The sequence below is a fragment of the Blennius ocellaris genome (genome assembly GCF_963422515.1).
Source record: "Blennius ocellaris genome assembly, chromosome: 24".
Taxonomy (NCBI): domain Eukaryota; kingdom Metazoa; phylum Chordata; class Actinopteri; order Blenniiformes; family Blenniidae; genus Blennius; species Blennius ocellaris.
The window spans coordinates 2039501-2100448 of record NC_137673.1 but is presented as its reverse complement, the minus strand read 5'-3'; the positions used below and the strand labels follow the sequence as shown (position 1 = coordinate 2100448).

Here is a 60948-nt window from a genome sequence, read left to right as displayed (position 1 = left end):
ACAGACGGATAAATAAGAACATGGCCAGGCCTGAAAGGAAAAAAAAAATTAAACAAAAACACACAAAAAAGGCCTCTGTTGGTTCTCGGAAGCTCGACTCTGTCTGGAACCTGTTTGTCCAGCTTTCACTCTCGCTTCATTCGCCAAGGGGACAAGCTTTTATTGGCTCCAGCCGCATGCAGAGAGGTTACACACCAGACTGAGCTCGAAAAGAAACGCCGACCTGGGGTGCGGATTTTGAAACGGAAGCTTGAAGTTGTTAGCATCGACTAGCATTTACTGTTCTAGTCAGTGATACTCATTTTAATTTCCCGCCGTAGATCAATAAAGTAAATCTATCTCTCACACACACTGCAAGCTCACCTGACCCGCCCCCTTCTCCACTCCTCAACCAATCACAGGCCAACCTACAATAATGGCGCATTGAGGAAACACAAACGAATCGGAACCGACAGCCCACCATCACTAATCCCCGTCATTGCAACAAGAACACAACTGCGGAGACGTTACACTATTTCTGTCATTTTGAGTAAAAACATATATACAGGCAGGAAGATCGCAGGTTGTTTTTGGTTGCAAGACCATGATAAGATCCGTCCGAGAACCAGTGTCAAGTGGAACCTCCGACTTTGAACCAAGACCAAAGATATCCATAGACCAACGACGTCGCACCAATACTCTCACGATTGTTTTCTTTGGTCTCGGACCCAAGACCAAAGACGTTGCCACGATACTCTCGATTACGACCTCTCGTCTGGGACGGCCAAGAATCACAACATGTAGGAGACTTAAGAAACAACGATGGAGTCGTTAAACTCTTCCCCTGCACTGTAAATAGAGGTGGGGGGGTCCGATACTTTTGTTTTGAAACTCAAACAGACAAAATGAAGTAACGTCTCAATACCAAATGATGGATTTCTCTGCGGTGTTCATCCTGTGACCGCGACCCGACCCCCCCCTCAAGCTCGGGACTGCAGCCCAGAGTCCTCAAAAACACATGTGTGCAAAACAAGTCCTTTATGGGTCTCATTTCAAATTAAGTCAAATACCACAGTCTAATGACGCCGGGCTGTTTTAGAGAGCGAGTAATGAGAAGAGTTCCACCAAAAAGCCCTAAAGTGAACATTATGACAGTCAACACTTCAGCCCTGTGCCTCGGTGGGATAGACGTAATGACACGGACGCTCCGGTCGAGTCCGTTACATGAGACCCAGCAGGCAGAAGGACTAATTGACGACATGTGTGCATGGAGGCAGTTTGCCTCCTTTTTTGGGCGACTGGTATTTATAGCATTTTTCTCATGAGCTGTTCAGAAAAGAAAAGAAAAGAAAAAAATCTGGCCGACTGTAGACGTCTTAATATCAGTCAGGGTACAGCATGTGCTTCGTCCAGACCACCAAAGACGAGCACGTCTAGAGACGGGTGCAAAGTATAGCCAAGAAGTCTGGGTTGTTTTGTTTCTTCCCCACAAGAAAATCATCAAATAATAGGTCAAACAAAGTATAAACAATATGTGAAAGGCTGTAAAATAGTCACAACAACATACCTCAAATCATACAGACATTAATAGAAATGACACAGGTGAGAAGAGAGAGGTTGGACGCTTCTGGGATGTTGTTGCATGATCTTGTATTTATTGTAACGCTAACCGATATTAACCCAACTCCAACCTTAACCCTTCCACAACCCAATCCTAACCCATCCCCAATCTTAGCCCAGTCCCAATCACAACTTAATCCATCATTCGTCCAACCATATCGTTAGTGCAAACCTTAACCAAATCCCAAACCAAGTCCAACCTTAACCCAAACCGGAACCCATCACGAATCCGACAATTCCTTTGACTCAGCCTACGACCAATCCTACCCCAACTCCAGCCTGCTGGCCTTGCATGTCCGATTGTTTGGTTAATTGGTTACAAATCAACAGTGTCATCATTTTCAGAGCCGTTGAAATCCTGTCACATCAAAGCCAAAGATCAGGAAACACTTGCCTTACCTTGTTCACTTGCTTCAAAACGTTTGATGCTCCTTGTCCGACTCCAGCCCATCAGCAGGTTCCAGGTCCACCAAACAGGAAGTGGGAGGTCCTTAACCCTTTCAAGGAAAAGTGAGTGGAACATACCAAGTGTGACAGAGATTTGGGGAAGCGTACATTGTTTTAAGTATTCTAAACTCTTTGATTTCTGTGGACTTATTTCATTTTTGGACTCTGGTGGAATTGCAAGACGCTGATGAGGAGACTAAGTCTGTTGGTTTGGTCCCATGGGAAGGGTAACAGGTATGTCAGGCCATGGCCTTAGTTACTGATAAGACTTCCCTTTAGAACACTGTGAGTGGTTTTAATAATTTTTGTTTTCATCCAGATATCCCCCCCCCCCCCAAACACAAGACATCTTTGGCCTCCGACACCATATGAGCTGCTGACTTTATTTTCGCCAGTCTTACTGACACAGACTTAAAGCTGAAGAATGTCATCTTCGCTTGTTCGGCCCACAAAAGAAGCAAGTTCTTCTGCCAAGAGTGTCGAAGTGTTTAGTCTAATTCCTTATTATTGTCTACTTTTGGAATCCCAACACCTCCTGGACGAGCCTTTCCTTCCCGTCTTCTTATTTCCTGTGTGGATTCCCTCACAACTCAACTGTCGTATTTGACATTGAATTCCGAAAGTTCAGCTGCTTCACACCAAAGGTGAAGAGCATCCTCCCGTGAATAGAATGACACCGTATGCACAGGACTCACACTTTCGCATTCGTCTTCATGCCTCGCTGCTGATATTTGGCACCGGTGCTCGGACCGGCGTCATGGACCCCCCCGCCCTCTCGGCAAGCCCTGATTTATTTTTTCACAGGGCGTTCTCTGGCAGCCGCTGCCGGGACCGTCTCGCCTCGCCGTCCAAGCCAAACAGACAAACATCACATTAAGGGAGGGGAGATGAATCAGGACGTTGACATGAACTAGTTTTGCCTTTGACACTAGCCTTTTAAGAGGTACGACACCTCTACTGCATGCAAAATACTACTTTCTTTGGATTATTTCCAACTTCTGACGCATCGACTAAAAATAACTCAAATGGGTTGATATCTTCCCATCCATACTTTCAGACATTAGCTTCTTGCCGATACAAGTACTAACCTTTAGCTACTTGCCGATAACGAGAACCGATACCAGCACTCACGTCCCGTGAGTCCCTTATTAAAACTAAACTCCAAGTTTGGCGAAACCAAAGGAAACCGCAGAGAAAATAACCCAGGAGTAATGCTACCATAACAGAGCATTCATAAACTACACTTTTGGAGAAAGTTGACTTTATTGATTGTGGGTTATTAAAGTTAATAACGGGATGTGGATCGGTCGGAACTCCTCCCGACCCCGCTCGCGTTTTACCTTGGTCTTGGCGAGGTCATCCGTGCTCCGACCATTGGACACCAGCCTCACTGGTTCTGTTGAGAAGGGGAAATCCCTCGTGGGCTTCTGAGGATTTAAGAGTCAGACTGGAAATTGTCCAAAACGGGCAGAAGTGGAGCATCGGGACACGAGGGGGAAACATTTGAGACGTCCAGTTGTTTGGGCTGAGGGGGAAGTCGATCGCGACGCGTCCTGGAAAAGCTCGTAATCTGGGAAGTTTGCTACCCTCCGTTTCCCAACACCCGTCGATTAGTGCAAGATTAACAACGTGACAACCAAATTGCCGTGTGGCGCTCCAGGAATTCCTCCTGGGAAGGGATCCAATCATCAAGATAAAGACGGACGAGGTGGACGGAAAATATCTCGACATATCAAAAAGAAAAAGGTGAAAGGGGGAATGAAAAACTTTTTTTTTTTAAATGACAAGAAAATGAAAACAGAAAAATTAGGAAGAAAAGAAGCAGTATACGGCAAAGTGATGCAACAATGGGAAGATACAGATACATTCCTCCTGGAAATGATCCAATGTCAAGAGAAAGACGAGGGAAAATATCTCACGACATCGCTGCTTTTCCACCAACGTACATCTATGCTCACATAAACGGTTAACGTCAGGATTGAAACTTCTGAAACCTCACACACCAGCAATGCTAAATGCTACATGCTAAAGAGTTTTAAGGCTCACACACTGGTGATGCTACATGCTAAAGCAGTTGTGGGTTCACATAAAAAATGCTACACGCTAAAGAGTTTTAAGGCTCTCACCAGTTGTGCTACATGCTAAATGCTAAAGAGTTTTAAGGCTCACATACTGGTGATGCTACATGCTAAAGCAGTTGTGGGTTCACATAAAAAATGCTACATGCTAAAGAGTTTTAAGGCTCTCACCAGTTGTGCTACATGCTAAATGCTAAAGAGTTTCAGGGTTCACGCAATAACAATGCTACATGCTGCAAGATGCTCTTTAGCATGTCGCATTGTTAGCGTGTATGACACTACATGCTTCGTTACAAAAAGTGGTCAAGGAAAAAAAAAAAAACAAAAGTAGAAAAATATAGAAAAAGGGAAAAGAGAGAAGGAAAGACTCAAAAGGAGCAAAAGGGAAAATAATGTTAGTGGGAATGAAATCGTTTTAACTTCAAGCTGTCATACCTGAACACTGAGATGGTTGGGAGTCACCAGACTCCTGAAGTGTGGCCCCCTCTGGTGGCCGCCTCAGGCATTACAAGTGGGTCATGAGACCTCTTTCAAATTAACTTTTTCATACATTTCTAGTTGTAAAATGTACCAGGGGATCACTAAATGTTATCTTAATAGTTTTTAAAGACACATCCATCAATTGAATCTCTAAATAGACAAAATATGTTTTATGCTAAAGGGGGGTTGCTAAAAATGTGGCATTTAAATAGAATTTGTTTATTGTTATTATATTGGGATTATGTACATGAATTTACATCTGAACAGAAAAAACCCCAACGAAAGCTGTTGAATACCTGAATACTGGACAGAAGAATTTTTTTCCCCCACATTATGATTTTTGCATAAAAGTTTATCAAATCATTCATGAAAGTCACAGCATACCTGTCCTGAATTTTTCGTATTGATATACTTTTTGATGGGGGAAATCTTTTGTTGTTTTTGTGTGATTTTTGCATTAGCAGTTCGGCGAATCGCTAAAAAAAAAGTCATTTTTGCTTTTTGAGAATGTTCTTATAACATACCTGCCTGTATAAATTAAATTGGGATAATTTTCTTGAACTTATTACATTTAGCGCGGGGGGGGTGGGGGAGGGGTGAAAAACCACCGTAAAAATTCACAAGTCACCCGACATGATCACGTGCATGGTAGTTTTTCATGCAGGTTTTATTTACACCGACATCCAGACAGTAAACGAGCGGGAATCTCCCAGCAGGAAGAGGAATGTAGTGCGGTTCAGTGTAACAGTTTGCTTTCAATCCCTGGCGATGCGGCCGTCCTCGCCGAGCCTCACCGCCCCGCTGCACACCAGCTCCAGCGCCTCGGGGAACGCCCGGTGCTCGGCCTGCCGGATCCGGTCGGAGAGGCTCTCCTCCGTGTCCCCGCCCAGCACGGGCACCGCCTCCTGCACCACGATGGCGCCGGCGTCCACCTCCTCCTGCGAGGTGGGGGGGGGGAGAAAAAAAACCCGGGCGACGTGAGACCCGACACGCCTGGATTGGTGAATCTGGTGTGTAATCTCCACGGGCTTACCGCGACGAAGTGCACGGTGCAGCCGCTGACCCGGACGCCCGCCTGCAGGGCCTGCTTCTGGGCGTTCACGCCCTTGAACGACGGCAGCAGCGACGGGTGGATGTTCAGGAGCTTCCCTGATGAGGAGGAAGAAATTAAGTCGTTCTGCCTCGATGGATGGAATCAAACACTTTGGCACGCACACATACACGCACGAACGCACGCACGCACACACCGTTCCACTTCTTGACAAAAGTCCCCGTCAGGATCCGCATGAACCCGGCAAGACACACCAGCTGCACGCCGAACTCCTCCAGCACGCGGTCGATGGTGGCGTCGAACTCCGCCCGGCTCCCGTACAGCTTGTGGTCCACCACCTGCATGGAGGCCACACTTATCAAGAGGGTTGCCGATACCCCAATAAGCCTTTTAATAGCCTTGCTATAATCTTACCATCATTTCTGACCCATTTCCATCACTTTCCCAATATTTCCTCTTTTTACTTATTTTGCTATACGTTTGACTTACGTTTTTTTTTTATCGGAACAATTGCCATAATCCTCCCAAAATGTAAAATTTTCACCCCAATAAGCCTTTTAATAGCCTTGCTATAGTCTTACCATCATTTCTGACCCATTTCCATCACTTTCCGCATATTTCCTATTTTTACTTATTTTGCTATACGTTTGACTTACGTTTTTTTTTTTCGGAACAATTGCCATAATCCTCCCAAAATGTAAAATTTTCACCCCAATAAGCCTTTTAATAGCCTTGCTATAGTCTTACCATCATTTCTGACCCATTTCCATCACTTTCCGCATATTGTCTATTTTTACTTATTTTGCCATACGTTTGACTTACGTTTTTTTTTTCCGGACAAATGACTGTAAAGTTCCCAAAATGTAAAATGTTCACCCCAATAAGCCTTTTAATAGCCTTGCTATAGTCTTACCATCATTTCTGACCCATTTCCATCACTTTCCGCATATTTCCTATTTTTACTTATTTTTCCATACGTTTGACTTACGTTTTTTTTTTCGGAACAATTGCCATAATCCTCCCAAAATGTAAAATTTTCACCCCAATAAGCCTTTTAATAGCCTTGCTATAGTCTTACCATCATTTCTGACCCATTTCCATCACTTTCCGCATATTTCCTATTTTTACTTATTTTGCCATACGTTTGACTTACATTTTTTTTTTCCGGACAAATGACTGTAAAGTTCCCAAAATGTAAAATTTTCACCCCAATAAGCCTTTTAATAGCCTTGCTATAGTCTTACCATCATTTCTGACCCATTTCCATCACTTTCCGCATATTTCCTATTTTTACTTATTTTGCCATACGTTTGACTTACGTTTTTTTTTATCGGACAAATGACTGTAAAGTTCCCAAAATGTAAAATTTTCACCCCAATAAGCCTTTTAATAGCCTTGCTATAGTCTTACCATCATTTCTGACCCATTTCCATCACTTTCCGCATATTTCCTATTTTTACTTATTTTGCCATACGTTTGACTTATATTTTTTTTTATCGGAACAATTGCCATAATCCTCCCAAAATGTTAAATTTTCACCCCAATAAGCCTTTTAATAGCCTTGCTATAGTCTTACCATCATTTCTGACCCATTTCCATCACTTTCCGCATATTTCCTATTTTTACTTATTTTGCCATACGTTTGACTTACGTTTTTTTTTTCCGGACAAATGACTGTAAAGTTCCCAAAATGTAAAATGTTCACCCCAATAAGCCTTTTAATAGCCTTGCTATAGTCTTACCATCATTTCTGACCCATTTCCATCACTTTCCGCATATTTCCTATTTTTACTTATTTTGCCATACGTTTGACTTACGTTTTTTTTTTTCGGAACAATTGCCATAATCCTCCCAAAATGTTAAATTTTCACCCCAATAAGCCTTTTAATAGCCTTGCTATAGTCTTACCATCATTTCTGACCCATTTCCATCACTTTCCGAATATTTCCTATTTTTACTTATTTTTCCATACGTTTGACTTACGTTTTTTTTTCGGAACAATTGCCATAATCCTCCCAAAATGTAAAATTTTCACCCCAATAAGCCTTTTAATAGCCTTGCTATAGTCTTACCATCATTTCTGACCCATTTCCATCACTTTCCGCATATTTCCTATTTTTACTTATTTTGCCATACGTTTGACTTACGTTTTTTTTTTCCGGACAAATGACTGTAAAGTTCCCAAAATGTAAAATGTTCACCCCAATAAGCCTTTTAATAGCCTTGCTATAGTCTTACCATCATTTCTGACCCATTTCCATCACTTTCCGCATATTTCCTATTTTTACTTATTTTGCCATACGTTTGACTTACGTTTTTTTTTTTCGGAACAATTGCCATAATCCTCCCAAAATGTTAAATTTTCACCCCAAGAAGCCTTTTAATAGCCTTGCTATAGTCTTACCATCATTTCTGACCCATTTCCATCACTTTCCGAATATTTCCTATTTTTACTTATTTTTCCATACGTTTGACTTACGTTTTTTTTTCGGAACAATTGCCATAATCCTCCCAAAATGTAAAATTTTCACCCCAATAAGCCTTTTAATAGCCTTGCTATAGTCTTACCATCATTTCTGACCCATTTACATCACTTTCCGCATATTTCCTATTTTTGCTTATTTTGCCATACGTTTGACTTATATTTTTTTTTATCGGAACAATTGCCATAATCCTCCCAAAATGTTAAATTTTCACCCCAATAAGCCTTTTAATAGCCTTGCTATAGTCTTACCATCATTTCTGACACATTTCCATCACTTTCCGCATATTTCCTATTTTTACTTATTTTGCCATACGTTTGACTTATATTTTTTTTTATCGGAACAATTGCCATAATCCTCCCAAAATGTTAAATTTTCACCCCAATAAGCCTTTTAATAGCCTTACAATAGTCTTACCATCATTTCTGACCCATTTCCATCACTTTCCGCATATTGTCTATTTTTACTTATTTTGCCATACGTTTGACTTACGTTTTTTTTTTCCGGACAAATGACTGTAAAGTTCCCAAAATGTAAAATTTTCACCCCAATAAGCCTTTTAATAGCCTTGCTATAGTCTTACCATCATTTCTGACCCATTTCCATCACTTTCCGCATATTGTCTATTTTTACTTATTTTGCCATACGTTTGACTTACGTTTTTTTTTTCCGGACAAATGACTGTAAAGTTCCCAAAATGTAAAATGTTCACCCCAATAAGCCTTTTAATAGCCTTGCTATAGTCTTACCATCATTTCTGACCCATTTCCATCACTTTCCGCATATTTCCTATTTTTACTTATTTTGCCATACGTTTGACTTACGTTTTTTTTTTCGGAACAATTGCCATAATCCTCCCAAAATGTTAAATTTTCACCCCAATAAGCCTTTTAATAGCCTTGCTATAGTCTTACCATCATTTCTGACCCATTTCCATCACTTTCCGAATATTTCCTATTTTTACTTATTTTTCCATACGTTTGACTTACGTTTTTTTTTTCCGGAACAATTGCCATAATCCTCCCAAAATGTTAAATTTTCACCCCAATAAGCCTTTTAATAGCCTTGCTATAGTCTTACCATCATTTCTGACCCATTTCAATCACTTTCCGCATATTGTCTATTTTTACTTATTTTGCCATACGTTTGACTTACGTTTTTTTTTATCGGACAAATGACTGTAAAGTTCCCAAAATGTAAAATGTTCACCCCAATAAGCCTTTTAATAGCCTTGCTATAGTCTTACCATCATTTCTGACCCATTTCCATCACTTTCCGCATATTTCCTATTTTTACTTATTTTGCCATACGTTTGACTTATATTTTTTTTTATCGGAACAATTGCCATAATCCTCCCAAAATGTTAAATTTTCACCCCAATAAGCCTTTTAATAGCCTTGCTATAGTCTTACCATCATTTCTGACCCATTTCCATCACTTTCCGCATATTTCCTATTTTTACTTATTTTGCCATACGTTTGACTTATTATTTTTTTTATCGGAACAATTGCCATAATCCTCCCAAAATGTTAAATTTTCACCCCAATAAGCCTTTTAATAGCCTTGCTATAGTCTTACCATCATTTCTGACCCATTTCCATCACTTTCCGAATATTTCCTATTTTTACTTATTTTGCCATACGTTTGACTTATATTTTTTTTTATCGGAACAATTGCCATAATCCTCCCAAAATGTTAAATTTTCACCCCAATAAGCCTTTTAATAGCCTTGCTATAGTCTTACCATCATTTCTGACCCATTTCAATCACTTTCCGCATATTGTCTATTTTTACTTATTTTGCCATACGTTTGACTTACGTTTTTTTTTTCCGGACAAATGACTGTAAAGTTCCCAAAATGTAAAATTTTCACCCCAATAAGCCTTTTAATAGCCTTGCTATAGTCTTACCATCATTTCTGACCCATTTCCATCACTTTCCGCATATTGTCTATTTTTACTTATTTTTCCATACGTTTGACTTACGTTTTTTTTTTCGGAACAATTGCCATAATCCTCCCAAAATGTTAAATTTTCACCCCAATAAGCCTTTTAATAGCCTTGCTATAGTCTTACCATCATTTCTGACCCATTTCCATCACTTTCCGCATATTTCCTATTTTTACTTATTTTGCCATACGTTTGACTTACATTTTTTTTTTTCCGGACAAATGACTGTAAAGTTCCCAAAATGTAAAATTTTCACCCCAATAAGCCTTTTAATAGCCTTGCTATAGTCTTACCATCATTTCTGACCCATTTCCATCACTTTCCGCATATTTCCTATTTTTACTTATTTTGCCATACGTTTGACTTACGTTTTTTTTTATCGGACAAATGACTGTAAAGTTCCCAAAATGTAAAATTTTCACCCCAATAAGCCTTTTAATAGCCTTGCTATAGTCTTACCATCATTTCTGACCCATTTCCATCACTTTCCGCATATTTCCTATTTTTACTTATTTTGCCATACGTTTGACTTATATTTTTTTTTATCGGAACAATTGCCATAATCCTCCCAAAATGTTAAATTTTCACCCCAATAAGCCTTTTAATAGCCTTGCTATAGTCTTACCATCATTTCTGACCCATTTCCATCACTTTCCGCATATTTCCTATTTTTACTTATTTTGCCATACGTTTGACTTATATTTTTTTTTATCGGAACAATTGCCATAATCCTCCCAAAATGTAAAATTTTCACCCCAATAAGCCTTTTAATAGCCTTGCTATAGTCTTACCATCATTTCTGACCCATTTCAATCACTTTCCGCATATTGTCTATTTTTACTTATTTTGCCATACGTTTGACTTACGTTTTTTTTTTCCGGACAAATGACTGTAAAGTTCCCAAAATGTAAAATGTTCACCCCAATAAGCCTTTTAATAGCCTTGCTATAGTCTTACCATCATTTCTGACCCATTTCCATCACTTTCCGCATATTGTCTATTTTTACTTATTTTTCCATACGTTTGACTTACGTTTTTTTTTTCGGAACAATTGCCATAATCCTCCCAAAATGTTAAATTTTCACCCCAATAAGCCTTTTAATAGCCTTGCTATAGTCTTACCATCATTTCTGACCCATTTCCATCACTTTCCGCATATTTCCTATTTTTACTTATTTTGCCATACGTTTGACTTACATTTTTTTTTTCCGGACAAATGACTGTAAAGTTCCCAAAATGTAAAATTTTCACCCCAATAAGCCTTTTAATAGCCTTGCTATAGTCTTACCATCATTTCTGACCCATTTCCATCACTTTCCGCATATTGTCTATTTTTACTTATTTTTCCATACGTTTGACTTACGTTTTTTTTTTCGGAACAATTGCCATAATCCTCCCAAAATGTTAAATTTTCACCCCAATAAGCCTTTTAATAGCCTTGCTATAGTCTTACCATCATTTCTGACCCATTTCCATCACTTTCCGCATATTTCCTATTTTTACTTATTTTGCCATACGTTTGACTTACATTTTTTTTTTCCGGACAAATGACTGTAAAGTTCCCAAAATGTAAAATTTTCACCCCAATAAGCCTTTTAATAGCCTTGCTATAGTCTTACCATAATTTCTGACCCATTTCCATCACTTTCCGCATATTTCCTATTTTTACTTATTTTGCCATACGTTTGACTTACGTTTTTTTTTATCGGACAAATGACTGTAAAGTTCCCAAAATGTAAAATTTTCACCCCAATAAGCCTTTTAATAGCCTTGCTATAGTCTTACCATCATTTCTGACCCATTTCCATCACTTTCCGCATATTTCCTATTTTTACTTATTTTGCCATACGTTTGACTTACGTTTTTTTTTATCGGACAAATGACTGTAAAGTTCCCAAAATGTAAAATTTTCACCCCAATAAGCCTTTTAATAGCCTTGCTATAGTCTTACCATCATTTCTGACCCATTTCCATCACTTTCAGCATATTTCCTATTTTTACTTATTTTGCCATACGTTTGACTTATATTTTTTTTTATCGGAACAATTGCCATAATCCTCCCAAAATGTTAAATTTTCACCCCAATAAGCCTTTTAATAGCCTTGCTATAGTCTTACCATCATTTCTGACCCATTTCCATCACTTTCCGCATATTGTCTATTTTTACTTATTTTTCCATACGTTTGACTTACGTTTTTTTTTTCGGAACAATTGCCATAATCCTCCCAAAATGTTAAATTTTCACCCCAATAAGCCTTTTAATAGCCTTGCTATAGTCTTACCATCATTTCTGACCCATTTCCATCACTTTCCAAATATTTCCTATTTTTACTTATTTTTCCATACGTTTGACTTACGTTTTTTTTCCGGAACAATTGCCATAATCCTCCCAAAATGTAAAATTTTCACCCCAATAAGCCTTTTAATAGCCTTGCTATAGTCTTACCATCATTTCTGACCCATTTCCATCACTTTCCGCATATTTCCTATTTTTACTTATTTTGCCATACGTTTGACTTACGTTTTTTTTTTTTCGAAACAATTGCCATAATCCTCCCAAAATGTTAAATTTTCACCCCAATAAGCCTTTTAATAGCCTTGCTATAGTCTTACCATCATTTCTGACCCATTTCCATCACTTTCCGCATATTGTCTATTTTTACTTATTTTGCCATACGTTTGACTTACGTTTTTTTTTTCCGGACAAATGACTGTAAAGTTCCCAAAATGTAAAATTTTCACCCCAATAAGCCTTTTAATAGCCTTGCTATAGTCTTACCATCATTTCTGACCCATTTCCATCACTTTCCGAATATTTCCTATTTTTACTTATTTTGCCATACGTTTGACTTACGTTTTTTTTTTTCGGAACAATTGCCATAATCCTCCCAAAATGTTAAATTTTCACCCCAATAAGCCTTTTAATAGCCTTGCTATAGTCTTACCATCATTTCTGACCCATTTCCATCACTTTCCGCATATTGTCTATTTTTACTTATTTTTCCATACGTTTGACTTACGTTTTTTTTTTTCCGGACAAATGACTGTAAAGTTCCCAAAATGTTAAATTTTCACCCCAATAAGCCTTTTAATAGCCTTGCTATAGTCTTACCATCATTTCTGACCCATTTCCATCACTTTCCGCATATTTCCTATTTTTACTTATTTTGCCATACGTTTGACTTACGTTTTTTTTTTCCGGAACAATTGCCATAATCCTCCCAAAATGTAAAATTTTCACCCCAATAAGCCTTTTAATAGCCTTGCTATAGTCTTACCATCATTTCTGACCCATTTCCATCACTTTCCGCATATTTCCTATTTTTACTTATTTTGCCATACGTTTGACTTACGTTTTTTTTTTTCGAAACAATTGCCATAATCCTCCCAAAATGTTAAATTTTCACCCCAATAAGCCTTTTAATAGCCTTGCTATAGTCTTACCATCATTTCTGACCCATTTCCATCACTTTCCGCATATTGTCTATTTTTACTTATTTTGCCATACGTTTGACTTACGTTTTTTTTTTCCGGACAAATGACTGTAAAGTTCCCAAAATGTAAAATTTTCACCCCAATAAGCCTTTTAATAGCCTTGCTATAGTCTTACCATCATTTCTGACCCATTTCCATCACTTTCCGAATATTTCCTATTTTTACTTATTTTGCCATACGTTTGACTTACGTTTTTTTTTTTCGGAACAATTGCCATAATCCTCCCAAAATGTTAAATTTTCACCCCAATAAGCCTTTTAATAGCCTTGCTATAGTCTTACCATCATTTCTGACCCATTTCCATCACTTTCCGCATATTGTCTATTTTTACTTATTTTTCCATACGTTTGACTTACGTTTTTTTTTTTCCGGACAAATGACTGTAAAGTTCCCAAAATGTTAAATTTTCACCCCAATAAGCCTTTTAATAGCCTTGCTATAGTCTTACCATCATTTCTGACCCATTTCCATCACTTTCCGCATATTTCCTATTTTTACTTATTTTGCCATACGTTTGACTTACGTTTTTTTTTTCCGGACAAATGACTGTAAAGTTCCCAAAATGTTAAATTTTCACCCCAATAAGCCTTTTAATAGCCTTGCTATAGTCTTACCATCATTTCTGACCCATTTCCATCACTTTCCGCATATTTCCTATTTTTACTTATTTTGCCATACGTTTGACTTACGTTTTTTTTTTTCGGAACAATTGCCATAATCCTCCCAAAATGTAAAATTTTCACCCCAATAAGCCTTTTAATAGCCTTGCTATAGTCTTACCATCATTTCTGACCCATTTCCATCACTTTCCGCATATTTCCTATTTTTACTTATTTTGCCATACGTTTGACATATATTTTTTTTTATCGGAACAATTGCCATAATCCTCCCAAAATGTTAAATTTTCACCCCAATAAGCCTTTTAATAGCCTTGCTATAGTCTTACCATCATTTCTGACCCATTTCCATCACTTTCCGCATATTTCCTATTTTTACTTATTTTGCCATACGTTTGACTTACGTTTTTTTTTTTTCGGAACAATTGCCATAATCCTCCCAAAATGTTAAAATTTCACCCCAATAAGCCTTTTAATAGCCTTGCTATAGTCTTACCATCATTTCTGACCCATTTCCATCACTTTCCGAATATTTCCTATTTTTACTTATTTTTCCATACGTTTGACTTACGTTTTTTTTTCGGAACAATTGCCATAATCCTCCCAAAATGTTAAATTTTCACCCCAATAAGCCTTTTAATAGCCTTGCTATAGTCTTACCATCATTTCTGACCCATTTCAATCACTTTCCGCATATTGTCTATTTTTACTTATTTTGCCATACGTTTGACTTACGTTTTTTTTTTCCGGACAAATGACTGTAAAGTTCCCAAAATGTAAAATTTTCACCCCAATAAGCCTTTTAATAGCCTTGCTATAGTCTTACCATCATTTCTGACCCATTTCCATCACTTTCCGCATATTTCCTATTTTTACTTATTTTGCCATACGTTTGACTTATATTTTTTTTTATCGGAACAATTGCCATAATCCTCCCAAAATGTTAAATTTTCACCCCAATAAGCCTTTTAATAGCCTTGCTATAGTCTTACCATCATTTCTGACCCATTTCCATCACTTTCCGCATATTTCCTATTTTTACTTATTTTGCCATACGTTTGACTTATATTTTTTTTTATCGGAACAATTGCCATAATCCTCCCAAAATGTAAAATTTTCACCCCAATAAGCCTTTTAATAGCCTTGCTATAGTCTTACCATCATTTCTGACCCATTTCAATCACTTTCCGCATATTGTCTATTTTTACTTATTTTGCCATACGTTTGACTTACGTTTTTTTTTTCCGGACAAATGACTGTAAAGTTCCCAAAATGTAAAATGTTCACCCCAATAAGCCTTTTAATAGCCTTGCTATAGTCTTACCATCATTTCTGACCCATTTCCATCACTTTCCGCATATTGTCTATTTTTACTTATTTTTCCATACGTTTGACTTACGTTTTTTTTTTCGGAACAATTGCCATAATCCTCCCAAAATGTTAAATTTTCACCCCAATAAGCCTTTTAATAGCCTTGCTATAGTCTTACCATCATTTCTGACCCATTTCCATCACTTTCCGCATATTTCCTATTTTTACTTATTTTGCCATACGTTTGACTTACATTTTTTTTTTCCGGACAAATGACTGTAAAGTTCCCAAAATGTAAAATTTTCACCCCAATAAGCCTTTTAATAGCCTTGCTATAGTCTTACCATCATTTCTGACCCATTTCCATCACTTTCCGCATATTGTCTATTTTTACTTATTTTTCCATACGTTTGACTTACGTTTTTTTTTTCGGAACAATTGCCATAATCCTCCCAAAATGTTAAATTTTCACCCCAATAAGCCTTTTAATAGCCTTGCTATAGTCTTACCATCATTTCTGACCCATTTCCATCACTTTCCGCATATTTCCTATTTTTACTTATTTTGCCATACGTTTGACTTACATTTTTTTTTTCCGGACAAATGACTGTAAAGTTCCCAAAATGTAAAATTTTCACCCCAATAAGCCTTTTAATAGCCTTGCTATAGTCTTACCATAATTTCTGACCCATTTCCATCACTTTCCGCATATTTCCTATTTTTACTTATTTTGCCATACGTTTGACTTACGTTTTTTTTTATCGGACAAATGACTGTAAAGTTCCCAAAATGTAAAATTTTCACCCCAATAAGCCTTTTAATAGCCTTGCTATAGTCTTACCATCATTTCTGACCCATTTCCATCACTTTCCGCATATTTCCTATTTTTACTTATTTTGCCATACGTTTGACTTACGTTTTTTTTTATCGGACAAATGACTGTAAAGTTCCCAAAATGTAAAATTTTCACCCCAATAAGCCTTTTAATAGCCTTGCTATAGTCTTACCATCATTTCTGACCCATTTCCATCACTTTCAGCATATTTCCTATTTTTACTTATTTTGCCATACGTTTGACTTATATTTTTTTTTATCGGAACAATTGCCATAATCCTCCCAAAATGTTAAATTTTCACCCCAATAAGCCTTTTAATAGCCTTGCTATAGTCTTACCATCATTTCTGACCCATTTCCATCACTTTCCGCATATTGTCTATTTTTACTTATTTTTCCATACGTTTGACTTACGTTTTTTTTTTTCGAAACAATTGCCATAATCCTCCCAAAATGTTAAATTTTCACCCCAATAAGCCTTTTAATAGCCTTGCTATAGTCTTACCATCATTTCTGACCCATTTCCATCACTTTCCGCATATTTCCTATTTTTACTTATTTTGCCATACGTTTGACTTACGTTTTTTTTTTTCGAAACAATTGCCATAATCCTCCCAAAATGTTAAATTTTCACCCCAATAAGCCTTTTAATAGCCTTGCTATAGTCTTACCATCATTTCTGACCCATTTCCATCACTTTCCGCATATTTCCTATTTTTACTTATTTTTCCATACGTTTGACTTACGTTTTTTTTTTTCGGAACAATTGCCATAATCCTCCCAAAATGTTAAATTTTCACCCCAATAAGCCTTTTAATAGCCTTGCTATAGTCTTACCATCATTTCTGACCCATTTCCATCACTTTCCGAATATTTCCTATTTTTACTTATTTTGCCATACGTTTGACTTACGTTTTTTTTTTTCGGAACAATTGCCATAATCCTCCCAAAATGTTAAATTTTCACCCCAATAAGCCTTTTAATAGCCTTGCTATAGTCTTACCATCATTTCTGACCCATTTCCATCACTTTCCGCATATTTCCTATTTTTACTTATTTTGCCATACGTTTGACTTATATTTTTTTTTATCGGAACAATTGCCATAATCCTCCCAAAATGTTAAATTTTCACCCCAATAAGCCTTTTAATAGCCTTGCTATAGTCTTACCATCATTTCTGACCCATTTCAATCACTTTCCGCATATTGTCTATTTTTACTTATTTTGCCATACGTTTGACTTACGTTTTTTTTTTCCGGACAAATGACTGTAAAGTTCCCAAAATGTAAAATTTTCACCCCAATAAGCCTTTTAATAGCCTTGCTATAGTCTTACCATCATTTCTGACCCATTTCCATCACTTTCCGAATATTTCCTATTTTTACTTATTTTTCCATACGTTTGACTTACGTTTTTTTTTTCCGGACAAATGACTGTAAAGTTCCCAAAATGTTACATTTTCACCCCAATAAGCCTTTTAATAGCCTTGCTATAGTCTTACCATCATTTCTGACCCATTTCCATCACTTTCCCAATATTTCCTATTTTTACTTGTTTTTCCATACGTTTGACTTACGTTTTTTTTTTTCGGAACAATTGCCATAATCCTCCCAAAATGTAAAATTTTCACCCCAATAAGCCTTTTAATAGCCTTGCTATAGTCTTACCATCATTTCTGACCCATTTCCATCACTTTCCGCATATTTCCTATTTTTACTTATTTTGCCATACGTTTGACTTACGTTTTTTTTTTTCGAAACAATTGCCATAATCCTCCCAAAATGTTAAATTTTCACCCCAATAAGCCTTTTAATAGCCTTGCTATAGTCTTACCATCATTTCTGACCCATTTCCATCACTTTCCGCATATTGTCTATTTTTACTTATTTTGCCATACGTTTGACTTACGTTTTTTTTTTCCGGACAAATGACTGTAAAGTTCCCAAAATGTAAAATTTTCACCCCAATAAGCCTTTTAATAGCCTTGCTATAGTCTTACCATCATTTCTGACCCATTTCCATCACTTTCCGAATATTTCCTATTTTTACTTATTTTGCCATACGTTTGACTTACGTTTTTTTTTTTCGGAACAATTGCCATAATCCTCCCAAAATGTTAAATTTTCACCCCAATAAGCCTTTTAATAGCCTTGCTATAGTCTTACCATCATTTCTGACCCATTTCCATCACTTTCCGCATATTTCCTATTTTTACTTATTTTGCCATACGTTTGACTTACGTTTTTTTTTATCGGACAAATGACTGTAAAGTTCCCAAAATGTAAAATTTTCACCCCAATAAGCCTTTTAATAGCCTTGCTATAGTCTTACCATCATTTCTGACCCATTTCCATCACTTTCCGCATATTTCCTATTTTTACTTATTTTGCCATACGTTTGACTTATATTTTTTTTTATCGGAACAATTGCCATAATCCTCCCAAAATGTTAAATTTTCACCCCAATAAGCCTTTTAATAGCCTTGCTATAGTCTTACCATCATTTCTGACCCATTTCCATCACTTTCCGCATATTTCCTATTTTTACTTATTTTGCCATACGTTTGACTTATATTTTTTTTTATCGGAACAATTGCCATAATCCTCCCAAAATGTTAAATTTTCACCCCAATAAGCCTTTTAATAGCCTTGCTATAGTCTTACCATCATTTCTGACCCATTTCCATCACTTTCCGCATATTTCCTATTTTTACTTATTTTGCCATACGTTTGACTTATATTTTTTTTTATCGGAACAATTGCCATAATCCTCCCAAAATGTTAAATTTTCACCCCAATAAGCCTTTTAATAGCCTTGCTATAGTCTTACCATCATTTCTGACCCATTTCAATCACTTTCCGCATATTGTCTATTTTTACTTATTTTGCCATACGTTTGACTTACGTTTTTTTTTTCCGGACAAATGACTGTAAAGTTCCCAAAATGTAAAATTTTCACCCCAATAAGCCTTTTAATAGCCTTGCTATAGTCTTACCATCATTTCTGACCCATTTCCATCACTTTCCGCATATTTCCTATTTTTACTTATTTTGCCATACGTTTGACTTACGTTTTTTTTTTTTCGGAACAATTGCCATAATCCTCCCAAAATGTTAAAATTTCACCCCAATAAGCCTTTTAATAGCCTTGCTATAGTCTTACCATCATTTCTGACCCATTTCCATCACTTTCCGAATATTTCCTATTTTTACTTATTTTTCCATACGTTTGACTTATATTTTTTTTTCATCGGAACAATTGCCATAATCCTCCCAAAATGTTAAATTTTCACCCCAATAAGCCTTTTAATAGCCTTGCTATAGTCTTACCATCATTTCTGACCCATTTCCATCACTTTCCGCATATTTCCTATTTTTACTTATTTTGCCATACGTTTGACTTACGTTTTTTTTTTCGGAACAATTGCCATAATCCTCCCAAAATGTTAAATTTTCACCCCAATAAGCCTTTTAATAGCCTTGCTATAGTCTTACCATCATTTCTGACCCATTTCCATCACTTTCCGAATATTTCCTATTTTTACTTATTTTGCCATACGTTTGACTTAAGTTTTTTTTTTCCGGACAAATGACTGTAAAGTTCCCAAAATGTAAAATTTTCACCCCAATAAGCCTTTTAATAGCCTTGCTATAGTCTTACCATCATTTCTGACCCATTTCCATCACTTTCCGCATATTTCCTATTTTTACTTATTTTGCCATACGTTTGACTTATTATTTTTTTTATCGGAACAATTGCCATAATCCTCCCAAAATGTTAAATTTTCACCCCAATAAGCCTTTTAATAGCCTTGCTATAGTCTTACCATCATTTCTGACCCATTTCCATCACTTTCCAAATATTTCCTATTTTTACTTATTTTTCCATACGTTTGACTTATGTTTTTTTTTCGGAACAATTGCCATAATCCTCCCAAAATGTTAAATTTTCACCCCAATAAGCCTTTTAATAGCCTTGCTATAGTCTTACCATCATTTCTGACCCATTTCCATCACTTTCCGCATATTTCCTATTTTTACTTATTTTGCCATACGTTTGACTTACGTTTTTTTTTTCGGAACAATTGCCATAATCCTCCCAAAATGTTAAATTTTCACCCCAATAAGCCTTTTAATAGCCTTGCTATAGTCTTACCATCATTTCTGACCCATTTCCATCACTTTCCGCATATTGTCTATTTTTACTTATTTTTCCATACGTTTGACTTACGTTTTTTTTTTCCGGACAAATGACTGTAAAGTTCCCAAAATGTTAAATTTTCACCCCAATAAGCCTTTTAATAGCCTTGCTATAGTCTTACCATCATTTCTGACCCATTTCCATCACTTTCCGCATATTTCCTATTTTTACTTATTTTGCCATACGTTTGACTTATATTTTTTTTTCGGAACAATTGCCATAATCCTCCCAAAATGTAAAATTTTCACCCCAATAAGCCTTTTAATAGCCTTGCTATAGTCTTACCATCATTTCTGACCCATTTCCATCACTTTCCGAATATTTCCTATTTTTACTTGTTTTTCCATACGTTTGACTTACGTTTTTTTTTTTCGGACCAATTGCCATAATCCTCCCAAAATGTTAAATTTTCACCCCAATAAGCCTTTTAATAGCCTTGCTATAGTCTTACCATCATTTCTGACCCATTTCCATCACTTTCCGCATATTTCCTATTTTTACTTATTTTGCCATACGTTTGACTTACGTTTTTTTTTTTCGAAACAATTGCCATAATCCTCCCAAAATGTTAAATTTTCACCCCAATAAGCCTTTTATTAGCCTTGCTATAGTCTTACCATCATTTCTGACCCATTTCCATCACTTTCCGAATATTTCCTATTTTTACTTGTTTTTCCATACGTTTGACTTACGTTTTTTTTTTTCGGACCAATTGCCATAATCCTCCCAAAATGTTAAATTTTCACCCCAATAAGCCTTTTAATAGCCTTGCTATAGTCTTACCATCATTTCTGACCCATTTCCATCACTTTCCGCATATTTCCTATTTTTACTTATTTTGCCATACGTTTGACTTACGTTTTTTTTTTTCGAAACAATTGCCATAATCCTCCCAAAATGTTAAATTTTCACCCCAATAAGCCTTTTATTAGCCTTGCTATAGTCTTACCATCATTTCTGACCCATTTCCATCACTTTCCGAATATTTCCTATTTTTACTTGTTTTTCCATACGTTTGACTTACGTTTTTTTTTTTCGGACCAATTGCCATAATCCTCCCAAAATGTTAAATTTTCACCCCAATAAGCCTTTTAATAGCCTTGCTATAGTCTTACCATCATTTCTGACCCATTTCCATCACTTTCCGCATATTTCCTATTTTTACTTATTTTGCCATACGTTTGACTTACGTTTTTTTTTTTCGAAACAATTGCCATAATCCTCCCAAAATGTTAAATTTTCACCCCAATAAGCCTTTTATTAGCCTTGCTATAGTCTTACCATCATTTCTGACCCATTTCCATCACTTTCCTAATATTTCCTATTTTTACTTGTTTTTCCATACGTTTGACTTACGTTTTTTTTTTTCGGACCAATTGCCATAATCCTCCCAAAATGTTAAATTTTCACCCCAATAAGCCTTTTAATAGCCTTGCTATAGTCTTACCATCATTTCTGACCCATTTCCATCACTTTCCGCATATTTCCTATTTTTACTTATTTTGCCATACGTTTGACTTACGTTTTTTTTTTTCGAAACAATTGCCATAATCCTCCCAAAATGTTAAATTTTCACCCCAATAAGCCTTTTATTAGCCTTGCTATAGTCTTACCATCATTTCTGACCCATTTCCATCACTTTCCGCATATTTCCTATTTTTACTTATTTTGCCATACGTTTGACTTACGTTTTTTTTTTTCGAAACAATTGCCATAATCCTCCCAAAATGTTAAATTTTCACCCCAATAAGCCTTTTAATAGCCTTGCTATAGTCTTACCATCATTTCTGACCCATTTCCATCACTTTCCGCATATTTCCTATTTTTACTTATTTTGCCATACGTTTGACTTACGTTTTTTTTTTTCGAAACAATTGCCATAATCCTCCCAAAATGTTAAATTTTCACCCCAATAAGCCTTTTAATAGCCTTGCTATAGTCTTACCATCATTTCTGACCCATTTCAATCACTTTCCGCATATTGTCTATTTTTACTTATTTTGCCATACGTTTGACTTACGTTTTTTTTTATCGGACAAATGACTGTAAAGTTCCCAAATTGTAAAATTTTCACCCCAATAAGCCTTTTAATAGCCTTGCTATAGTCTTACCATCATTTCTGACCCATTTCCATCACTTTCCGCATATTTCCTATTTTTACTTATTTTTCCATACGTTTGACTTACGTTTTTTTTTTTTCCGGAACAATTGCCATAATCCTCCTAAAATGTTAAATTTTCACCCCAATAAGCCTTTTAATAGCCTTGCTATAGTCTTACCATCATTTCTGACCCATTTCCATCACTTTCCGAATATTTCCTATTTTTACTTATTTTTCCATACGTTTGACCTATATTTTTTTTTATCGGAACAATTGCCATAATCCTCCCAAAATGTTAAATTTTCACCCCAATAAGCCTTTTAATAGCCTTGCTATAGTCTTACCATCATTTCTGACCCATTTCAATCACTTTCCGCATATTGTCTATTTTTACTTATTTTGCCATACGTTTGACTTACGTTTTTTTTTTCCGGACAAATGACTGTAAAGTTCCCAAAATGTAAAATTTTCACCCCAATAAGCCTTTTAATAGCCTTGCTATAGTCTTACCATCATTTCTGACCCATTTCCATCACTTTCCGCATATTTCCTATTTTTACTTATTTTGCCATACGTTTGACTTACGTTTTTTTTTTCGGAACAATTGCCATAATCCTCCCAAAATGTAAAATTTTCACCCCAATAAGCCTTTTAATAGCCTTGCTATAGTCTTACCATCATTTCTGACCCATTTCAATCACTTTCCGCATATTGTCTATTTTTACTTATTTTGCCATACGTTTGACTTACGTTTTTTTTTATCGGACAAATGACTGTAAAGTTCCCAAAATGTAAAATTTTCACCCCAATAAGCCTTTTAATAGCCTTGCTATAGTCTTACCATCATTTCTGACCCATTTCCATCACTTTCCGCATATTTCCTATTTTTACTTATTTTGCCATACTTATATTTTTTTTTATCGGAACAATTGCCATAATCCTCCCAAAATGTTAAATTTTCACCCCAATAAGCCTTTTAATAGCCTTACAATAGTCTTACCATCATTTCTGACCCATTTCAATCACTTTCCGCATATTTCCTATTTTTACTTATTTTGCCATACGTTTGACTTACGTTTTTTTTTTCCGGACAAATGACTGTAAAGTTCCCAAAATGTAAAATTTTCACCCCAATAAGCCTTTTAATAGCCTTGCTATAGTCTTACCATCATTTCTGACCCATTTCCATCACTTTCCGCATATTTCCTATTTTTACTTATTTTGCCATACGTTTGACTTACGTTTTTTTTTTTCGGAACAATTGCCATAATCCTCCCAAAATGTTAAATTTTCACCCCAATAAGCCTTTTAATAGCCTTGCTATAGTCTTACCATCATTTCTGACCCATTTCAATCACTTTCCGCATATTGTCTATTTTTACTTATTTTGCCATACGTTTGACTTACGTTTTTTTTTATCGGACAAATGACTGTAAAGTTCCCAAAATGTAAAATTTTCACCCCAATAAGCCTTTTAATAGCCTTGCTATAGTCTTACCATCATTTCTGACCCATTTCCATCACTTTCCGCATATTTCCTATTTTTACTTATTTTGCCATACGTTTGACTTATATTTTTTTTTATCGGAACAATTGCCATAATCCTCCCAAAATGTTAAATTTTCACCCCAATAAGCCTTTTAATAGCCTTACAATAGTCTTACCATCATTTCTGACCCATTTCAATCACTTTCCGCATATTGTCTATTTTTACTTATTTTTCCATACGTTTGACTTACGTTTTTTTTTTCCGGACAAATGACTGTAAAGTTCCCAAAATGTAAAATTTTCACCCCAATAAGCCTTTTAATAGCCTTGCTATAGTCTTACCATCATTTCTGACCCATTTCCATCACTTTCCGCATATTTCCTATTTTTACTTATTTTGCCATACGTTTGACTTATATTTTTTTTTATCGGAACAATTGCCATAATCCTCCCAAAATGTTAAATTTTCACCCCAATAAGCCTTTTAATAGCCTTACAATAGTCTTACCATCATTTCTGACCCATTTCAATCACTTTCCGCATATTTCCTATTTTTACTTATTTTGCCATACGTTTGACTTACGTTTTTTTTTATCGGACAAATGACTGTAAAGTTCCCAAAATGTAAAATTTTCACCCCAATAAGCCTTTTAATAGCCTTGCTATAGTCTTACCATCATTTCTGACCCATTTCCATCACTTTCCGCATATTTCCTATTTTTACTTATTTTGCCATACGTTTGACTTACGTTTTTTTTTTCCGGACAAATGACTGTAAAGTTCCCAAAATGTAAAATTTTCACCCCAATAAGCCTTTTAATAGCCTTGCTATAGTCTTACCATCATTTCTGACCCATTTCCATCACTTTCCGCATATTTCCTATTTTTACTTATTTTGCCATACGTTTGACTTATATTTTTTTTTATCGGAACAATTGCCATAATCCTCCCAAAATGTTAAATTTTCACCCCAATAAGCCTTTTAATAGCCTTACAATAGTCTTACCATCATTTCTGACCCATTTCAATCACTTTCCGCATATTGTCTATTTTTACTTATTTTTCCATACGTTTGACTTACGTTTTTTTTTTCCGGACAAATGACTGTAAAGTTCCCAAAATGTAAAATTTTCACCCCAATAAGCCTTTTAATAGCCTTGCTATAGTCTTACCATCATTTCTGACCCATTTCCATCACTTTCCGCATATTTCCTATTTTTACTTATTTTGCCATACGTTTGACTTACGTTTTTTTTTTCCGGAACAATTGCCATAATCCTCCCAAAATGTTAAATTTTCACCCCAATAAGCCTTTTAATAGCCTTGCTATAGTCTTACCATCATTTCTGACCCATTTCAATCACTTTCCGCATATTGTCTATTTTTACTTATTTTGCCATACGTTTGACTTACGTTTTTTTTTTTCGGAACAATTGCCATAATCCTCCCAAAATGTTAAATTTTCACCCCAATAAGCCTTTTAATAGCCTTGCTATAGTCTTACCATCATTTCTGACCCATTTCAATCACTTTCCGCATATTGTCTATTTTTACTTATTTTGCCATACGTTTGACTTACGTTTTTTTTTATCGGAACAATTGCCATAATCCTCCCAAAATGTAAAATTTTCACCCCAATAAGCCTTTTAATAGCCTTGCTATAGTCTTACCATCATTTCTGACCCATTTCCATCACTTTCCGCATATTGTCTATTTTTACTTATTTTGCCATACGTTTGACTTACGTTTTTTTTTTCCGGACAAATGACTGTAAAGTTCCCAAAATGTAAAATTTTCACCCCAATAAGCCTTTTAATAGCCTTGCTATAGTCGTACCATGATTTCTGACCCATTTCCATCACTTTCCGCATATTTCCTATTTTTACTTATTTTGCCATACTACTGGTACCGGTAATCGATATCGGCAAGTAGGTAGAGGTTAGTACTGGTATTGGTCATCGATATTGGCAAGCAGCTAAAGGTTAGTGCCGGTATCAGTAGTCTGTATCGGCACGTCCCTACAAAACACGATGTCTGAACCAAAGCAGCGTCCGCCACATTCGGACTTACTGCGCTCGCATTTTTCACCGCGTTACGAAGCACTGCACCTCTATACATGCAGAATTGCCGTTTCCATAATATACGATGTTTCTTAAGCAGTACAACAAATCAAGTTTCAACACGTTGCCGTGATGCAGTCAGGGACCCTCGTAAACTTGAGTGTCTGATGGCCAGACCAAAAAAAACCAACCAATTGGTTCCTGGGATTACCCGGGTCTGGATGCCCGCCAGCGACGCCCTCTTCAGGCCCTGGACACCCGGACGGTTGGAGATGACCACGGCGATCTCCGCCGAGCTGCTCGGGCGCCGGGCCTGTTCGATCAGCGCCTGCAAGTTGGTGCCTGGAGTGACGACAATATTGAGTTCAGGCGCTTTACACTCGTGAAAAGAAATCAGAGAATTGGCATGAGCAAAATCAAATGACATTAAAATGGGCTTTCTGTTGAGATTATCGTCTTTTTCCGTGGTAATAATTCGTTTTCTTGTGAAAATACAGTCGTTGCCGTCACCTGCGTAACAAAAAAGTTCAAATTTAAAGGTAATTGGTGCAAGCTTTAACCGGTCCGGCCTACTAAACATGAAAATAGGGCGAACTCAAAATGTGTCGGCCACGACCCGATTTTCCATTTTTCTTCACACACATGATGAAAATGTCTCCATTTTCACAAAAAGCAAACAACTACTACAAAAATTGACAAAAAGCCAATTTTAACACATACAATGGTGCTTCGAGGCTCATGCTAATTAGCGACGAGGTAGCGAGCTCACGTGCTGGTATCTCAGCTCAGGTCTCGGTTTTGTGTTGTGTGCGCGCCACTTTTAGGAAATCTGTGAACCTTTTTGACATTTTTCTGGAGCGTTTTGTTGTAAAACAGAACATTAGTAGCTCCCAGGGGGTCGCTAATAATGAATAAGAAAAGCGACTAAGCCTCACCTGAACCAGAGATGAGAACAGCCACTCTCGTCTTCTTGCGTGGAAGAGTCCCGTCGCCGTGGCAACCGCCGTTCTCGTCCACGGCGGCGCTCGCCAGGGCGTGTTTCAGGTTACGCACCATCACAGGCTCGGCTCCTGCAGAGATTTATTTTAATCGACCTTAACGTCAGACGCCGGGGCTGGACGACGCGCCGTCGTCTCGACCGTCTCACCGGTTTGCTTGCGGGCCAGCGACCCCACGATCCACGCCTCCTCGTGGGCCTGAATCTGGCGCAGGACGGCCGGGGCGTGGGGCGGGGCCACCACCAGCACGGCGCCCAGGCCGCAGTTGAAGGTGCGCGCCATCTCCTCCTCGCTCAGGCCGCCTTCCCTGTAGAGCCAGGAGAAGACGGGGGGGACGCTCCAGCGGGTGGCGTCTGAGACACACGAGATCGCAAATCTTAAGATACGGTTAGCGGGGGGCCCCGTTTCCACGGAGACTAAGCCAGAGCGTTTTCAAAAAGTTGTCTTTCCCCCATTTCTGTGCAGGCCGAGTGTATGCAAAGAGCCCCTGTTGATGTGGAGTCGGAGCCTTTTCAAAAAGTTGCATTGTTTGAGATGTTGCCCCCCCCCCCCCTCACAAAAAAAAAGTTGTACCCCACGCGTGTGTGCAAGTTGTGTTTTCCCACACCGTTTCCATGGAGACGAAATGTTTCACACAGTTGCGTTTTTCTCTTGTTTCCACGGAAACCGAGTCGGAGCATTTTCTAAAAATTTCCCGAAGAGATAGACCATGCTAAAAAAAGTGACATTTCCACCCGTTTCCACGCAGTGCTTTCAAAAAGTTCCACCTTGGGGGGTGGAGGGGGTCATTCTTGAAACGTTGCGTTGTCGTGTAAACACCCGAAACACAACGGAGGAAACGCGTCGTACCTAAATCCACCGCCAGCTCCTTGGGCAGCACCCGGGGGATGTTCTCCAGAAGTCCTCCACCCGTGACGTGGGCGAACGCCTTCACCGCGCCGCCGCGCAGGATCGGGAGCAGCAGGCGGCTGTAGATCTTAGTTGGCGTCAGCAGCACGTCGCCTGGACACGCGACAGGAGTTAGCGAATGAGGTGATGATGGGAGCTTAAAAACAAAAACAACAAACAAAACTCACCGATGGTCTGATTCTGCGTCCCAAAAGGCGCCGCCGACTCGTATCGGAGCCGCGCCCTCTCCAGGACTCTACGCACGAGGCTGAAGCCGTTGCTGTGGACTCCGGAAGACGCCACCCCGATCAGCAGGTCGCCCTCGGCGATCTCCGCCAGCCGGGGCAGGAGCGCCGCTCGCTCCACCGCGCCCACGCAGAACCCGGCCAGGTCGTACTCCCCCGCCGCGTAGACGCCCGGCATCTCCGCCGTCTCGCCGCCTGAGAACGCGAAATGCTTTTTAAAAAACAAAAACAAAAACAAAAAAAAACCCCTCCTTTAACGGGATGCGAAGACGACTCACCTAGCAAGGCGCAGCCGGCCGTCTCGCACGCTTTCGCCACGCCGCCGACCACCGCCGCCGCCACGTCCACGTCGAGTTTCCCGCAGGAGAAGTAGTCCAGGAAGAAGAGCGGCTCGGCGCCATGAGCCAGCACGTCGTTCACGCACATGGCGACCAGATCCTGGCCGAGGCCGCCGTGCTGCCGACACGCCTGCGCGATCTGCGAATCAAGCGAGCGGCGCCCCCCGCGGGGGAGGGGTCAGTACTGGGTCACACAGCACCTTCGCCTTTTACATGAGTGACATCGTCGTTCACGCGGTCGTCCGCAACCTTGAGTTTGGTCCCGACCCCATCGGTGCCGGAAACCAGGAGGGGGTCGACGAATCCGGCGGCTTTCAGGTCGAAGAGTCCGGCGAATCCTCCGAGTTCCGCGTTGCAGCCTCAAACGGGGAAAAAGAAAAGTTTAAAACCGGGACAATTTAATCTTATTTTTCTTAAAAGTGGCGACACAACACCGAGACATCGGCGATGCAACCTTGAAACATAGCTACCCCGTGGCTAACTAGCGTTAGCCGCAAAGATTGCAAAAAAAAAAAAAAAAAAATAGCCGCTACCCTTTCAAATCTTTACAATTCAACGTTCCAGTTTTCGGCCATTTTTAATCACGAGGCGAGGTTGAAGTTACCGGCTCGAGAAGTCGCCTTGGCCAGAGGCTTGATCATGTCCACCAGCTGGTTGCCGGCGGCGATGTCCACGCCGCTGTCTTTATACGTGAGACCTCTGTCGGAGATCAAAGGGGATAACTCAAATCAAAAAGAGGAAAGCAATTGGACCGACAGAACGACGGGAACGTCCCCCCCACCTGTCCGGTGCGTTGAGATGCGCGATGGCGCGGTGTCCGATGTCCCGCCTGAACACGGCGCCCGGGAACCCGACGGCCGCCACGCCCCGATTGGCCGCTTCCAGCGCCGCCTCCAGCGTGGGTTTGACCGCGGTGACCGTCAGGACCCGCCCGCCACTGGAGACCACGCCTCCGTCTTTCATCGCGGTGCCGGCGTGGAAGACCCGGACCCCGGAGTCCTCCACCTGCGACAGACCTGCTCCGGAAAGCCAGATTAACGTCAGATCGCCGCCGCCGCCGAGAACATCGAACGGCGATCTGGACCCGGCGTACCCGTGATCGCCACGCCCTTCTTGTACGAGCCGGGGTAGCCGGCGCTCGCCATGACGACCGTCACCGCAGAGCTGTCGCGGTGCCACACGGGGGCGCTGGAGGACAGCTTCCCCTTCATGGTGTTCAGGATGACGTCGTACAGGTCGCTCTGCAGCAGAGGCAGCAGCACCTGGAGAGACGGCGGCGATCAGACATCCAGCTCGTACGACAAGTTTTCAACGGAAACATCGCAAAAACGACGTCGTTAGCATGTCAGGCCAGGAGCTGGCGCTGTCGTTTGATTTTGTAACACACACAGAGACAGAAAGATGCACTATGAACGCTAACAATGGGAGTGCTCAGACATCGACGTGACGTTTCCACGGAGATGGAACATGGACGAAAAAGTTTCGCTTCCTCCCGTTTCCACGGAGACGGAGCATTTTTTTTTTTTTAAAGTCACTGGTTGCCCGTTTCCATTGAGACGGAACGTTTGCAAAAGGAGATGGGAGTGTGTTCAAAAAGTTGCACTTTCAAACAGAAGGTTGTAAATAGGCCACACACACACACACACACACACACACACACACACACACACACACACACACACACACACACACACACACACACACACACACACACACACACACACACACACACACACACACACACACACACACACACACACACACACACACACACACACACACTACCTGACACTCAGGGTCTCCGAAGCGACAGTTGAACTCCAGCACCTTGGGGCCCTGCTGCGTCAGCATCAATCCCGCGTACAGCACACCTGCGACGACGCGGCGCAGAATTAAAAAAAGGTGCGGACGATCCCGGGATTATTAATCCGGGGGGGGGACGACACACACGCACCCACATACGGCGCCCCCTCCTCCCGCATGCCGTCCACCGTCTTCTGGAGCACGCTGTGCGTGATGTGCTGCAGCAGCTCCTGGCTCACCTGGGTGACGCCAGATTACATCACACTCTTAGTTTATGAATGAAACAGGTGGGGGGGGAGGAGGGGGAGGGGGGGGTTGTTAATCCCGGTACCTGAGGGGTGGGGCAGTAAGCCCCCATCCCGCCCGTGTTGGGCCCCTCGTCTCCGTCCTGAAGCCGCTTGTGATCCTGCGCCGGAGGCATGGCGCTCACCGAGAGCCCGTCGCTGAAACACAGACACTGCAAACACACACAAGCATGAGTCCCACACACACACACACATACATGCACACACACAAACACACACTTTACTCACAGAGACTTCCTCCCCCTCCAGCAGCTCCTCCACCACCACCGTCTCTCCCGCACAGCCGAACGCTCGCTCCTTCAGGGAAACACGGGAAATGATTAACCGGCGCTTTGTTGTGTTTTTCGCACGCCGGTATTTTTAGTTTCCAGCTTTAATCAGCTTAATGGCAGATGCTTGCCTTTTATATAGGATATATCAGTGTTTCTCAACCTCTTTTGAGCCAAGACACACTTTTTTCTTTGGAAAACTCTGGAGGCACACCACCACCACCACCACCACCACCACCCGCAAATGTTAAAATGTGAAACTCTGTAGCCTCTATTAACAATATAAAGTCGTTCTCATCAAAGTTTTATCAACAGGAATCAAGTAAATCCAGAAAGCAAGGACTTTTTTTAATAGTGCCTCCCTCAGTGTGAAACCTGGACCTGATGGATGAAGAGCTGAGATCCTGGTTCACATTCTTCCTTTTCAAAAACTTCTCCATCACTGTCACTGACACAGTACTTTGATACAAGATGGTAGCAGGAGGTGGAGATGAACCACACTGACATCTGTCACTTTACATTTCACCGGCAAAGTTCTGTGCTGCCCTCTAGTGGTGAAGAGTATTTATACATGATTACTCGAGCAAATGTTTTTTTTTAGAAAAAAATGTGAAATTGGATAATTTCCCACGGCTCAGCTGACGAGATCTGGCGGAAACACCACTGTGCCGCGGCACCGTGGTTGAAAAACACTGGTATATAGAACGTTAACCCAGGCGGGCGGAGGAGCACCTTCATGATGTCCATGACGGCCCGACAGGCCTCGTCCCGATCCCGCGCCACGATGACCCCTTTCCCCGCCGCCAGCCCGCTAGCCTTCACCACCAGAGCCGGGAACTCCGCCCTGCCGCACGACCAAAACACACAAGACACTCAACACACCCGGAACCGGCGCTACACAACGTCTTCCGGGGGGGGGGGGGTCGTCTTTCTACACCCACGTGCGGATGTAGTCGCACGCCGCCTGGGCGTCGGTGAAGGACCCGTAGCGCGCCGTGGGGATGCCGTGGCGCTCCATGAAGGCCTTGGAGAAGCTCTTGCTGGCCTCCAGCTGGGCCGCTTTGGCCGAGGGGCCGAAGCAAGGAACCCCCGCCGCCGTCAGGTCGTCCACGATACCTGGGACACGGGTGGCTGTTAAGCGGAGGTCGAGAAAACTGCTTCCTCTCGGGCGACGGAACCGCGGCTCACCTGCTGCCAGAGGAACCTCGGGTCCGACCACGACCAGACCCACGTGGTGGTCCTTGCAGAACTGGGCCAGGATGGCGTGGTTGCTCACCGACACCTCTGAACAGACAGAAAGCACAAGTCTCCACCTGCGACTCTGGTTCTAGAAGGTCTACACCATTCTCCACCTACGACTCTGGTTCTAGAAGGTCTACACCCAAGTCTGGTTCTACAGTATTCTCCACCTACGACTCTGGTTCTAGAAGGTCTCCACCCAAGTCTGGTTCTACAGTATTCTCCACCTACGACTCTGGTTCTAGAAGGTCTCCACCCAAGTCTGGTTCTACAGTATTCTCCACCTACGACTCTGGTTCCAGAAGGTCTACACCCAAGTCTGGGTCTACAGTACTCTCCACCTACGACTCTGGTTCCAGAAGGTCTACACCCAAGTCTGGGTCTACAGTATTCTCCACCTACGACTCTGGTTCTAGAAGGTCTACACCCAAGTCTGGGTCTACAGTATTCGCCGCCTATGCCTCTGGTTCTAGAAGGTCTACACCATTCTCCACCTACGACTCTGGTTCTAGAAGGTCTACACCCAAGTCTGGTTCTACAGTATTCTCCACCTACGACTCTGGTTCTAGAAGGTCTCCACCCAAGTCTGGTTCTACAGTATTCTCCACCTACGACTCTGGTTCTAGAAGGTCTCCACCCAAGTCTGGTTCTACAGTATTCTCCACCTACGACTCTGGTTCCAGAAGGTCTACACCCAAGTCTGGGTCTACAGTACTCTCCACCTACGACTCTGGTTCCAGAAGGTCTCCACCCAAGTCTGGTTCTACAGTATTCTCCACCTACGACTCTGGTTCTAGAAGGTCTCCACCCAAGTCTGGTTCTACAGTATTCTCCACCTACGACTCTGGTTCTAGAAGGTCTCCACCCAAGTCTGGTTCTTCAGTATTCTCCACCTACGACTCTGGTTCTAGAAGGTCTACACCCAAGTCTGGTTCTACAGTATTCTCCACCTACGACTCTGGTTCCAGAAGGTCTACACCCAAGTCTGGGTCTACAGTACTCTCCACCTACGACTCTGGTTCCAGAAGGTCTACACCCAAGTCTGGTTCTACAGTATTCTCCACCTACGACTCTGGTTCTAGAAGGTCTCCACCCAAGTCTGGTTCTACAGTATTCTCCACCTACGACTCTGGTTCCAGAAGGTCTACACCCAAGTCTGGGTCTACAGTACTCTCCACCTACGACTCTGGTTCCAGAAGGTCTACACCCAAGTCTGGGTCTACAGTATTCTCCACCTACGACTCTGGTTCTAGAAGGTCTACACCCAAGTCTGGGTCTACAGTATTCTCCACCTACGACTCTGGTTCTAGAAGGTCTACACCCAAGTCTGGTTCTACAGTATTCTCCTCCTACGCCTCTGGTTCTAGAAGGTCTACAGTATTCTCCACCTACGACTCTGGTTCTAGAAGGTCTACACCCAAGTCTGGTTCTACAGTATTCTCCTCCTACGCCTCTGGTTCTAGAAGGTCTACAGTATTCTCCACCTACGACTCTGGTTCTAGAAGGTCTACACCCAAGTCTGGTTCTACAGTATTCTCCACCTACGACTCTGGTTCTAGAAGGTCTACACCCAAGTCTGGTTCTACAGTATTCTCCTCCTACGCCTCTGGTTCTAGAAGGTCTACACCATTCTCCACCTACGACTCTGGTTCTAGAAGGTCTCCACCCAAGTCTGGTTCTACAGTATTCTCCATCTACGACTCTGGTTCTAGGTCTCCACCCAAGTCTGGTTCTACAGTATTCTCCACCTACGACTCTGGTTCTAGAAGGTCTCCACCCAAGTCTGGTTCTACTGTATTCTCCACCTACGACTCTGGTTCTAGAAGGTCTACACCCAAGTCTGGTTCTACAGTATTCTCCTCCTACGCCTCTGGTTCTAGAAGGTCTACACCATTCTCCACCTACGACTCTGGTTCTAGAAGGTCTCCACCCAAGTCTGGTTCTACAGTACTCTCCACCTACGACTCTGGTTCCAGAAGGTCTACACCGAAGTCTGGGTCTACAGTATTCTCCACCTACGACTCTGGTTCTAGAAGGTCTACACCCAAGTCTGGTTCTACAGTATTCTCCACCTACGACTCTGGTTCTAGAAGGTCTACACCCAAGTCTGGGTCTACAGTATTCTCCACCTACGACTCTGGTTCTAGAAGGTCTACACCCAAGTCTGGTTCTACAGTATCCTCCACCTACGACTCTGGTTCTGAAGGATTCTCCACCTCCATCCTTCAGCTAGTCTTTTGTTTTTTAACCTCCAACTCACCAGAGTTGCTGATCTTCCCTCCGGAGGCCGTGCCGGCGTTGCCCGGGGCGACGAGGACCTGCTGGACGTTGGGCGACTGCGCCAGCTTCCAGGCCAGTGCATGCTCCCGCCCGCCTCCTCCGACCACCAGCACTCGCTCCGCCATGACACCTGCGAGCGAAAATGAAGGGACGCCGGCCGTTAATCGCGGCGGTTTAATTATCCCGCACGCGGACCGACCGACAAGGCAGAAGAGGAAGCGGTGACCTTTTTCCCAGGCCGGGGGTCGTATTTCATCTTGTGATGTCGCGATTAACTAGGATCCGGTCAAGTAGAACGAAAACACCAGCGGCTGAAAACAATTATCAGAAAACTGCGGCGGGTTTGTTTGACCCGGAGACGGAGTCACATTGTTTTCAAAAATTTGCGGTTTCCCTGTTCCCGTGGCGACGGAGCTGCTTATGTATATCTATATGCATATATATATTTAAGCATTTCTGAACTCCCGTTTCCAAGGAGACGTGTCACCTGACCCCCCAGAACACTACAAAAGTTTCCTTTTGAAAACAATGTTGCTTCAATCTGACAAGGACTGATTCAATCAGGTGGGGTCGGAGGTCAAACCCGGCTCTGGAGGTTGCGCGACGCGTTTGTCTGCAGACGATGCTGAGAGCACAAAGAGCCGAGTGTCACACGAACCACTGGCTTTGATTGGAGTCATGCGAGTCACACGGCAAAGCTCGTTTCGTCCTTTGACATTCAGACACACGGCGCTTTACGAGGAAATACATTCAAACGTTATGAAAGACATGAGATTTATTGAGATGAATCAGATCTATCGTTTGACGGAAAGCCTGAGTTCTTAATAGTGAGAGAGTGAATGCATGACTGCAACTTAATCATTTTATATTTTGGCTGATTTTTCATCTTTAATCAGTAGATTGTGTTTTGCATAGTTAAAAGCTGTACTTTCTTCGAGAAAACCTCAAGATTATGGTGTTTTACATGCCTAAATGCTTTATTTTCTTCAGATTCTTCAACTTTAACCTGTGGATTTTTGCGTTTTGTATCCCTGTATGTTGTATCTTGACCTTTAATCTGAACATTACGAGCGTTTGCATGCTTATTTTCTTCAGATTTAACATAAATTAGCATTTTTATGACTTGCCGAAATGTTGGATTTCCAACACTGTGGATTCTTGTGTTTTGCACGACCAAATGTTGCATTTTCTTCAGATTTCTCGTCTTCCACCTGTACAATGTGCAGCTTCGTGTGCATTTTGCTTTGTTACAAACCTAAAAGGCAGTTCAAACACCAGATTACAGGACTTCGTAGCGGTTTTCCTCCTGCACATCCGGATTCAAATCAACACCAAAAACGTTCACAATTGATCTTTTTCCGTGTCAAATCTCTTCGATTGTTTGAGAAAGTGATTTAGTCTCGTTTTCCATCATAAAAGCTGCAGAATGCATCAACTTTCGCGCAATGATCTGCATGCACTCGTCATCATCTCTTACGAAGTTGCGCGATCCAGCAGAATCTCACCTGTACGTGTAGGTAAACGTGTGGACAGCAGTGTGGGACGTGCGACGGCTCTCCGCTCGGGATCCTGCAGACTGACCCGTGTGGAAACACACACACATATATCACACACACACACACATACACAGAGACCACGTGGACACACTCACGTGCAAACAGCGGAAACTAAACAGCGACAGAAGCGACACAAAACCAGATTAAACAGCGAAATAATCTAACAGCAGACACATTCCACACACGTTGAGGTGATTTTACCTCCGTTCCAGAGAGTTTTGGGGCAGTTTGCGGGAATCGTTCAACTTCCTCTGGGAGTAACCGCGCGGTGCATCATGGGAAGTGTGGTTCTTTTAATATAGCATTCAAGCTATATTGAAAAAGCTGTTCAAAAAGCTGTTTTAAATCCATTTTAATCAAGTAATAAACAAATAATTAATTTTACTATGATTTATTCAAGTCGGATATATTTTCATTAACTAAAAATGAAAATAAAAACATTGTCATCTATATATTTAATTCATTTATCGTTAGTTGTGATTGTCCAATTTCAGATTATTAAAAGAAATTGCAGTTTTAGCCAACTGTGTTTGTTTCTATTGTTTTGATATGACTACTTTTTGCATGCCTTAATTTTTTTAGGGGAGATTTTTCATGTTTAATCATTGGATAATTTTTTTTAATAGAACTAAATATTTAAATTTCATATTTTTCATCTCTAATCTGGTGATGTTTTGCATGTGAAACATTTCTTACAATTTTACTTCTTTAATATGTAGTTTATCCCATTTTGCATGTTGAAATCTTTATTTTACAATTATAATCTGTGGATTAATCAAATTTACATGCTTACATTTTTGATTTATATTCAACTTTGATCTGGAGATTGTTTTACATTGATTTTTATTTACCTCATCTTTCATCTATGGAATCATGTTTTTCATTCTTAAAATTTCTATTTGCTTAAGATTTTTTTGCTATCTTTAATCTGTATTTTTGTGTTGTGCATGAATAAATATTAGTTTTCTCGAGATTTCTCATCTTTAATGTATGAATTTTCTAATCTATGGATTATCATGTGTTGTATGCATACATTTTGTATTTTCTAGAGATTTTTCCTCTTTAATCTGTAAACTTTAGCATGTTTATTTATAGCCAGTGAGAGAGAAAAGCACAGTCGTTAATCAGTCACGCTCCTGCAGCTGAGATTACAGATTACCACAGTGGGAATTTTAAAAAGATTTTATTGAACAATAATCCCGTCTTCCCGTCAGGTGAGCGGCAGTTCGGGGGCGTCCAGCAGCGAACGTCCTGACTCAGACTCCCGCAAGGCGAAGAGCGTGACGCCCGAGCTGTACGCCGCCGGGATTACGACGTGCGTCGTCGTCTGTTCGTTTCGCTCCTCTTCCTCAAGCACCTTCCTCACCTGAGCTGCAGGAAACAGGATGAGCAGTGTGAGAGTGTGTGTGCGTGTGTGTGTGTGTGTGGAAGCTTCACCTTCCACCTCTAGGCTCGTCCAGCGCGAGTCGTCGCCGCACGCCGACAGGCCGCGCGGCGCCCAGTCCGGCGTTAATCTCTGCAGGACGTCGTCCCGGCGAATCAGCAGCACCGAGTCGCTGCAGAGTCTCTGGAGCAGCTCCGCCTCGCTCACTGGGAAACGGGATTATCGGAGGACAGGGTGACTGGAAAAGACCGAAATCGGCACTCGACTGCAGCTGAAGAGTCGCTCGTAATCCCTGGATTATTGGGTTTTGCAAGTTTAACGTTTCATTTTTTTACTTTAATCTGCAGATTGTTGCGTTTTTCTTGCCAAAATGCCAGATTTTCATCAGATTTTTCATATTTAATCTGTAGATTATTGCTTTTTGCATGCATAAATGTTTTATGCATCTTTAATCGGTGGTTTATTATGTTTTGCCTGCCATAAATTCTTATTTTCAGCAGATTCATAATACTTAATATGGCAATTACTACGTTTGCATGCCTTAATATAATATTTTCCCCATTTCTCATGTTAAATCTGTAGATTATTTTGCTTTGCAGGGTAACATTTTTTTCACATTTAATCTCATTTAACTTCAATTAATTAATAAATTACTATCAATTAATTAATATTATTAATCTCGAATCTCATTTAAGATCACCGTGTTTCGCAGAATTCTTTTTTATTTTCGGCAGATTTTTCATCTTTAATCGCTGGATTATGTTTGAAAGGATTTAAAGGATTTTTGATGTTTAATTTATGGATTATTAAATGTTGCCTGCTTAAATGCATATTTTGTTGAGATTTGTTCATTTTTAATCCATGCACTATGATGGCTGCATGAGTAAATTTCACATTTTATCGAATCTTTTTGATCTTTAATCCATAGATTATTGTGTTTTGCATCCGTAAATGTTTTGATTTTCATCTTTAATGTGTGGATTGTTATGTTGTGCATGCCTGCAATTCTTATTTATGTCAGATTTTTATAGTTTAATCTGTAGATTATTGTGTTGCACGTGCCTATTTGTTGTATTTTCTTCAGCTTCTCCGTCTTTAATCTGTGGATTACGTTTCGTAAGCCCCGCCCCCTCCCGTCTCCACTCACCGACGTCGAGCGGGTTGGTCATGAAGGCGGCGGCGGCGCCGGGCGACACTCCGAACACGAGCTGGTGGTGCCAGGCGTCGGGCATCTCGTCGCCGGGGGCGACGCCCGCCTGCATGTTCATGGTTGCCACGGGGACGGCGCCGCGCCGGATCCAGCGGGCCAGCCAGCGGAGGAGGCGGACACGGCGAGGCGGGTGCAGGGGGAAGAAGCGGCCCGTCACTTGGCCGCCGCTGGCCGCCTCGGCGCCGCTGATCAGCTGAGCGTGAGTCGCACCTGCAGACGAAGCGAGATGACAGAGTTTAACCTTGGAGGTCGAGCCGCGATGGCTGGATTCATAAAGTGTCACACCAACAATGTAAATCTATTTTACTAGATTTTCCCCCCCTTTTTTAAAATTTTTATTCAATCTATGGATTTTCCCACTAGTTTTTGTCCTTTTCCTCCATTTTTTCTTTTCATCTTTATAGCTCTTCTTTATCCTTTTTTTTCTTTCCTCTTCCTTTTTTCTTCTTATTCCATTTCTTTAATTTTTTTTGTCAATTTGTTCCCTTTTTTTCCTTTCCTTAATTTTTCCTTTTCTTGTTTTCCTTTTTTTCCATATTCTTTTCATTTATATTTACCTTTTTCATTTTGTTTCTGAAAAAAAACAATGTCAAAAAATTTGTTTAATAATTTCTACTGCATAATCATCACTACTACAACTGTTAATTTAATCATTATTTGCATTATTAGTGTAGTTTGAGCACCGTGGCCTGGGGAATTACCAGCGTGGCTCCTGGAGAGCAGGTAGTCGTCCAGCGGCGCCTCGTTCCTCCTCAGGCGAGTCTGAACGCAGCGATCCGCCTCCTCCGGCGACACGTTGACGCCGAGCGCCTTCAGCACGTCCACCACCGCCGTGGCGCCGCACGCCGACACCCCGATCTGCACGGTTTGTCTCTCCAGAGCCTCCTGGAAGGACCACAGCATGGCGCCTTCATCCTCCTCCTCCTCCTCCTCGTGGTTCCCCTCCATCTGGAAGCAACACTTCTTCATTTCTCATCTGCAATCTGGGGATCATCAGCTCCTTTGTTTTTCAACTTTAATGTGTAGTTAGGTTTTGCATGCATACAAGCTGTATTTTCTACATTTAATCTGGATTATTATGTTTTGCATGCCCAAAATTTACTTTAAAATCTGGATTATTATTTGGTTTTCCATGCATAAATTCCATATTTTATCTGAGGATTATTATGTTTTACATACATACCCCTTACCATCCCTTTCTTATGTTTAATCTGTATATTATTGTTTTACAAGCTATAATGTTTTATTTTCTATCTTTACTGTGTGGATTAAGCTTTATATGTTGGTACTTTGAGTTGCATTCATACATTCCTTACTTTTGCAGTTCTTTTTCCATATTTAAGTGTAGATTAATATGTTTTAAGTCTAATTGTTTTATTTTCTATCTTTAATCTGGATTATTACGTTTTGAATGGTGACATTCTATATCTTCTTCACATTTTTCATCTTTAACCTCTGTTTTGCATTCCGACATGTTTTGTTTTTCACCTTTAATCTGTAGATTAAATCGTGTTGCCTGAATACCTACTAATAATCTGTGGAACCTGAATGCCTGTGCACAATGACATGATCTTCCACGGCAGTAAAAACACTGTGCAGCGCGTGCATGCGACGTCGCCTGCAAACGTGCACGAGCACCGTCACAAAAGAACTCCCAGGCGACTGGTAAATAATCCCAGTTTGCTCATTTAATCCCACTTGCCTGGTGAAAACAAGCAGAATCAACTCACACACGAAGATCACATCGCAGACGGATCCGGGTGTCTCTGCGCGCATGCGCGCTTGGAGGCAGATTTCTTCTGCGGACACTTGGCGAGACAAAAGACGCGCGTCTGACCTCTGCTGGCCTTTGTCCGTCATTACAACAGCAGCTTTAAATCGATGATTCCTTTTCTTCATGCTGCATCTTGTCGTTTATGGATCGTTTATTCGTATTTTTTTTTGTTTTTGTTAATCTTGGACGGGATTACGTCCTCCCTCGTTGGTGCACAAGATAAATGCTGCTGCTTCTCTAATCCCACTCTTCAGTTTCCCATCAGGCCACTAGATGTCAGTGTGGCTCCACGCGTCTCCTGCAGCCTGTGTGTGCGTGTGTGCGTGTGTGTGATGCTGAGTGAAACAGCCCGAGGCATGCAGTGTGTCGCCCATGTCGCCCCCCTCAGTAAGGTGGAGGGAGCATCAGAAGACAAGCTGCTCCTCCTTCAAACATCTTTGCCTCCTTCTTTTTCTTTCAAGCGTTTGTTTGCTATACGGCAGATTTCTTCAGCGTCGTTGGAAAATGTGTTGGAATGACTCGTTTAAGCACACGCACACACACACACATACACCCTTCAAAAGTTTTAAATATATATTCTAAAAACTCTTGAAAAATACACATTCCTTCCCAGTCAGTAGGTTTTGGCCTCCTCTCAGTCTCAAGCCGCTGGAAGCTCCACAAGCAGAGTGTGATTAAAAGTGACCAGGCTGAGGAGGAAGATGAAAGAGAGAGATGGAGAGAGAGAGAGGGGGGGGGGTGAGAGAGAGAGAGAGAGAGAGAGAGAGGCCGCCTTCACCTCAGCATCACCTCCTGCCATTTCCCGGGGAGACGAAACTCTTCAGATACTTTCGACACTCGTCAGCCGAACGAGACGGTCAACGGAGGGGCGAGTTGGGCGACGTGTCGCATTGCGTCTCTGGTCACTGAGGGCAGCAGGTCGGTTTTCTACAACCAGGACAATGTCATCAAAGTAGCTTTAAATCCTCCATTATAGGGATTTAATTGTTGTTAAATGTGGGGTTTTTTTGTGTGTAATTTTTTCAACTCGTGGCCCGACGTCTATTAGATTTGCGTCTTAAAGCGCGGCTGCTCTACGGAGGCGGGTTGGCAGTTGAATGCTACTGGTTCATTTGGGGGCGGGGCTTTGGACCGCAGGTATTTGCCGCGGCTTTATAGCCCGAGACATTTGGACGACTTGCGTCTCGCCAGTTGTCTGCGTTTGCCGAGTTTGCATTAACGTCAAGCAAGTGGCGACGGCGTTCGGGGTACCAGGGGCGCGCACACAGAGGGTTTAAGCCGCCGCCCCCATGGAGGACGTTGACGCGTCTCCCGCCGCCACGCCGTTTGGTAAACATGAGGCGTCGCCTTGGATCTCTCTCTCTCATCACGACCCCTTATTCTGACTTCCTCCAGTGGGGGGGTTATTGTTCTGAAGTGATTGGGCCTTAAAGGAGCCGATTCCTGTTTGTTTGTTTGTTTGTTTGCATGTTTTGACATGATTCCCCCCCACTTCTTCCCATCTCATAGCAATTTCTATGCAAATGCTACAGAGCGCGCTCCGGAAAGGAGCAGGCATTGTTGGGCGAGCCCCAAGGCGTCGTAACGCGACATATTTATCTCCCGTCCGTTCCGTTTTCGTCAAAGTGTGACTTCTAATTAGTTCACCGCCACGACGAAAACACGAGCTCATAGTCTGCAGCTCTTTCAACACTTTCACATTCGTCCCAAAAAATGTTGTATTTAAAATGTCTCGCCCCTGAAATCGAGATTTCCCCCTTCATTTCCCTCCATTTGAATATTGGAGGAGCTGCATTCAGAATCTGCTGTGTCTGTGTGTGCTGGACTGGCTCCGCCCACACACGCCCGTTGATGGTAAGAGGCGGACGTACTTCCTCTTCTGGTGCTATGTGCCTAATTGTGGAAGAAGAAAAAAAAAAACCCACTACTTAATCAAAAGGGGGGGGGGGGGGGGGGGGGGGGGGGATTAATGCAACTTTTTGAAAACGCTTCAACTCTGTGGAAACGGGGGAGGGAAATGCAACTTTTCAAGAAAAATGTTTCCTCTCTGTAGAAACGGGGTAAACACATCTGTTCAAAGATGCTCAATCTCTGTGGAAATTGGGTAAAATGCAACTTTTCAAAAACGCTCCGTCTGTGTGGAAACTGGGGAAAACGCAATTTTTCAAACATGCCCGGGCTTTGGCTACATGTAAACAGGAGAAAGCGCAACTTTATGAAAACGCCAGACTCCATCTCCATCAAAACTGGAGAAAATACAACTTTTAGAAAAAAAACTTTGTGTCCGGGGAAATGTGGGGAGGGAACGCAAGTTATTGAAAACACCACAACTTGTCTTTAACAATCCGTTTTCATTTACACGGTGTAATCCGTGGTACGGATCCGGCAAACTGTTCCAGGAAACGAGGCTCACTTTTTAAAAGGAACGTTAGCGGTTCCCATGGTAACGGGAGCCCCACCCGCCCGCTTTGCGACGCGTCTGATTAAAAGTGACGGCAGGGAAACCAGACCTTTCAAAACAAAACCTCCCCTTTCTCTCTCCCGACGGCGCGGTAATTACCCACAATGCTTGTCTGTTTGTGAAATAAACTTGACATGTTTGGAGTATTTCGCGCGGCGTTTGAGGAAAATGTGTCACCGCGTCTCCTCCCGCTCTCTATTACCGCCTCGCATTAATCCGGTCGGCGACTCGGAGGCTCACGTGCAATAAAAGGTATTCAGAGTGTCGGAGGACGTTTCACGCTTTTTAAATTTTTCTTCTTTTTTTTTTACGCTCCCGCGCTTCTCTGCCTTGTTTGTTTTTATGTTCCTTAACGCACGACATTAAATGGATCTTTGCCCATCCGCCGCTCACGATTATCGCCTTAATAGATTGCGTCTTAGATTTTGGTGTGAAAAAAAAAATACTGACTCAGAGGTGGAGAAACCTGCGTTTTTATGTTTATTATATCTGAGGTAGGGCTTTTTAATATTCTTGTATTTGAGCAAGTTTTAATTTAACTGTATTTATTAACCACATTACAACAATCTTGCCTTTTTTTAGATTGAGAGAGAGAGAGAGAGAGAGAGAGAGAGAGAGAGAGAGAGAGAGAGAGAGAGAGAGAGAGAGAGAGAGAGAGAGCGCCCTCTAGTGGTGAAGATTATAGTAGTTTTTAACAGCGAGTGACTTGAGACTTTTATTAATTAACTTGATTCGTCTCGAATGTGTCTTCGGGGCCGATTTACTTGAAATGAATGCGTTTCACCAACGCATCAATTAATAGCATTTTTCAAAAAGCTGCACTGGTGAGCAACGAGCAAAAAGTGAAAGCGCTTCAACGCGTCGAAGCTTCTTTTCTTAAAATTTCTTCCTAATAATGCGAGGCCTGTGTGGCCACTCGTGTGTAATCCTATAAGTCAACAGGCTCCAGGAGACAAACTCTGACTCTCTGACTCTCTGACTCTCTGACTCGTGACGCGAATAATTTTTCGGGAAAAGTACCTCCGAAGTTCAACTCGTCGACGAGTTCGCGCGGCGGCTGAATGATAACGACGGTATTTGTACAGCGAGCGTCCGTCTGGACGATCGATCGTCAGAAACGAGGCAGGACGGACAAGAGTTTCACCGTTTCCTGACCTTTTCGTCAATCCTGGAGAATCCTGGACGACGGTTGTGTCGGAGTATTTCAGTTTCGAGAAGACGACCTCCTGAACAACTGGAGTCTCATTTACACGTTTTCAAGAAAAGCAAAACTTGTTGCACTTCGGGGGTTTAGTTGAACAACAAGAGTACAAATAGCACCTGAGGTGGAGCTTTTAAAAAAACAAAAAGGGCTGAAATGTAACTTTTTACAATACTCCGTCTCTGTGGAAAAACTACTTTTTTTTAAATGCTTTATTGCCATGGAAGTGGGCAGAAAACACTATTTGAAAAGTATCCACAGTTGGATACTTGTATACCTTTTTTTCTAAAAGTTGCATTTTTCTCTGTTTCCAAGGACTTAGAGCATTTTCAAAATGCTGTGTATTCCATCGTGTCCATGGAGTCGGAGCATTTTCAAAAAGTTGTGTTGCACCCCATTTACATGACTTGCATAAAAGTTACATTTCCCCCTGTTTATGAAGGACTTGGAGAATTTTCAAAATGTTGCCTAAGCTGCATTTTCCCAGATGGAGTCTTGGCATTGTCTAAAAGTTGCATTGTCTGTCTCCTGTTTCCAAGGAGACAGAGTCGTAGTGTTTTCAAAAAGCTACATGTTTTCCCCGTTTCCACAGACTCGTATTTCAAAAAGTTGAAGCTTTTTTTTTTTTTAAAGTTGTGTTCCCCCCCCCCCCCGTGCACGCAGTGGAACAGGATTTCCGTAAAGTTCTACTTCGGGAGCCATTTTCAAAAAGTTGCACATCGAGTATCACCGAGCACGGTTGTCATGGAGACAGATGCTCCAAAATGCCACGAAAACTTTCCATTTTTAAAAAAACGGTGCGGAAATACGAGCATTCGATGGCCGTTCAGATATGAAATTGAGAAAAAAGTTTAAACTTGAGCCACTTTTATCGGGAAGCAAGCAAGATAGTAAGAAAGCAGTAACGCGTGTTTGCGTGACCTTTTTCACTGAAGGTGACACTTTTCGAGTCCTGATGGGATTAAATCTGCTTTGCACAAGAAAGAACTGCCTATTAAGCTGCTATGGAGATTTGACATCAAAGGAAAGTGGATAAAGGCGTCGCCGTCACAGGAAGCAGGTTTTCCATTTTCTTACAGATCTGTGCAATCTGAGCTCACAATCAACCTCCGTCTGATCGGCGGCGGGTTAATTAGCGCGTCACGGCGTGGCCTTTCGCCTTCTGATCAGCGAGATCCACAATCACAACGTTCTTGTTGGTTTGGCGGCGAAACGCCCACCTGGGACACGCCAATCAGCTTCGCATGATTCACACAATACCCACAGACTCACTGGGAAATAGCCGAGCGTCTCCAAAGAACTTTTGGATACTTCAGTGTCCCCGTCCACCTGTGAGAGGAAGGATACTCTGATAGCACTTTTTTAAAGGACAAATACCAGTGCTAACTTTTAGGTGCTCGCCGATACCAAGTTCTGATACAAGTACTGACCTCAGCTCCTTGCCGATACCAAGTACTGATACAAGTAATAAGCTTTTGATAGTTGCTGATATTGAGTACCAATACAAGTACTGACCTTTAGCTTGTTGGCGATACCAAGTACTGATACAAGTACTAACCCCAGCTACTTGCAGATACCAAGTACTGATACAAGTACTAACCCCAGCTACTTGCAGATACCAAGTACTGATACAAGTACTAACCTTTAGCTACTTGCCGATACCAATTACTGATACAAGTACTAACCTCAGTTACTTGCTGATACCAACTACTGATACAAGTACTAACCTGAAGCTACTTGCTGACACCAAGTACTGATACAAGTACTGACCTCAGTTAATTGCTGATACCAACTACTGATACAAGTATTAACCTTCAGCTACTTGTCGATACCGAGTAGAGACATCAGTACTAAACTTTAGCTACTCGCAGTTAGCTACCAAGTACTGATACAAGTAATACGCTTTAGATAGTTGCTGATACAGGGTACAGATACAAGTACTAACCCTTAGCGACTTGCCGATACCGAGTACATATGAAATACCAGAAGCTAAACTCAAACAATATGTGAAGGCTATGCGTCGCCGCGAACCACCTCCACACAGCCTCTCTGTCGACAATACGCACAACGCCAAGAGGCTTGAAGACTCCAGTATTCGACTGTAGTATCAAACCATGTACTGGTATCGGTATCGGTATCGGTGCACCCCCAATCTGTGTGACACCGTGGAACAATCTGATATCGGGCCGAGGAATTACCAACAGGTGACGTTAGCCGCCCGGGGAATTGGCGCCATGGAAACGGTGAAGTAGCCCTCAAGTAAGACGCGTCTTGGCCGGCGTGCCCAGAGTCACTCACCCCGGCGCCGAGCGTGAAGAGGTTGTTGACACTGTGCGATCCGGAGGAGGAACGGCGAGGCGGCCGATGGAGGGACTCTCCGTTTCACTGTTGACCCGTGACTCACACCCGGGGAACGGCGTAAAAAAAACATACACATCAAGGAATTGGCTGGAAAGCAAAGTCGCCCCACTGGGAGAGGGTGATAGTGAACTCTATTACAGTGAGAGCAGATTGAAATGGGAGAGGAGCAGGAAGGCGCTGCTTCTGAATGGGGATGAGAGGCTTAGCGCGTTAGGGAGCATTACCACACTGATATGGTGCCTGCAGGAGTGGATGAAGAGGGGGGGCGGGGGCAAACAGGCACAAACATGGTGGTATCGGGGTGTTGTCGTCAACAGCAGATTACCAAGTGCAAACAGGACGCAAAGGGATGAGAGGACTCGCGCGTCACCATCAAGAGACACGACTTTACCGCGACTGAAAATTACGTTGGTTTCCAGAAACGATGCCGCTTTATTTACATCAACCATTATTCCAATGGATAGGCGTCGTTTTGAAAAGGTTGTGTTTCCACACCGAGTCAGAGGATTTTCAGAAAGTAGCATAACCCCCCCCCCCCTCCCCCCCGTTTCCATGGAAATGAAGCCAGAAGGTTTTTTATTAGAACGTTGCGTTTTCCCCGATTTCTGTGGAGACCGAATGGAGTCGTTTCTAAATAAAAGTTGTGTTTTCCTTCATTCCCATGGACATGGAGTTGGAAGATTAAAAAAAAAAAAAAAAAAAAAAAAAATTGCCCGATTTCTATGAAGACGAAGTCAGAGCGTTTCCGAAAAGTGGATTTATCACAGCAAAGTCCAGCCTTTTGGTACACCTACTCTGCTGTCCAGAGTTTGCCAAATGGCTTAGTGGGGCTAATTTGCAATTTACTGGGGTGACATTTCTTGTGTAAATGCGGCCACTGACTGACTGACTGATTGTTTATGCGCCCAGACGGAGGAAGACTGTGTGCATCCTCAGTAGCGTGCACAGCGTGGTGGAGGCTGGGGATACCCGGGAAAACAAGAAGGCCGTTGCTGGGCTAATCCCCCGCCGGAGGGCTTCATATTTTCTCACAAAGCAGCTCTAAGGCAGCACACTTGGTACACTAGAGGGTGTTCCATGGGTCCTAGTAGATAATTATGTAGAATCTGAAAGGTCTTCTTCATAAGCTATGTCAAAATACGTCTCCAGAGCCCAAAAGGTGTTTTTATGCACTTAGTGACCCTGTGACCTGATATGCAAATTAGGTCATGGTCACCATGGTTCCCCTTCTCCCCAGGTGGAGTGTCCATGTGTGAAGTTTGGTGACTGTGGGCCCAGGAACTGCTGAGAAATGAGGAGAAATGTTTATATGAAAATACATGTATTGTGCAACCATGACGAGCAAACTTCAGACCCTACCAATCTTCAAGGTCAAGGTCAGGTCACTTGGTGTACTGGAGGTTATCCCTGGAGTGTGTATCATGTGTGTATAAAATTTCAGAGCCCTAGCTCAAAAACCTAGGCCTCCAGAGCCCAAAATGTGTTCGTGACCCTGTGACCTACTTAATATGCAAATTAGGTCAAGGTCACCATAGTATCCCTTCCCCATCTGAGATGTATCCACATGTGAAGTTTGGTCACTGTGGGCCCAGGGGTTGCCGAGATATAGGTAGAAACTATCGAACGGACGGACGTACGGAGACTGTTTCAAGATCCCCCTTCGGGGCCTATCGGCCACGGCGGGGGATAATAAAAAGCCACTGACTACAACGGCATGAAATGCGGTGTGGATATCATGGACCAGATGGTGCGAAAGTACACTGTGCGTTCAGGCCAGTCGCTGTGTTTTACATGATTGACATCGCTGTGCTGAATGCACATGTGCTTCATCAGGCATGCACTGGGGTGAAGGGGAGACGGGCTGACTTCACTGTGGAGCTTTCTGTTGTGATCACAAAAGTGGAAATATCATAAAACACACAACAAACCTTTTATAGTCGGCTGTAACATAGTAGAGGTGGAAACATTAGAACTGTTTCCACCTTTATTTTTGATTGTAGCTTTGAAGCAGCGGCTCAGCAATAACACAAGTTGCTCCGCGGAGATCAGATAGATAAGATGTGAATCATCGTACAATATATTACAGTACAGAACAAATCCAGTAAATGTGAACATATATCAAATGGGCTGGAGTCAAATGATTTATCAATTGTCATATTTAAACTTTTAATAAGATATACTCGCGTACAAGTACTATCTAAATGTAAACTTTAGTCGAAGTATACATATTAGTATAATAGTATAGCCTATTTCTTAATATACTAGAAATTTACTTGGTGAAGTATACTTCTGAGAAGTACAGTAAAAGTATAGTCTAAATGTAAGTGAACTTTTGTATAAGTATATATATAAATATTGAATGATATTTAGACACAGTTGGTCAAATTCCTTAGGACTTTGAACTAATGCCGGTTCAGCACCCTGGACAGCTCCCACAGCTTGAAACACATTTTCTAATCATTGTGTTTTTCCCCCCCCCATTTCTATGGAGACGCAACGGTTTCAAAAAGTTGCATTTCCCCTCCATTTCCATGTTTGGGGGGAGCGTGCGGAGCTTTCAGGAGGCTCTTTACCGTGATTACAGCCAGCAGAACGCTGCTGACAGTACTTAACCCGAGTACTACCGATCAGGACTCGCAATTATGGAAGAACACACTTAAAGTTGTTTTCTTCTTTTTGTTCTTCCCTTTGTTGGTGAACCCGGTTGGTCCGATGGTTTTGATCTATAATTGGAAGATAAGTTTAAAAAAAAAAAAAAAAGAAGTTATTTTCTTCAGCTGTTTTTCCACTTTTTTTTGTTGTTTTTTTTAAAAACCAAATGCATAATTTTTTTCCAATCGTCCTCACAGGGCAGCGATTCAGGAGCTTAAAAACTTTATTTTATTATTCTGTGCCTTCACACACAGGCTATGGTGACACGTACTGTTGGAAAAAGCAAATTTTTCATAATATGGGACCTTTGAACGCTTTGCTGTAGCGTCAAATCGACTCCAGATACAGATTAATGCCGGATAATGTCCACACTTCTGGCAATACGGTGTGAAATGACATAACCGAGATGCAACAAACTGGAGGAAGAACGCATCAGGATATCTATGGAAACAGTCCAATTATGCCTCACAAGAGCTCCTGTAAGTATAATTCGAATGCCTGTTGTTGTTGTTGTGACGTTGGAGGTTGCGGATGCGGAGGTCAGACCATTGTGCGTTCATTAATTTTACCCTCCGCGACCAGAAATTATCTTATTAATCTCCATTAACCGCGGACAAAGCCGACCACGGCCCTGTAATTACCCGCCGTCAGGGCGGCGGACTGCATGTTGATGTCTGGACGAGGACGGCGGCCGTCAAACTGAACGCCGCCGCGGCGCTTTTTCTTCAACCTACTAATTATGTCTGTTTCTGCTTTTGTCTAAATAACAGAGGGCCTTTTGAATAGAGCATAAAACAGGCATACGAGTTGATTATGTTTTTCACATGTGTGTATTATTACAGCCGGCCACTGCAAATGCTAATTACGGAGTGATAAAAAGCTTTTATTACATCTCGTTTATTGACAATAATGGAGGCAGCATTGTGCAAAGCTGCTATGAGAGTAATTGTTGGAGTCATTAGGGGGAAATTATTTGATAAAATGAACGAAGAGTGTCTGTGATGTTTGGCATGGTGGAAGGCAGGGGGCAGTAGAGGGTCGGGGGGGGGGGTGTCAATGGTAAAACCACGAATGTTGTCATTAAAACACACTTAAAGGGGCAGAGACGGAGTCAAGACTTCAAGGAACCAAGACTTCAAGGAACCAAGACCAGAGTGTGTCAAGACCAGGACGAGACTAAAAACAAGGCCAGAGGTTCCCGAGACAAAATGGAGACTTTCTGGTGCCAAGAGTCAAAATCAAGACCATGGAATCCCAAGACCAAGTCTTTAAGAGTGAAAAAGTCAAGACCAAGAAGTAGAGCATCACAGGATCAAGATTTTTAGGGGCCAAGACTGAGTCAATACGACGAGCAGAGCATCCCAAGACTTTCAGGGACCAAGACTTTAAGGGGTGAGACCAGAGCAGACCAAGATCAATACCAGGTATTGATGGACGTGTCAATGGAGATGCTTATACTCCACTTGCAAATACACAGGAAAAAAAAACAAGTTATTCTTCTTGTTTTATGTTTTTAAATTGATGCTAATGCTACCTGGCTAACAGACAGTATGATGACACCACAGTCTGCAAAACCAGTTTCTTCTTTTGTTTCAATGGAGCTTCAGAGTAGTTTTTGCTCTCCAGCTTCATTATACAGGGTTATAAAACTGCAAATCCCCCATCGTCTCACCCCAGTAACGCTATTAAAGAGATTTCCAAATTGACCTTCAATGACACGCAGCAAAACGAAGACGGAAGCAGACCAGGCTTGTCTTTTTTTTGCAAGCGTCTCAAAAAGGAAAGCCGTTACAAGCCGGCATAAGACAAAAGAAATAAACTTGTTGTTTTGGTCTGACAGCTACAGAGACACTCGCGGAAAGTAAACGGGTTAAAGTAGTCCTCTGCAGATCCTTTGTTTACTCCGTGCACCCATGATCTGATTACCAATATGGAGCGAGCGCGCCACCGGATCAGTCGGCCATTCGTCATCGCGGGTGAGGTTTTTTTTTGTGTGTGTGTTTTTTTTAAAGGGGGGGGGGGGGGGGGGGGGGGGGGGTTAGGTTCTGCCTGATGAGCGTGTGGAGGCTCCATCACCCTGGCATCCATACATCAACTCCCAGCTCCTCATCTCCTTTAGAAATGGAAGTCTGTATTATTGATCCGGGCTGCAACCGCGCATCCGTCTCCAGGCGGAACCCCATTCCTCCCTGTCGGAGGCTCGCTGCGTTCAGACAAACATCCGTCTCCGGGTTCCACGACTTGTGAGGGAATGTGTGTGTGTGTGTGTGGGTGCGGCGGCGGCGGTGGCGGCGTGATTCCGCCATTAATGTTCCCCGTGCACGAGGAGCCGCTGATTAAAACTGCTCTTCTCTCAGACGTGGTTCGGGACCGCAGGTTTGTCATGGTGCCTTCTCTTTTTTCTTTTTTGAGTGTTTCACAGAAGCAGTTTTAATCTGTAAAAATACAAGGCGTAGCCTTAAAACAACTTGCTATCACCGAGTACCGATACGAGTACAAACCTTTAGCTGCTTGCCAATAACCGCTACAAGTACTAAACTTTTCCTAATTGCTGATACCGAGGACCAAAATGAAGCCAAACCTTCGGCTACTTGCCGATACTGAGTTACGATACAAGTACTAACCTTTAGCTTGTTGTCGATACCGACTATCTATACGAGTACTAACCTTTCCCTTCTGTCGATACCGAGCACCGATATGAAAACTAATCTTCTGCTACTTGCCGATGCTGAGTATCAATACGAGTACTAACCTTTAGCTACATCGCTGATACCAAGTATCAATATTAGTACTAACTTTTAGCTACTTGCCAAAACCAAATATGAGAACGAACCTTTAGCCACTTGCCGATACCCAGTTCCAATACGAGTACTAACCTCTTACGCCTTGCCCAGTATCGATACAGGACATTGCTCATCTATGTAGCTGTCGGATGATGTCACGTAGTACTCACCGAGTTGTATCTGGGATTTTCTACGAGTACGCTGTGCAGTATCGGACCTGATACTGGACACCGGTATCGGTGCATCCCTAAGAATAACCATCACATTGTCTGACACGTCTTGTTTGCGACAGAAACAGTCTAATTGGTCAGTGTATATTTACATGACAGCTATTAATGGAGTACAACTACTCAGTTTATGTACTTTCTGTTGTCGGTACCTGAAAAATCTCTTCTCAACAACAGAGAAAGCTACAACACAAAAAAATACATGAAACACAAGATACAGCAGGAGCAACCCATGCGCTTTTATGTATCTATCGCAAGGGATTCATCTTTTAATTGAAGTGGCAGAAGCTGTGACAAACTGCACTCTCCAGAGTCGACATTAAACCCACCATGTGTCGTATATATATATATATATATATATATATAAATATCTACCGCAGAGAGTAGAGGTAATCTACGCTGTTCCTCATGGGACAACATTAAATCAAACTCCTGCCCCAAAGCTCCAAATAACACAGGTTAATTAGGAACTGTCTGCTGAAGTGATTTCCGAGCGCTTCTCCTTAAATTCCCCCGTTTTCGGAGGGAACAATTAGACCTTTTTGGATGGAGACACTTTGCCGCGCCGCCCCGAGGAAAAGCACACATGTTAAAGGTCCCATTTTATGCAAATCTAAATTGAATGGTTTTCCAACAGTGAAATGTCTCCCTATGGCCCGTGTACGAGGCGGCGGAAGTGAAGAAGGTCTGTCGCCTCCCTCACGAGCTCGCCTCTCGTTCTAGCGCCTGTGTGCTTATACAGATAGATCGGAGATTTTCCCTTTGTGATGTCACGAGGGGGAAATAACCACTCCCTCTGGTAGTGGATGCTCATTTTCACGCTTGGAAATGTAGCAAAATTCACTGAAATACTGAATAAATTCAATATATATGGGAACAACTAACAGTTAGCATGGAACTATCAATAGCAACTTGGTAGCGACTACAGAAAAAAAAACAGACGACTAAACGAAGTCAAAACGACATCATAGCGATAAATAAACATTAGTGCATTGTACTGGTGTTTCGGATTAACTGGTTTCCCAGTTAAATGGTGACAGACGTCCTTTAGTGTCCGTGGTTGGCAACATCGTCTATCAAAATAAGACTCGCAAAAGGCTCAACGCATTGTTGCAAACGCTAAATGGCGTGCGTCGGGTTTTTAAACATCTGTCCTGAGCAGCAACAGGGGGCCGCTAAAGGGTCACCAGTTAATCTGAAACACCAGAAGTCTCTTGTTGTTGGACTCCGATGTGAAATCGTTAAAAAAAACACAAAAAAACCCCCAGTGTCCCCGAGGCCTTCAAGAAAGAAACGAGTCCGACTGATGTCCGAGTTCCATTTCTGGTACGGTAGAGGCTAGCAGTCACATTACCGTGACCCCTTCTTTTAAGTCTCTTCGGCATTTATTTATATAACCGTATGCATAAAAGACGGAAAAAGGCTTTTCACATTCCAGACGAGAAAGAATCTTTTTGTCCGAGCTGGCTGAAGCGCACAAAGTCCCCCCCCCCCCCCCCTGCTGTGCCGCAGCCGCCAGACGCCAATTAGCGTAGCTTAGCAGCGAGGCTGGAAGTGGATAAAGTGTTAGCCTGGCTTTCTCCGAGATTACAATAATTATAGTGGTTATGATCTCTACCGGTGACAATAGACGGGGCTAGATTGACTAATTTCACGTACTTTCAAAGGCTTTTTAGACCAAAAAACTGGTCGCCTCCGAACACAAGACGTCACAGTTGGTCTCATATCTTCATGATTTTTCCATTTTTTTTTTAACTCATAGTATCTCTCATTGCTCGTTAGTACACCGAACTGATGCATTTCTATATCACACGAGTGTATTTGTTTGGAAATATGTTTTTTTTAAGGTGATTTAGAGGATTTATTCAATGAAGACATTGTCGAACTGTGTTTAATTCACTGAGGCCGCGTTTACACAACATTTTAAAGTGACGACGCATCGCTTTCAAAACAGTCTAGCGTTGTCACGGCGACGTATTGAAAATGATGTCCGTTTCCATGGAAACAATGACGTCAGCATGCCGGGTCACGAGTCGGTTTTACCATGGAGATGGAGTGAGAGCGTTTTCAAAAAGTGGAATCTCCCATTTTGGAAAAGTTCCACAGGTTCCACATGAATGGAGTCTGAATGTTTTCGAAAACATCCATCCCCCCCGTTTCATCAGAGTCGGAGCATTTTCATAAAGTTGTGTTTTACCAGTTTACCTGGAGACATAGTCGGCGCATTGTAAAAACATTCCGTTCACCCCAGAGTGTTCTCAAAAAGTTGCATTTTGTGTTTTAAAAAATTTTTGTTTTTCCAATTTCCACCATGATGGAGTGTTTTGTTTTTTTTTGTCAAAAGTTTGTGTTTACCCTATTTCCATGGAGACAGAGTCGGAGCAAAAGGTTTTGTTTTACTGCCTTTGTTTTGCGAAAGAGCGTTTTCAAAAAGTTGCTTTCCCACCATTTCCATGGAGATAGAGCATTTTTAAAAGGTTGCATTTTCCTTCGTTTTCACGGGAGGAGAATGCAACTTTTTACAATTCTCTGTGTACATGGGAATGGGACAAAACGGAACTTTTTGGAAAAAAAAAAGAAGCTCTAACTCCATCTCTATGTATTTGGGAAAATCCAACTTTTCGAAAATGCTGTGGAAATGAGAGAAAACGCAACATTAGCAACGCGACTATAAATACGACATTAATATTAAGGTAAAGGTAAGGCAAAGAATAAAAAAACAATCAATTCTCTGAGTGTAATCGTCTGAACGGGACGCCACATTAAAAAGGCTTCTCGTATGTCACTGCAGTAAAATTTTTAAAAGCTGTGCTGTCATTCCCATACACTTTAAAGCAGCTTTAAATCTCAATAAAGACTTTTCTCCACTGCTGGATCTGCTTTATGCAAAAAAAAACCCAGGTCCTAAAACTGAGCCGCCACATTATTGACGTTATTGTATTTTTGAGGCTGTAAAAGTGACATTTTTTTAATAGGATCAGCTGATGAGCGGTAAAAACGTCTTCCTTTGAAGTTATCGCCGGGCGCCGTTTATGCCGCCGCCGCCCTGAGTCACGTTATACGAGCGCGCGGAGCGTCGTACACTCGAGCAAAAATCGTAAACGGTCAAATTAAAACAAAAAGCTTCTGTACGCAACATATTAAACAAGTCCGCTCTGGAGAATGACAAAATCCCGCCGGGTCGGTTTATGTAAAAACGATGTGATTTAATTTTGTCTGCATGACGAATGGCGCTGTCTTTGATTCCTGAACGCTCCTCTGTGACAACTTTTCTTTCCTCCCCCCCGAAACATCCGTAATTACCTCCCCCCCCCCCCCCCCTCCCCCCCCCACATCTGTCTCCTCGCACATTCCCTCATACATCACCCTCGCAACAATTCCATTAACTCCCGCTGTGCTAAATAAAAGAGAGGGGGGTGTAGAACGAAAGATGTTTTCATAAACAAACAAGATTTCTGGCAAGGTGGATCCCTCAAGGACGAAGTAAAGCCGCCGGTCTGGACTGACACGCGATGTTTACGCAACAATTTCATAACAAGTGCGTTTATTTACACGACAATGGTACTCAGAGAGCGACTGAAAACAGCTCCCGGTGTGAAATTCTTCAAAAACACAGAATCTGTCCATTTCAAAAAGTTGTTTTATCCTACGTTTCCATGGAGTCGACGCATTTTCAAAAAGTTGAGTTGTCCTCCATTTCCATGGAATCAGTGTTTTTGAAAAATTGCGCTTTTTTTGCATTTCCCTGGAGTGGGAGCATTTGTGAAAATGTGTATTTTACCCTGTTTGCATTTTCCTCATTTCATACTCATGCAGAGTTGAACATTTTTTCAAAACATTGGATTTTCCCCGACTTCCACTCAGAGCATTTTCAAAAATGGTTTCTCCTGTTTACCTGCAAGACAGTTAAAATGTATCTTTTCCCCCATATACACAGAGATGGAGGTGAAACAATTTCAGAAAGTTGCACTCCCTCGCTTTCCACCGAGTCAGAGCATTTTCAGAAATGTGCATTTTCGTTCGCTTCGACGGAATTGCAGGATTTTCGAAAGGTTCAGTTTTCCTCCGTTTCCATGGAGATGGAACATTTTCAAAAAGTTGCAGTTTACCCCGTTTACACAGAGTTGAAACAATTTTAAAAATTGCATTTCCTTGCTTCCTTTTTGTCCGACTCGACGGAATTGCAGCATTTTCAAAAAGTTGAGTTTTTCACCATTCCCATAAAGAAAGAATGTTTTCAAAAAGTTGAGTTTTCCAGCATTTCCACAGCAAATTAGGAAATGTTTGCATTTGCCCTCTTTTCCATGGAGATGGACTTGAAGTGTTTTCAGAACGTTGAATTATCCCCCATTTCCACAGAGTCGGAGAATTTTCAAAAAAAAAAAGTCTTCTCCATTTATGCTGAAATGGAGTTCAAACACTTGCGCATCCCCCCCTGCGGTTTACACAAAGACAAGATCAACCTTTGCATGCAAGGGAGCAGTACCCAAAAAAAACCTCCCCCTTAGGAGCCGTTTTCCAAAAGTTGCATTTTCATTAACTTCCAGCACCGCTGTCATGTAAACGGACACCAAAAAAAAAAAAACGCTCCAAAGGTTTCATGTTTCCACTTGCCGCTGCCGTTTTCCTCCTGCGTTTGGCTCCCTGAGCTGCTCGGGCGCCGCGGAATGATGGAGTCGAAAGCGACGGCGGGCGATTCCGTCGTCCATCCGTCTTGCCAGGCGTCGCACGCGGCGGCCAATGGCGTGGCGCCTCTCTATAGCCCATTACTCCCGCCGGCCAATGAGCCATCTGCATGAAGGGCCTCATTGATCCGTCGTTACCGGATCCAGAGTGGAGTGAGGTTAAACACCGATACATCAAGAGGCGCTTCGCCTCGGCAGGGGGAAGTGTTTGCTCGCGCTCCCGGGGGAGGAGGAGGGAGGGGAGGGGGTCTGATCGCAACAACAGCGAGGTCAGCGGGTACGACGGCGCGGCGCCTTGCTCAGGGACTCTACAGCGGGACAGACGCCTTGCCGGCTAAATTAGATAAGTCCCCGGGTGAAAATGACTGTGCTTTTGTTCGCAGGGTTCACACGACACGCGGTCATTGAGGCTCCGCCCACACGGTGTTCACGGTTGTCATGGAAGAAAATCTGTCCACACGTCACTATGAACGCAGATCACAACGATGTAGTACATATGCCAGGCCTTTAGGTGTCACTGTGACTCATAATACACCAAAAAGTTGACTTTTTTTTTTTTAAATCTTCCTTTTCTTGTATTTTTTTTGTCTTTTATGTTTTCCTTTATTTTCTTTTTCCTTATTTGCCTATTTTTCTTTTAAAAACGGTCCGTTTACAACATGATAATGTGGGAAAATGCAGCTTTTTGAAAATTAAAGCTTTTTTTTTTCCCGTGACCGTGACTCAACACGACGTAGTACACATGCCAGGCCTTTAGGTGTCACTGTGACACCAAATACACCAAGAATTTTGGAAATTTCTTTCTTTTTTTTGTCTTTTTAAATCTTCCTTTTCTTGTTTTTTCTTGTCTTTTATTTTTTCCTTCATTCTTGTTTCCTTATTTGCCTATTTTTCTTTTAAAAACGGTCCGTTTACAACATGATAATGTGGGAAAATGCAGCTTTTTGAAAATTAAAGCATTTTTTCCCCCCCCGTGAACGCGACTCAACACGACGTAGTACACATGCCAGGCCTTTAGGTGGCACTGTGACACCAAATACACCAAGAATTTTGGAAATTTCTTTCTTTTTTTTGTCTTTTTAAATCTTCCTTTTCTTGTTTTTTCTTGTCTTTTATTTTTTCCTTTATTCTTGTTTCCTTATTTGCCTATTTTTCTTTTAAAAACGGTCCGTTTACAACATGATAATGTGGGAAAACGCAGCCTTTTGAAAATTAAAGCTTTTTTTTCCCCCCGTGAACGCGACTCAACACGACGTAGTACACTTGCCAGGCCTTTAGGGGGCGGCGTGACTCAAAGACACCAGAAACACAGGAGAGGACACGAAGAACACGTAAACCCAAGAAGAAGACGGAAACATGTCCGCGGAAAGGTTAAAGACATGGAGTCCCACAGTTTCTAGTCTGTCTTCTTCAGGTTTGACCTTTGACCTCTCCGTCTGCCGCTCAGTCCTCCTCCTCCTCCTCCTCCATGTTCGACACATGAAACGTTTCCGATCCATTGCTCATCCTTAATCTCTCATCAGAGCCTCCATATCCCGTCTTGTTATAATGGATAGGACGCGTGTTCTGTGTTTGATTTACCTCTCGCTGCTAAAAGAGCCATCGTTTAACGGATTCTAATCACTTCGGAGGCAATCCGTCAATTTGAACACTTTTTTTTTTTTTAACCTCCATGATATCTCAGTCAATCCGCCAAAATAAATGACTCAAAATTACTTCATAGCTTTTAGGAATGAATCAAGAGAAACAGCCAGGATGTGACATCGACAGGATATTAATTTGAGAAAAGGGGGAAAAAAAGCAGCAGTTGATCATAAACTCAACGTTTGTAATTAAAAAAAACAGGTTTAGAAAAACACTAATGGAAAGTCTGCAATAAAAATAATTAAGTTAAACGTCTTAGGGAGACAGAGTTTGTATTTCTTTTCCAAAACTTTTCCAAAAAATAAAAGTTTGCAAGATTTTTTGAAAAATATTTTAGAATAAAGAAAAAAAAAAAACCACGAAACACTAAATGTTTTTTCTTTTTCTTTCAAAATGCCCCAGTCTCCGTGAAAACCTTTTCAAAAAATGCTCTTACTCTGTCCCCATGGAAACGGACGAATGACGACACGTGGCCCATCATGCGAGCGACATCATTTCTAGCGTTTCTGGGCATCATTTTCAACAAGTTGCCGTGTAAACGCTAAACTTTTCTCACAAAAAATGCAAAAACGATGCGTGGATACTGGGTAAACAACTTTTTTCAAATTGGTCTGTTTCCACATAGACTGGGAATACATAACTTTTTTAAAACACTCGGTCTCCGTGGAAACGGGAAAAAAAACGAATTTTTTTTTGAAAATGTTCTGATTGTATTGACGTGGGAAACTGGGGGAAAATGGAGCTTTTCCAAAATGCTGTCTCTGTAGAAATGGGGGGGAAAAAACCGCAACTTTTTGAAAACGCTCTTACTCCGTCAACAGGGAAACGGAGGAACAACGGCATGTTGCCCAACATGCTAGCGACAAATTTGAGCATTTCTGGGCATCATTTTCAACAAGTTGCCGTGTAAACGCTAAACTTTACTGAAACAAAAATGCAAAAAAAATGCGTGGATACTAGGTAAACAACTTTTTGGAAACAATGTCTTGTGGAAACGGAGGGAATATTCTGACTCTTTTTGTATGAAAAGTGGGAAAACAACTTCTTGAAATCGGTCTGTTTCCACAGAGACTGGGAATACATAACTTTTTAAAACACTCTGTCTCCGTGGAAACGGGAAAAAAAACGAACATTTTTTTGAAAATGTTCTGATTGTATTGACGTGGGAAACTGGGGGAAAATGGAGCTTTTCCAAAATGCTGTCTCTGTAGAAATGGGGGGAAAAAAACAACTTTTTGAAAACGCTCTTACTCCGTCAACAGGGAAACGGAGGAACAACGGCATGTGGCCCAACATGCTAGCGACAAATTTGAGCATTTCTGGGCATCATTTTCAACAAGTTGCCGTGTAAACGCTAAACTTTACCGAAACAAAAATGCAAAAAAAATGCGTGGATACTAGGTAAACAACTTTTTGGAAACAATGTCTTGCGGAAACGGAGGGAATATTCTGACTCTTTTTCTATGAAAAGTGGGAAAACAACTTCTTGAAATCGGTCTGTTTCCACAGAGACTGGTAATACATAACTTTTTAAAACACTACGTCTCCGTGGAAACGGGGAATAAAAATAAAATTTTTTGAAAATATTCTGTTTGTATTGACATGGACCGTTTCCAAAATACTGTCTCTGTAGAAATGGGTGGGGGGGCGCAACTTTTTGAAAACGCTCTCACTCCGTCAACATTGAAACCTGGCATTCTCCCATTTCCATGGAAACGGGCATCATTTTCAACATGCCGCCGTGTAGACGCAAACCTTTTCTGAAACGAAACAACAAAAACGCCGAGTCGGTGAACTTTCAGGGGGACTAAATCCGTCCCGGATTTCGATCCGTGGGTTTGAAGAGGAGACGAGTCGTATTCGTACCTCGTGTCCCCTAAAGACACCCGGAGATCCCGGAGAGAGAGAGGGACGCCGCCGGATGAAACTGTGATTTGTAACTTTCCCCTCGCAGCCTCCGACAGGGAATGCGAGGCTGTAAATTCTGCCCCGAGGCGGCGGCGGCGGTGGAAATGCGTTTCATTGGTATTCGGCGCATTAGCATCGGGATCCGGGCCCCGGCATGCTGCATATATTTATGAACGGCGGCACTTCTGAGGTTGAGAACAGGGTGCAATTTACTGCGTGGGGGTGCTGCCCTCTTTTTCGAGACTCTGTCGGGTTCCCGCTAATTCGCCCGCTTCTCCTTTAAATGTCCCGAGAATAACCGCCGTCGGGCGCTGGGCATTAATTCTTAACCCTGTGGGAGGAGCGGCGGCGAGCGAGCGAGGCGGACGGCCCGAGGAAAAAAAAAAAAATCCATCTCGGTCTCGTCCCCCTCGAGAGCTGAAAGGTCGCTCGGCTGTCAGGAAGTAAAATTCAATACCTCAACCTTTTCCAGCGCGTCTCTATCCGCGGTGTCCCCCGTCGGAGCGACACGATCCCTCTCTGACGCTCCCCTGACGGAGCGCCG

At 41.8% G+C, this 60948-nt stretch overlaps 2 protein-coding genes across 2 annotated transcripts; both read right to left on the bottom strand.

Moving 5' to 3' along the window:
* Positions 1–5276: 5276 nt before the first annotated feature.
* gart (phosphoribosylglycinamide formyltransferase) lies at positions 5277–36351 on the bottom strand. Its single transcript, XM_080519576.1, has 23 exons — positions 36316–36351; positions 36064–36134; positions 34539–34688; positions 32228–32323; positions 31981–32155; positions 31772–31883; positions 30999–31067; positions 30797–30922; positions 30617–30704; positions 30448–30533; positions 29756–29924; positions 29444–29678; positions 29267–29361; positions 28912–29021; positions 28603–28801; positions 28268–28519; positions 28041–28193; positions 27341–27544; positions 27129–27263; positions 26405–26535; positions 5852–5993; positions 5638–5753; positions 5277–5542 (listed from the first exon to the last, which is right to left on the bottom strand). Exons 3-23 carry the CDS (start codon positions 34681–34683, stop codon positions 5360–5362), a joined length of 3021 nt encoding a protein of 1006 aa, XP_080375702.1. The 5' UTR covers positions 34684–34688; positions 36064–36134; positions 36316–36351; the 3' UTR covers positions 5277–5359.
* A 973-nt stretch (positions 36352–37324) lies between these two features.
* On the bottom strand, positions 37325–39677 carry LOC308147774 (uncharacterized protein; the record flags this gene model as incomplete). The annotated part of the gene is made up of 4 exons (XM_080520107.1): positions 37325–37485; positions 37552–37704; positions 38646–38918; positions 39410–39677. The coding sequence occupies 4 exons, from the start codon at positions 39675–39677 to the stop codon at positions 37325–37327; spliced, it is 855 nt and encodes a 284-aa protein (XP_080376233.1).
* Between the last annotated feature and the right edge of the window lie 21271 nt (positions 39678–60948).

Bases quoted from the DNA above. Each gene is read 5' to 3' on its own strand.
- gart (XM_080519576.1), bottom strand. From the start codon at position 34,683: ATGGCGGAGCGAGTGCTGGTGGTCGGAGGAGGCGGGCGGGAGCATGCA. The intron at 32,324-34,538 runs GTGAGTTGGAGG...CTGTCTGTTCAG, and splicing joins AGGGAAGATCAGCAACTCTG to AGGTGTCGGTGAGCAACCAC. The intron at 31,068-31,771 runs GTGCTCCTCCGC...GTTTCCCTGAAG, and splicing joins CCGTCATGGACATCATGAAG to GAGCGAGCGTTCGGCTGTGC.